Source organism: Amblyomma maculatum, chromosome 5 (genome assembly GCF_055883805.1).
Source record: "Amblyomma maculatum isolate TAMU_Amacu chromosome 5, ASM5588380v1, whole genome shotgun sequence".
NCBI classification, from domain to species: Eukaryota; Metazoa; Arthropoda; class Arachnida; order Ixodida; family Ixodidae; genus Amblyomma; species Amblyomma maculatum.
In genome coordinates, this window is record NC_139348.1 from 46,681,345 (window position 1) to 46,753,335 (window position 71,991).

Sequence of the window (71,991 nt, forward strand, 5' to 3'; positions counted from 1 at the left end):
GAGCCTTCTCAGGTGCCGAATTGAACCTAATAAATTCAAAGGCGAACAGGGCAGGAACTTGAGGAGGGCACTCGATGACTTCAAAGGCACGAACGAACAGCTCGCCAAAAAACTAAAAGAGAGATACTTGTGTACGACCGTAGACGAAGATGAGGAGTTTAGAACATACACTGGAGATAAAAACCCAACATTAGATGCAGAATTCACCGTCGGGGAAATTACAACCGTATTAATCAGTATGAGGCGAGGAACGACACCGGGAGACTATTAGATAACGGTCGGCCTTCTGTCTAACCTCAATGATCAAAGTCTACAAGATTTTACAACCTACATTAATGTTTGCTGGGACTCGAGAGTGCTACCGAAAGCCCCACTAAAAGATAAACACGGACAATTTGAGACCAAGCTCTCTCACGTCCTGCGCCGGCAAGCTCATGGAGACGGTAATGAGGCAAAGCCTGTCCGATTATTTAGAACAGCACGACCTGCTGCCCCCCTCTATGTTCGGCTTCCGACCACATTTATCAGCGCAGAATGTACTGCTGCAAATCAATAGGGAAATCATTGATCCTCATTTCGGGAGTTCAGGAGACAGGTCTATTTTGGCCCTGGATTTGAAGGGGGCCTTAACAACGTTAAACACAGCAGCATTCTCCAAACTTTAAAAGCCACCAAGTGCGACGAGAAAACATTTAGCTACATAAAAAACTTCTTAAAAATCGGAAATCTTATATCAGATTGGGCAATGAAAAACTCAGACCTATCGATATGGGAACCCGAGGAACGCCTAAAGGAGCTGTTCTCTTAACGTTGCCCTCATAGGCCTCCCTGAGAGGCTCAACGCTGTGGATGGCATACGCCACGCCATCTATGCGGACGATATTACCATCTGGTCGTTCCGGGCCAACCTAGGGCAGATGGAGGAGGTCCTCCAAGAGGCCACCTCGGTAGTAGAAAACTACGCTTGGTAGTGTGGTCTAGAGTGCGCTTCGAATAAATCAGAACTTTTGCACATTGCAAAGCATTTGCGTAAACGGCATTGCGATACGAGAGGTGAACACACTCCGGGTATTGAAATTACTAATTGATAACCAGGGTAACAATGCCACAGCCCTGAAAAAAATTAAAGTCCACCTGCGAACAAATTAGTAGGATGATTGACAGGATATCCGGCAAGCACGGTGGATTTCTTGAAAAAGAAAACGTTCATCTGGTTGAGGCATTCGTCGTTAGTCGTGTGGTGTACGTGGCGGCCTACCTCAAGCTGAGGAAAAGCGACCGTGGGACGCTCGGCGCAATGATTCGGGCAGCGGTTAAAAAGGCTTTAGGACTCCCGGCCAGAGCGTCTACGGAGCGCCTGCTCCAACTTGGGATCCATAATACAATAGGGGAGCTGATTGAGACCGACAGGACAAGCCAAATTGCTAGGCTTTCGGTGACCAGCACTGGTGAGCAAGTCCTCCGAGACCTCCATCTAGGGCTTCTGTTCACCACAGAAAACAGAGTGGACATCCAGGAAATGTGGAAAAATACTTTGACGGTTGAGCCGCTCCCAAAAACATGAATTGAGAGTATACTCAGGGGAGGTGTGAAGCCAGGGCAAAGTTTATACAGAATAACTAAGGAAGACAGCCACATATTACGTGGATGCAGCGGGTCCCACCGAGGATGGCATCTGCACCATTGCTGTTGTGCACGAAGGAAAGCAGATGAACGGGCTCTCAGTAAAAACTTACGATGCGCTAATGTTGCGATTGCACTGGCCGCCGCCCACTGCGGCGCAGCCTACGTAATGTCGGACTCGCAACAGGCCTGCCGAAATTACGTGCGGCGTAGGATAGCGCCACTCGCGCGCATAATATTATTGACACATACGAAAAATTCAGAATCGGCTACTAGTAAAAAACAGGTTATATGGGTGCCCGGTCGCCAGGGGGTGGAGGGGAACGATACCGCTCACGCGGCTGCCCGAGCGTTCCTCCCCCGAGGTTCCGCTCAATCTACCGAGGCAACCATAACTATCCCGCTCATAACTTATGCGGACATTGCAGAATATTTACGCCTCTGCAGGAGGGCACTCCCGGGACCCGCCAAAGGTCTCGACAGATCTGAGGAGTGCCCCCTTATTTGGCTCCAAACCGGGTGTTTTCTAAATCACGCCATATTAAAACGCGTGGACCCGACATTCACGGGTAGGTGTAAATCCTACGGGCAGTGTGCTGACCTATACCACATGGCGTGGGCCTGCCAGCAAAATACAAAAATAAAGGCTATAGGTTGGTTTGTTTGGCTTGTGGGGTTTAACGTCCCAAAGCAACTCAACCAACCTATAGCCCTTATTTTTGTATTTTGCTGGCAGGCCCACGCCATGTGGTATAGGTCAGCACACTGCCCGTAGGATTTGCACCTACCCGTGAATGTCGGGTCCACGCGTTTTAATATGGCGAGATTTAGAAAACACCCGGTTTGGAGCCAAATAAGGGGGCACTCCTCAGATCTGTCGAGACCTTTGGCGGGTCCCGGGAGTGCCCTCCTGCAGAGGCGTAAATATTCTGCAATGTCCGCATAAGTTATGAGCGGGATAGCAAAATACAAAAATAAAAGCTATAAAACAGCCAACTAGGGAGGGCTGGGAGGCGGCTCTGTCCAGCTCGGACCTGTAGGCCCAGCGTGTCCTGGTCCAGAGAGCTCGGGCAGCGGCGGTGGCCAATGGTGTCCCGGAATAGAGTCTGCAACTCAGCTCCACAACCGAACGCATCTCCCTTCCCAAATCATATCATCGTAAATAAATGTTTTCTCCTCCTCCTCCACGTCGGGAATGTCAGACAGGGTGGCGCCGGTCGCCTTCCCACCGCAGTAAATTTGAACCGAGCGATCAACGCGCTCGCTGATTAGACCTCTCGGGCCACTGTCACGTGCTGCCTCTGTATTGGACATTTTGAGTGCTAACGACTTTTCCACGCTATATCAGCGGGTGCACTGTCTCCGGAGAAGCGAGACCTACTCGAGCGTTCATTGAGTGCCGTGCCGCTCTCAAGGAGGGGACGCTCCGTAGTCTTCCCGGCCGTCGCTGTGCGACTACACTTGTGTCTAGCTGTTAATCCTCGGCACTCGTGCCGATTTCGCTGTATGCCCCATATGTAATGTATTGGGTGGTTAAAACATTTATAAATAACAATTAAATGATTACAGAGGTGTTTGGGTTAGAGACGTATCGGTCTCCCCTTCACAATACTAGGTGGAGCCCCTATTCCGGGGCCCCATTGGCCAGCAACGCCGCCCGCGTCCGTTGAACCAAGGCCTTTTGAGCCTTGAGTTCTTGACAGCCGAGCAGGGCCGCCTCCCAGTCCTCTCTAGTTGGATTGGGGTTGGGGGGAATGGATGGGTTTGACTGGCACGCCCAGACCATGTGAAAGGTGTCGGCCACCTTCCCACAGTACTGGCACGCACCATCAAAGGACGGGTTGAAATGTTTAAGCACCGCCGGGCACAGTACTGTATTGGTAAAAATTTTGATGAGGAGGCGCTCGTCAGCGCGATCCAGTCCCTTACAAGGGGCCGGGTAGCGCCTGTGCTCCTCCTTGTAGTAATCGGTGATGTCTTTGAATGTAAGGGCCAGATTGTCTGATTGGGAGTAGGCTTCCAAGGACAAGGAGATAGCCCGGGGAGAGAGTGCGCGGGCGGCCTGATCGGCCTGTTCGTTTCCCCTGAGCCCCTGGTGACCGGGTGCCCAAATAAGATTATGCGGAGTTGGGTCTATGTATCGGCAGCTAGATTGCAATATACGCCGGGCAAGCGGGGGAGCCCATCCCAGCCTATAATTCCGACAGGCCCCTCGCGAGTCGGTGATGATGTGTTTCGAATTGGGAATACTGAGAGCCAGAGCGATAGCAATCTCCTCCGCGTGAGTTGTGCTGTAGGCTTTGAAAGTTAGCCCGTTAACCGTGTTTGTGTTGTGTACGACTGCAGCCGTATACCACCCCCCATGGTAAGGGCCGGCAACATCCACATAATACACGTGTTGCTGGTGACCATAGTATCGCTCCAACGCTTCCGCGCGCGCCTGGCGACGACCGTTATGGTCTTCTTTGGACATGTTGCGGGGAAGGGGTCGGACCCGGAGGGCGCGTCTCCAGAGTTCTGGCACTCTCACCCTTTCCTCAATGTGGTAATCGTGTTTGATGTGTAGCCGGTCCAAGAGGCGGCGACCGGACGTGGTCTGTGTAAGACGCGTGTATTGGCTTAGTAAGTGGGCTTCTCGTAGCTCCCGGAACGTGTTCACCACGCCCAGAGCCAGAAGTCTCTGGTTGGACGTGCTGACCGGAAGGTCGAGAGCCCGCTTGATGACTTTCCGGTGGATGGCCTCCAATTGATCCTCATCGTGTTTACGCAGGTACAAGTAGGGTGTCGAGTAGAGTATTCTGCTCGTTACAAAAGCATGGGCAAGCCGCAGTGCATCCTTGCTTCGTAATCCGCCCCGCTTGTTGGAGACCCGGCGGACCATACGACCCACCTGGTCTCCCACCATGCGAAGTTTGGCCAGAGTGGTGTCAACTCTGCGTTGATGGTGTATGAAGAGGCCAAGGACGCGGATCTCTTTGGCCTCCCGGATCGGTCCCGAGGGGAGACTGATGCGAAGCTGAGTTGTGTCTCGAGGGGATGGACGTACGTGCACAAATTCAGATTTAGCTGGGGCGCACTGGAGTCCGCAGTAGGTCGCGTAGTCGTCGACTACGGTCGCCGCTGCCTGCAGGCAGGACTCCATGTGGCCCAGGTTACCTTGCGTGGCCCAGATTGTGATATCATCCGCGTAAAGTGCGTGATGTATCCCGGGAAGAGAAGCCAATTTGGAGGGAAGATGAAGCATGGCTAAATTGAAGAGGAGGGGAGACAAGACAGCGCCTTGAGGTGTTCCCCTCGAGCCGATGGTGTATGGCCCGTGTTCCGCATCTTGTATGCGTATGTAGGCTTGGCGGTCTGTAAGAAATTGTTTTATGTAATTGAAAGTTTTGTTACCACAGTTGGTGTGACTGAGGTGATCGAGGATTACTTCGTGCTTCACATTGTCAAATGCGCCTTTAAGGTCCAAGGCCAGGACCACCTTGTCATTATGGGGGCATTCGACAGGATCTAATATGTCGTGGTGGAGCTGAAGGAGTATATCCTGTGCTGATTTTTGAGGGCGGAAACCGAACATGGTGTCCGCGAAAATGTGCTGTGTTTCAAGAAATTCGGAGAGTCTGTCGCGCACCATTGTCTCCATCAGCTTGCCGACACAAGACGTGAGAGAGATGGGGCGAAGGTTCTCCACATCAATAGGTTTGCCGGTTTTCGGGATAAAGGTGACGAGAGCCGACTTCCAATCGAGAGGGAGAGGAGTGTCTCCGTCCCAAATACTATTGATGTATTTTAGAAGCACAACATATGCTGCATCGGAAAGGTTGGCCAAAAGCTTGACCGTAACCTTGTCGCGCCCGGGTGCAGTGCCGCGTTTCATTTTGCTTAAGGCCGCCCGGAGGTCGTGGAGCTGGAACGGAGTGTCCAGCTCCGTGTTCTCTTTGCCTGCATACGAGTAGGCGACCGCCCGGGGGTCCTTGGTGGTGCACAGGTATCGATCCCTGAGTGTGTGCGCTAGCTGTGTTGTCGTTCCTGTAAAGTTGTGCATGACTTTATGTAAGTGGCGTTGGGTTTCCGTGCGTGTTTGTGTTGGATCGATGAGCGCGCGGAATAGGCGCCACGTATTACGACCAGACATCTGGCGCGCAGCCGTGTTGCACCTGTCTACCCAGTTAGTGTCGGCTAGCTGAGCAGCATATTCCGCGGCTTGATGTGTGAGTTCGAGGATGCGTTTTTTAAGGCGTTTGTTATGTTTCTGTTTTTTCCATCTTTTGGTGAGGCTGCGGCGGGCCTCCCAAAGATGTAGGAGGTGGTTGTCTACGTCCGTTTGCGTTTCCGTGAGCTGTATCTGCCTTTCGTGTTGTTTCAGTGCAGACGTGAATGATTTGTACCAGGTGTCATATCCCGACTGGAGGGGGTCTACGATAGACAGAGAGGTGCGGAATTTTGTCCAGTTCGGGACACAAGCTTGTGTTTGTGGGCGTTTCAGTGGACGCGTGTAGATGGTTGTGTAGATTATACAGTGATCACTACCAAGAGTTTCCTCTGTGTTCAGCCAGTCGGCATGGCGTATGTTGCGTGTAAATGTGAGGTCCGGGCAAGTGTCGCGTTGAATCGAATTTCCTACACGTGTTGGGTTGGTGGGGTCGGTGTGGAGGGTGAGTCCGAGTGTAGAGAGAAGTTCCGCAAGCTTCCTCCCACGTGTGTTCTCCCGCGGATACCCCCAGAGCCTGCTGTGAGCATTAAAATCACCGACAATCAGAAGTGGGTCCTTTCCCGCTACCTGCATAGCTTGCGTGAAAATTTCGCTTAACGTAACATTTTTAAGTTTCGGGGGACAATAAATGTTTAGAATGTGTACAGGTGGGTCAGACCGCCTTAGGGGCAGTACTGACACCATCGTGTACGCGAACGGTGGTGTTGTGGGGAGTGTGACTTCCTGTGCAGTATATTGCTTGTGAACAAGTATACATGTCTGCGGGTTGTGTTGAAATGTAGTGTAGTTTGTGAGCTTGACGCCTGCGCCGGGTTCCTGAAGGGCAACCGCGGCAACGAGGAATTCAGAGGTCTCAAGATAGAGGCGGAGTTCATCCCGCTTCTTGCTGTTCTTGAGACCTCTGCAATTCCACTGCGTTAGTGTAAGCGGCTGAGTTGTTCTGGCTCTCGACTTAGGGCTGGGGGCCATGTTCGGATACGGAGGGCGGGATTACGTTGTTAAGACCTCCCAGTCCGCTAGTGCCCGGCGCAGACATGCAGGAGTCTTCAGAAAGGTCAGACTCATCGGGAATGACTCTGTTAAATTTTGAAGGTCGGTTAACGTCCCTCATTGCACCCATGCGTTTAAGAACGCGAGGATTTTCCTGTATCCATTTTTGGATAATGTGAGTTACAGCTTGTGTCACCTGTGTGATGACATTGTCCAGCTGACGCGCGATTGTGTCATGGATAATTTTGGGAAGATCAGCCAACTGCGTTTCAATCGCGGTGACCCGAGTCTCCAGGGTTCCGAAGCGACTCTCCATATTATTAGGAATCTCCCTGTCTGTTATGTTTTCTTCCTCGTCGCTAGAAGAGGGTTGCGTAGTGATTTGATTTTTCAGCGAGTTAAGCTCACTGGCTAGTTTTTCGTTTTGAGCTCGCAAAAGGGCGAGCTCGCGTTTAAGTTCCTGCGTCTCGGCGGTGCTGGTGAGGGGGGGAGGGGAAGAAGAAGAAGAGGAGGCGACCCTTGCCCAGCTGCCTACCTTGGATTGTTTGCAGGCGGCGCCGCCAGGAGGAGGCTTTAGAGCTGGGAACTCCGCGTCTCCGGGTGGTGGCGTTGATCCAGTTGATCCCGCTGTCTTGGTATTTGGTGGCGTTCCGCCGCGGTTTTGCGTCTCCTGTTGGCGTTTCTGTTTGGCGGGGGGGCCCGATGTCTTGGGCCTTGGCTGTTGAGGCCTGATGAATTTCCCCGTGCATTCGCGGGAGCTGGTGAGGTGCGGCCCCCCGCAGATTATACACACTGGATTGCATTCGTGGGGGGCCATCCCCTCAGTACCTGCCCCAACGTTTTGGCCACAAAGTCCGCATCTTTCATTCACTGGAGTGGGACAATTGTCCGCCCGGTGACCCAGGGTGCCACAACGGTAGCACGCTGGCACAGTCTTCTTGTAACCCCTTACGGGAGTCAGTTCTGCGTTGTAGTGTACGTGCCGCGGAACGTTACGTCCCGCGAAAGTGAGCACAGCAACGTTGGAGTTCCCCAGCTTGCGCACATGGACGAGTTCTCCACCACGCCACTGCACACTATGTTTCAAAGAGTCACTGGTTTCTAGGTTGTGCACAGTAATCACTCCGCGACACACATCACCGGTGAGCTTGAGGTGTCCGTGAAGCGGAAGCGGTCCTTTGCTGGTGTTAACTTTGAAGTCCGTGAGCAGCTTCTGAACTACCTCTGCGTTCTGCGTGCCACAGACGATGATGTTTTGTTCCCAATTGGGAGAAATTGTGATGGCGTTCATGTGCTGCCTACCAATGTATTGAGAAATGGCAGCGCCGAGCTCCCCCTGTTGAAACGCTGTCTTGAGGTCGACCGTAGTACTTGGCTTGATCACGATCACGTAGTCGTCAGAATTCATCCTGACGGTTGGTTTCGGCGTCCACTTGGAGAGTGGGGATGAATTTTGTTGAGTTTTCGAAGACGGAGCGCGAGCGTCTCCCGTGTCTGCATTGTTCAGAGGAGTCTTTGACTTGGCCGCTCCTCGTGCGTTTTGCCGGCGAAGTCGCCGGTTCTCGACGACTTGAAAAAGGGCAGCTTGTTCCGCCGAAATGGTGGATTGGCCGTCCTCTGGCTGGCTTATAGGGACAGACGACCACGACAGAGTCGTGGGGTCGTAGCCGCGTTGTTCGTGCTGAGCCATGTTGATTGGGTGGCCAGCGGGCGTCTTCGCAACCAGCGGCGGGGGAGCCGCAGCCGTTAGGCTTAGCTCATCCGCTACGTGGTTATGCGCAGATTTGCTCTAAATGGCCGAAAATTGAGCGTACCTGGATATGATCGGTGTCTCCAGGATCGCGCTGCCTTCACGGATGCAGATGCGCAAGTTTCGCAGGAGTCAGATCCAGATTTCTGCGGTTCCAGCCGAAAATCGACGGAGCCAGTACGCCACGCGTCCGATCGCTCCGCGCTGCGTCGCAGAATCCCTGTAATGTATTAAGACGCCTTTGTTCATATCTCCGACGCTGACTCGGTTTCATCGCTACCTGCAAGGGGCGGGCAGGTGACGTGAGCTACGGGTCACACTCCTTCGGCACAAGACTGGTGGCAGCAATGGGATGTCCCAGGCGTGACCGTAGTGCTACAGTGGTAGGAAGCGGTCGGATGTCCCAGACGTGACAATGCAACTCGCTGGCGCCGGTGACCTCGTAACGCTGGGTGAAAGCAGCGAATCGACCGGCGTCAGGCACATCGGCGCAGTGAGTACCTAATGTTTTCCTCAAACGCTAAACTTTCTGTGACTCAGGTTATGATAACTTAGGGAAAGATTTGGGTGTAGCATTGTGTTAACCTTGCGTGTTTCAAGCCAAGAGGACAGTGTTTGAGAAACAAGGGATGCTAAGATTGTAAACAAGGTACTGTGTGAAATACTTGCGAGCGTTTTGCTCGAGTGAGTTAGTGAACATCAAGTATATTCTAAAAAAGGGGCAAATAGCAAGAAGCCGGTCTGAAAGATGGAGAGTCACACGATCAAACAACTGCTCCAAATTTATGATTTGGCATTGATTTAGGCTCAACAAGACGAAAAAAATGAGATACTTCGGGTCATGCGGGCTATGAACGTGACAGTTGAGGAGGCTGAGGAGGATTGGGCAGATATTGAGGAGTGTCGCGAGGAGGAAAAGAAAAAGAAAGAGCTTCGCCAGGAGAAGCGTCGCGAGGAGGAAATGCGCGAGCGTCAGGCAGTTAGAGATTTCGAGCTTAAAAAGATGCAGATAAAGCTCGCCAGCACCTAGCCTTGCCTATACGACAAATCCCTCTAACGGTCCAAACAACGGCGACCAACTGCCGCCCTTTGTCGTCGTCGAGGATATAGCTAAATTCCTCATGAAATTTGAACATGTGTGCTAACGAAATCAATTCGACCGAACCCTCTGGGCACTGAATTTGTAGCATTGTTCCCGGGGAGGCATCGGACGTAATTACGTGTCTGTTGAAAGAGACATTTGAAAGTTATGGCGATGTCAAGGAAGCACTACTGCGGAAGCACAGATTGTCGCCTCAAGCTTTTCGTCGAGGTTCCGGTATGCGCATAAGGGCAAGGAGTCGCATGTCGACTTCGCTTTTCGTCTAAAAGCCGGCTTAGTTGAGTGGCTCAAGGGCGAAGAGGTCTACGACGACCGGGATAAAATCGCACAATGCATCGCGTTAGAGCAGTTCTACCGTTACATCGACAATGATGTCCGACTCTGGTTGCCAGACAAGCTAAAGGAGGTTAAGCTAATCAAAGCAGCAGAGTTAGCTGAAGAGTATTACATCCGTCGAAGGTTGCACAACAGGACAGTTCGCGTAGAAAAAGCAGACAGAAAGATGTTTTGTCAAGGAAGCCCGACAAGCGGAAGTCATTCACGTGACGCGAGTCTCAGACTCCTCTCTCACGAACGAAATGGTGAGCGGAAGACAGAATGACTCAGAGTACTACCGATGTTCCCGACCAGAACTGCGCAAAACGTGCTTTTTCAAAAGCGGAAGCCGTCAAAGTGCTCTAACTGCAAAAAAAAAAAAGAAGGGCACATGGCAACCAATTGCAAACCAAAAGTTGTTCTTGCAACAATTCAGGAAACAGGCAAAAACCTCAGACTGTTGAAACCGTACATGCAGGACGTCCAGGTAAACGGCAAAAAGTGCAGAGCACTTCGATACTCGGCCGCAATTATGTTGTGCACCCTTCTTTCGCCTCCCCGAGCGAGTTTACGGCAGAATGCGCTTGGATACGACAGGTGACCGAAGAGCAGAGTGTTTGTTTACCCGTCGCAATGGTTAGCTTTGAAGGAAATTTTGGAAGACAGTGCAGAAGCCGCTGTGTCCGCCTCCCTCCCAGAGTGTTTTCCCTACCTGTTCGCTAACAGCTCAGAGCAGCAGCTGAAGGATCAGGGTAAGTCATTGTTTACCGATGTGGCGTAAATGGCCATCACGCGATCTAAGTTACGCCAGCTATCGAAGAAATTTGATCTTGCGTTTGACAGAGCAGAACGATGCGGCACACAGAATGATCGGGGTAACCTGAGTGACGGAGGTGCACAGGAAATGCTTACCTGGCTGAGAGAGTCTTGTCTGAACGTGCGCTGCTGGCCGCGACGCATACGCGGCGCCGCACTTATACGACGCCGGCGCCACACGCGCTCCGGTTACCGCCTGCTGTCATGAGCTGGCACCAAAAGAAGGAAGGAGGCGAGCGTTAAAGGGACACTAAAGAGAAAAATGAAGTGGGCTTGCATCGATAGAATGCCAGTTCCTTTGCATCGATAGAATGCCAGTTTCTGGTTACCAAAAAAGCCACTCTTACTGAAAACAGAGCTGTGTAGTAAAGAGGAAGAACAGGAATACAGGTATCGCCGCCACAGCCGAAACGGCCTAAACTCGCTGCTACAAATCACGTGACGCGCAAGAGATCCCGGAGGCTGACAAATGCGAATTACGTTGCCCGTTTGAACGTGGTAGTAGGTTTTGTCTCAAATGTGATAGCATGCTTTTATCACACGTAAACGACGACAAAAAGACAATGTAAATGTTACAAGGCAAATACAAAGATATACTTGGCAGCGCCACAAGCGTCCACTTCAATTTCGGTTATGTTCCGGCTCGGGCACTTCGTGCGTGCTCGAATTTTGTTTTGGACCGGCGGCGCCTGAAATACGAGCCGGAGCAGCAAATTCGCCTACAATATGTGCGTATCGAATGAAGATCATGACTCGGCACGAACCTGCGAAGTATTCACCGCTCCCCTCGCGCCCGCAATCACGGAGTCTCCCCTTGCGTCATCCTACCCTACTACGTAGTAGGAGAAAACAGTTTGAATTCGACCGGCGGGAACAAAAAAAAAACCTCAACTTCTTAATGCAATATCTCAGCAATAATTTGATTCTTTGCTGCCGGATATGCGGCGAAAGTGTCAACAAATTCCGTTTATTAGATTTTGATAGCATATTTGGGTGTCTTTAGTGTCGCTTTAAAGTGCAACCGCCGAAAAAAGCAGAAAGGCAGGCGCAAAGGTAATGCATGCATCCAAAGTAATGAAAGCTCCAATCAGAGCGAAATGAAAGGCAATGGCACTTTCTCCTGCCTGCGCATTTTGCGGTGAACAGGAATCATTAGATTACTTTTTATTGTTTTGCCGCCGCTTCACTACGTTGAGCAGACAGTTGATGGAAAGGCCATTGCAACAGCTTGGCCTCAGTTTAAGTAGCCCGATATGTTATCATTTGGCGCCACCATCCTTGGACACAGTCACAGGACTGTTTTTACCGCCATGCAAAATGTTTTACTGGAATCAAAACGTTTGCCTTGCTAAATATATCAACATCACTTGCTCTATAATTCCAGTGTCAATCTCCGGTGTGCTACCACTTTTCTTTTTATATTTAATTTATTTCACTTTTTGTTTCATTTCCTCTACACCTCTAATCACATTATTATTATTATTATTATTATTATTATTATTATTATTATTATTATTATTATTATTATTATTATTATTATTATTATTATTATTATTATTATTATTATTATTATTATTATTATTATTATTATTATTATTATTATTATTATTATATTAAAGTATACTTCAAAAATTTTCTTTGCTACCCAATTCTTGGCCGATTCCCTCTGTAGGTATGTGCCATATGTTATTTGGACAACAACGACGACTATCCCAACGGCAGAAATGCGCCCGTGCAGAAAAAATGTGTGACTAGTGCGCAAATCGTAAGGAAAGCGACAGATCGTTCATCAAAGCGAGTAACGCATTCTCCTGTGTTTCGGCGCACAGAAACAGTAGAGAACAGTTGTTCATGGAAACTGACAGCCGGAGCTTGAATTGCAGGGGAAGAGGTAAAATTGAATGACTTCCTTCCTTCCTCAGTTCTATGTTCGCGGCCAAGTGATTCAAGGCTCCATTTTCAATATTATTGCTGATCATTAATTGTTCCTATTATCGCTAATACCAGAAAGTGTGTTTGAAGCTTGTGTATGCATCCTACACTTGTCTCGTTTTGCAGCAGGAGCAAAAAGGGGACAGCGAAACTATGCTTTGCCTGGTGTTTGACGGGTGACAGAGGGTGCTGCTGGTCGTTTCGGGTGTTGCACGCTGCAGAACGACCAACCGTGACCAGTGGCAGGCGCAAGGGTATTGGAACGACCCGCGCGAAGCTGGTCGAGCTACCTTGGCGACACGGCTATGAACGGAGATCCCGGCCTGGTGAGTGGAATCCGAGACACGTGAAGCTACCTGGCGACTGGACGCTGGATGTGGAGTTAGGAAAACCTGGCGAACAAGCGCATCCCGAGCCCCATGGAAGCAGCTCGTCTTCCCGGTGCATTGTCTGATGGCGGGGGTGCTCTTGTGCCTAGTGCAAGCCACCTGGATTCCGCTCAACCGAACGATGGGCTTCTCCTGCTGACGCCCTCTTTGCCGGCTCTGGTGCTGCTCCTCAAGGCAGCGGCGCATTGGCAGGAAGCATCGGGTGATCAAACACGTCTGGAATGCTACAACCTGGCTCCGGTCCCTTAGCGGCGAATCGCCTTCGCACCGCGGCAGATTTGAAGAAAGCGATCAGCGCGCTCGCTGATTAGACCTCTCGGGCCGCCGTCACGTGCTGCCTCCGGATTTGGCATTTTGAGTCCTAACGACTCTTCCACTCTATATAAGCGAGTGCGTTGCCTCCGGAGAGTGAGACCTACACGAGTGTTCATCGAGTGCCGTGCCGCTCGCAAGAAGGGAACGCGTCATAGTCTCCCCGGCCGTCGCTGGGTATAGTCCTCGGCCGTCGTGCCGATTTCGCTGTAAATATGCCCTGTATATATTGTGTAAAGACGTCACTGTTCATCTCTTCGACGCTGACTCCGTTTTATTGCTACCGCGCCAAGGGAGCAGGCAGCTCTCTATCCCGAAACGGGTGACGTGAGCTACGGGCTGTACTTCCTTCGGCGCAACAGCCTGTGCGAAAGTAACATGCCACTCTACCCTGAGTTCCTTCGCGACATGTAATTGCACCTTGGAGCTGCTTTTGTGTGTGCGGGGCGATTATTTGTGTAATGCGTAGAACAAGAGGCAGCTTCGCTGTCACGCGGCGGCATTTTATTTCATTTTGTCAGGCATAGGATCTAACATGCGCAAAAATTTCTATAATACGTTTGGCACACACATAATCGTGGACAAGCGTAGTCAACGTCAAAGCAAAAAACAGAGATGGAGTCTTCTATGGTTGTGTTGTCAGGGCTCAGCTAACGATTTCAACGCGAGCAAAAGGGACCGCTGGAAGGTTTAATCATGTTCACTTCCAATTGTTTTGCTTGGTTTCGTGAAGGTTATTGTGTAAGTGTGAATCACCTCCCATTAGATCAATCCGACCAATTTTAACCTAGACGTTTAGTCTTCACAGCGCTGAATTGCAAATGCGAACTGAGATGAAGCCTTCGGAACACACTTATGTGCTATTAGTGAAGTCGTAGTGAAGAGCTCTTGATTGATCAGACTACCTGCGGCTGTTTAGTATACACTAGACTTTGGAAGGCACACTGGCGCATTTTACCTTTCGCCTCCGTCAGCAGGCGGCCGCGGTTGCCGGATTTGAACCGGTGCCCTACAGCTGGATATCCTAGCGCCTTTACCATCGAGCCAAACACTTCGGATACAGCTTGTAACTGAGACGCACTCTAAAAGCGCAGTACATATGCATTTGAATTTAAGGTACGCATTCCTGTAATTGCATTCCTTCATGGCCCAGAAATTGCATTCTTGGCTTATGAAGTGAGGGCTCCGATGAGTCCAATGTGGGCAAAGTAGGCTATTCCTGGTGGGTTCGATGCGGGTGCTGCAACGGGCGCCGACGTAGGCCTGAAGTGGGTCGTCAATAAACGCCCCGATAGGTCCCACTTCGGATCGATGCAGGCAGCCCTAATGGGGCTGCCCACATTCCTTTCCCTCGATGGTGCTACTTCGGGCAGCTTTTGGTAGCCGCACTAATGAAGGTATATATTTTTATTATGGCCAGCCCCTCAGATGACATAGACCCGATGCGGGTTCTCAGTGACAAGCCCACATGGGCTGGCACACATTATGAAAGTTCTCCCACTGAATATTTACGGGCATATATCAGCAATTATTTTATAGACGTCTGCCCTTTCTGAACAGCTACAACACATTTCACTACAATTTCATTTTATTAACATAGCCTGAATGACTTCATGTTCCACCTTGTTTAGGTGGTGAAATTGTGCGTCCTGAACGCTCTGAAGGCTGCTGTCGTATAGGGCGAGCGTAGTCATAAGTGATGATGCGATGTTGTGTGATGGACATTTGACGATCCTTCGAGAAAGAAGCAAAACAGTGCTTGAAGTCCAGCAGCAGTTGCTCTATGGCTCTCCGTTTCTCCTTTGACAAATGGCAGTTAATGTCGATGCTGATGGCTCGTCAGGTTCTACTGCCGTGGATGCAAAACAGACCGGATCGTGCGCAACAGGGTCAGCGAAAGCGATAGCAGTTCCCGGAAACAGTGCCGGCGCTCATTAGAAAAATTTGTGACAAGGAGTGCAGCCCGGCCATTGTGAAGCGACAAAAAACTTCGAGCAGCGCAGATGCCTTGAGCAAGCATGGAATGAATGGTTCGCCTCCGCTACAGCATCGCCGGCACGGAAATCGTCACAGGTAACTTCCACAAGAACACTGCTTCGCGGTGGCAGCGAGACGCTCTCGGCGGTAACGCGAGGTGCGGCATTGCAAGAACTGCTACCATCTTGTTCGGCAGATTGTCCCATCCAAAATGTGACGAGTCTATTTCGCAGGTCGATAACTGCTCCGTACTCTCGGAGAAAGTCAATGCCGAGGATAAGTTCACGGGAGCAGTCGCTCAAAACGACGCAACTAACGACGAACTTACATCCGTAAATCTGAATGCGAGCCATGCACATCCCCTTTGGAGTAACTATATGTCCGTCGGCGGTGCGAAGGTAGGCACATGGCCAAGCAGTGAGCACCTTCCTCAAAACAGTCGCCATGCGACCACTCAAAATTGAATAATTGGCACCGGTGTCCACTAATGCATTGACTGTAGTACGACCGTCTAAAATAACAGCAATGTCCAGAGAAATGCTTTTGGCTTAACTAGGTGACGGTACCAGCAGCTCGCAGTCGGATCGAAGCGGCGACGGCAGGAGGTCTTCAATGCAGCGACTACCAGCGGTCTCGCCCCCGAAGGTCGCTGTTTTCAGTTTTCCCGACGAGGGCTAGACGAGCGGCCTTGGTCCTCTCGCGAGGAACCATGGGGGAACGTCGAGGAACGCCTTGGTGAAGGGGAGCGGGACTGACGCTGCGAACGAGATGAAGAACGCCGCTCCGCCAGGTACTCCTCAATAACTCGGGGTTGTTGACCAAACTGGGGAGGAGACGAGTTGATGCGGAAGCCGTGAAGACCGAGGCGTCAATACGGACAATCCCGGTAGAGACGGCCTGGTTCACCGCAGTGGAAGCAGAGCGGACGACGGTCAGGCATGCGCCAAATGTCGGCTTTGCGTCGGGGTAGGGGACGTTCGTCGAAGTACTGCATGTACTGCGCTGGCTGCACCGAGGGCAGCGGAATTGTAGGCGGCGCGAGAATGGGCGGCGGTGAAGGGGCAGCCTGACTCTGCAGAACTTCCGCATATGTGGGACATTTGTCGGTCCCCGACAGCAATGGCGGGCTCGTCACTACAGGCGAAAGAGGGCTCTTGAGCACCTGTCACACATCATTCCGCACTATAGCAGAAACGAAAGCTGGCGATTGCTGCAGAGGGTTCCAGAGCTTGCTCAGTTCTTCGCTCACGACACTGCGAATTAGTTCGCGCAAAGCATCAGGGTGCCGCTTGGAAGATGCAAATTATTCCGCAATTGTGCCAGTATGGAAAGGTCGCTCATAAGCCACGACACGTTGTTGTAGCACCCCTTCCATTGTGGTGGCCTCCACAAGGAATTCGTTTACAGTCGACGGTGGGTTGCGCACAAGGCCTGCGAAGAGCTGCTCTTTCAAACCCCGCATCAAGTGCCTGACCTTTTTGTCCTCGGACATGGCTCGCCTGAAGAGACGCGTCATGTGCTCGACGTACGCTTGGACACTCTCATTCGGCATCTGGATGCGAGAGTGAAGGGCACGTTCTGCATGTTCGCGACGATTCGCGCTAGTGTAAGCCTCGAACGGTTGACGACAGAATTCCCGCCACGATGTTAACACTTGCTCTCGGTTCTCGAACTAGGTACGAGCGCCATCCTCAAGGCTGAAGTAGACGTTCCTTAGTTTGGCAGCATCGTCCCACTGGTTAAAAGCAGCGACACGTTCAAACGGAAGGAACCAGTCTTCCACATCCTCAAACAGGTCCCCATGTAAAGTCTTCGGTACCCGAGGGGCCTGCAAGGTGTAGTTACAGGCCGGTGCGACGCCCGCTACTTGCTTAGCAGAAGCACTGGATGTCATGGCGGCGGCTAATGGCTGAAGCTCCGGAGACAGTCCCTGGAGCCGTCGGCTGGAGCGATGCACTGGGGTGTCCAATGGCACAGGGCTGGTGCAACGTCTTTCAGCAGGAGACTCTTGCATAGGTGATCGTTTTCACCCAGCACCTCCACCAGAATGTCACGTACATGGTGATTAAGGATACCAAGGATAGCAGGGGGTATCCCAGATACAACGGCAGCAAGCAGCACAGAGGCAAACGCGCTAGCGACACTTCGTGATCCTTTCAACTTCGTCTTCCTTCACTCCTCAGTCATGCGCCACCTGGCAACGCTAGGTGCCAATGTTGTATTAAGAGTTGCAGGCTGGCCAGGGCGACCACTTAAAGGAGTATAGACACGTACGTTTTCTATTCCGGTATTTTTGGTTTAATCGATCCACAGTGGTCTAACACAGAGGAACTGCGAGCCAAAAAGCCCCAGCACGGATCAATTAATTTATTATAAGTGCATTTATCAGGGCCAGTTTCGGTTTCGATCTCTCCGGACACGAGCGCGCGATGACGTCAAAGATACGAGAATGCTACACGAGCGCCCCCTACTGCAAGGTTGGTGATCGCGTAAACACAAAATCTGATGACGCATTCGGGTCGCGTTTTTCGTCTGCTTGCTGTCGCACGTGCAAGAAATATCGTCGTCGAGCAGCACTTCAGCGTAGCATAATTAGTACTGCGACGTTGTTTCGCCCAATAGCATGGATGTTACTAAAAGTGCCGGGCACTTTAATCCCGACCCGCTCGCCTGCGACTCAAGCAACGAAGCAGGAATCAGCAGCAGCCACGAAAGCTTGGTGGGTTGACGCGCAGGAAATGTCAACTGGTAGGAATGTTGAACAAAAGAACCATGAAGATGTTGCTTTATCAGTCCGGTTGGCCAACGCTGTGAGCCAAGCTGTTCTAAAAAAATTGGAGGACGCTTAAGCTTCGCCTTCAAGAGTGGAACGCGATAGCGTTATTGCACCTCGTTCGCACCGCCCACTCATTCGCTCGGTATGCTCTTGAGTCACACAGCGTTCGGCGCGGCAACGAAACGTGCGCCTGAGCAAGCGGAATGAACCAAAGAACTCGGTGTCTCGGAGGGAGAAAGCCGGGCAGTGACGCGCCATGAAGGCGGACGCGATCATGGGGCTGACGCCTTGATGGGAACTGCACAAGAATGCTAAATTGGGCGAGTTGGTGCATTCGCATTTTAGGAAAACCTCCTTCTCTTTTTGTCCTTGTCTTTTTTGCGCTACGTTTTCCTAAAATGCCTTGATGGGATCGTCCTCTATCTCGCTTGGGAGCACCACGCAGAAGCATGATTCCTCGGAAGCAGCTCGGCACACATCGCAGGGGACGCTTTCCCAGCAGAAGCGCTACGGCGCAGCGATCACGTCAGAGGCGTCCGGCATCACACGCTGCACCTAGCAATCGCGCTGTGAGCGGAAAGAGGAGCCGCGTCGCCTAAACACCACTGTTCGAGTGACGCACACTGGATGTTGGAAGGGGAGAGAGCGAGAAAACTTATTAAACGCAAGGGTATTGGGCATCCTCGCACCAGTACCCCCGCGGCCCGAAGGGGAGAAGCGGGTGAGCGAAGACAGTGATCTAAAACGCTTGATTTACAACCCGTGAGGGTGCACGGCGAAACGTCAGGGGCGAGTGGCGCGCCACGTGTCGGGGCAGCGCCGCACATTGCGAGGAGGGGTTCTTCTGTGTTTGCCGCAAGATGGCTCTGCATGTGCGCAGAGCGCAGAAGAAATGCAGCGGAAACGTACTTCGCTACTCGTGTAACTGCGACTTCTGTAAGTAACATGCTCATATTTACCGATATACACCGCAGTATAACGTTCTACGGCACGTTTCTAAGGCAACACCGCATTCACTAGAAGCGCTTTTGTACCGCTTTCAAGCATCGAACTCGTGGCTCAGCGGGTGCTTTCTAATCCACCTGACTGGATCAGTGTGCTCGATGAACTGGCTGTCCTCAAAAAATTTTAAACCTTTCGTGACAGCCGAAGTTGGTTGTTGCGAGTTTTACCATTATTGTGGATCCTTTTTGAATTGATGTGAACTCAAAACAGGCAATAAAGAAAAAAAAAACTAGTGGCTCAGTGGTAGCGTCTCCGTCTCACACTCCGGAGACCATGGTTCGATTCCCACCCAGCCCATCTTGGAGGTTGCTTTTTACTTATGAAGTGCATGCATGAAGTGCATGCCGGGATTTATCGCTCACGGCCAACGCCGCCGACGACACCGGCTTTTCTGCGACACGAGCTCCTTAACGCTACCGCGTTAAAAAATGTTTTAGCAATGACGCGATCAGCCACCGTAACTCGTGAGCTCTCCCGATGGCTCCCGTGCCCACGCCTGTTCAAGCGCCGATTGGTCCCGACGCGGCAGGCCTGCGTGCCGCCGTCCAAGCATGTGGCGCCATCTGGCGCCATCAAGGCAATCTGGGTGCGTAAAGCCGGGGCCGCCGTGACTGGCTCCCAAGTCATAGTTGCCTCATAGCATCCGCTATCATCTAGCTATTCGCCGCGAGATCGACCTAGAGGTGGCGCCACCGTCACTCCGGTAGTGTGGATCGGCAGCCGGCGGCGCTCGCAGAAACGCACGCTGCGTAGGTCTGCCTCCGAGTTTATGGCGGGTTTGTTGGCGATGAAAACGTGTCTTCTGCAGTATTTCTGCAATATTGCAGAAAAAATCCAAGCATTTCGCCAATGCAGCAGAAGAAAAGCGGATTTTAGGAAAACAAAGCACGCAACCACCAGAATTCTAGATTTACTTTGCACGTTTCTTGCGCTGTACCGCGCTCACGCGCCTAATACTTGGGCCTGCCTAATGACAGCTTTGTTTTTCTTATCGACTTTTAAACAGTTTGCTCGTGTCTCATGCGAGTGAGACCGGCGAATTTAGTGTCAAGCCGACGCAGATACCTGCAGTACTTTAGATTGAATCGAGAAAGCCTGGTTCATTATATCGTACTTGACTCGAGGATTAAGCAGGTTAAATGTAGCATTGGCAGCGCACTGCATGGCGAGTTGCTTTAGACTGAGTGCACATCAACTCTGGCCCCAGACAACCACGCATAAGTATTCCCCAAAAATGAGATCACGCCGACACTATACAGGAAACCTCGCCGCACAGGAAAGCTCGTTGTTCGCGTGTACAGCGCTGAGTGGATTAAATTTGCCGAGATGCTTTTTGAGGCCACTGTCATAGAATGTGATAGTGTATTACTGCATGCGCCACTAACTGTAAATGATTTCCTGAAACCGAGGAAAGTATAAGGGATTTCTGATGTGTGTGATGTTAATATATAACGGTAAACTAGTAGTGTATTTTGTTTTGCAATGCGAATACATTTCACCGTGTGAGAGAACTTTTACACACTTGACAGAATTTACAATAATCAGCGATTTTCAGTAACCTTAAAGTGCAAGCTACGAATTACTTGCTGCGAAGACATTGTTATAAACTGCGCATTAGCACTGTCACATTCTGGGAAGCAATTTTACAGGCTGAAAATTTCTTTATCACTAATTATTTAGCAGTGACTAAATCTTATGCGAAGTAAAATATTAGGGTTTCTTCCAAAGCAGATGCCGGATATAACACTATTCCGAAAGAAATGGAGGTCATCTCATCATGCGACTATAAAAATGTATTTATTCCCGAACTAAACACTGATATTTAAGCCCGCACGAAGCTGTTTTACTCCCCTTGTCAGAAACGACGAGTTTTCTCGAAAGACAGTACTTGGGCCAAAAGGGATTATAATGATTATAATAGGCTACCAGTAAAGTACATTAATCTAGGTGTATTATGTAATATTTAGGGTAACAACTAGGTGCAGGGAATATGCTTCCCAAGCATTCGAGCATTTCTCTAAAGCAAAATGTGCTCACTAAAACTTTTACGGATGCACAGAAGCCTTCAACAAAAAAAAAAGAAAGAAATGCATATTGGCCCGGGTTTAACGCATGAAAGCGGCATCGGCTATGAGGGATGACTGCAGAGGCTGGTTTTGGTGTCGGTGTTTTTTTTTTTTCGTTATTAACACCACATTTACCACGTGGGATTGTTTATTGTGCAGTCAAGTCCCACAGCAGAGGAGCGCCTTTCGAAACGGTTGTGATTGAATCCCCCGTTCTCGAAATCAGCAGTCGAGCGCCCTTACCATTGAGACACCGCGACAGAGGTTTAAAAGCAAAAAAAAAAAAAAAAAACAATGCACTCACACAACTCTATCGTGCATACAGACGGCATAGTAGGCATATAGTGGTCGGTTCAAACTGCATTCTGCTATATGAAGCAGTCTGCGGTGGCATATGTTTTAGTAGCTGCGGTATTCCAAACAGAAACGGAATATGCGATTTCTGAGCATTTGCTTTAACTTTTATTGACGCCAACGACCTGTTTTGCTTTCACACGGCGGTAGCGACAGTATCACTTCGTTTGAGACATTGCATGTCAAAGGATCTCAAGCGCCGAAGACCGCGATGGATGATGTCCTTATCCAAGCATGACATACTCGATACGGACAAGTATATATATATTTTAATGAAGCGTGGGGTAATAGACTGTTCATATCTATTTTGCAAGAGACATATAGGTAAGCAAAAGCTCACAGGAACCACGAAACAAACAAAAACAGTCCTGTAGACGCCGCATGCGCGCGCGTAAATCACTGCGGGCTGGCACGCGACGCGAAAACGCATCCACACTGAGTAGGTTTCGCCGCTGAGCCGCAAGGTGGCGACTCTGCTCGATCTCGAGGCCAATCCCGGATCGCTGTTCATTCGCTTACATAACTATTTGTACAAAGGACTATCATTTACGATTAAATTTCGAGGATTATTCGGCCGATACGGAGGACCTGGTAGAAATAATTGCAGGGATACAAGCGAAGTTTTTTTTTTTTCCTACAGCTGCTGCCCGGTGCGACGCACCTGATGTTTGCTAACTCCGCTGCTGAAGGCGTCGCGCAAAGCAAGAGAATATTTTTCGAGGTGGGCTTGCCAGTAAAGCGGCGCTAACTCCGACGTTTGTTACAGCGTTAGCCCGTTCAGAAGCGTCTTTCGCTGGCGCTTCGATGTGAAACCAGCTAGTGCTAGCGACGTCTAGGGTAGGCGGGGAGCGGCGCAGTATATGTTCCCTTCGCGCCATCGAGAGGCACCGTTGCCGTAAGCCCTGCACTTGTGCAGGCATGCTGTTGAGGCCTGAGTTTAGCAGGCAGTCTCCATACGTACACCGGTGAGGTAATTGTAACATGCATCAACGAAGAAGCCATCGAGTAAAGCGAGCAGAAGCGTAGTTCTTTCTCAGGGCACGGCCGGAAGCGGCGGCGGCGCTGTTCGAGTCCAGTCATATGTCGTCACTGCTCTTTGCTTTGCCGACTCCACGTCACAGTTGTTTGATTACGTCATGTTGTTTACCTATGTACACGTTTTCGTCACAGAGATGTCGATGTCAATGGGTTTTGAAAAACGAAGTACTTGCCTGGCTCTTTTTAAAATCAAATTAAAATATCTTCGCGGAAACGTGCGAGGTTGGGATTGCTTGGGGAGCATCTCTGTTAACCCAGGAAAGCAATCGTATTCCTTCCGACGCTTCAAAAAATGGTGTCTATACTCCTGTAAGGAACAAATGTTCGCAATGTGTATGTTCTAGTATTTTTAGCGCAATTTACATGAGCGCGAAATAAAAGCCATGAGGTTTATCTATCCGATAAAGATGCTAATAACTGTCCCACAAATCAATAGTAATTTAGGGCAATATCTAATAAAAGTAAGATAGAAAGAATGCGTGCACAATAGTATGCAGACACTCTGGTGTGTTCAGAGTAGCTAAGGCCCATGTAGGACCCACAGCAGAATTGATTCGGCAGTCCCATTTGGGCAGCACCATCTTTCGCGACAATATCCCGCATTTAGGCTGCGTCAGCAATCATTCTTAACAATATTTATGACAAACATTTGGACGCGCAAGTTTCTATCCCCGTCAAGGCCCATGTGAGACATAAAGCGATTTTTTTTTGTGTGTGGGTGTCACGAAATCGGCGCCCATTTTCATCAAGCCGGTACGGCGCGAGGCCCGCACGGCGTCGCGTGGAAGGCATGGAGAGAAAAGCTCCCTTCCCCGCGCGGGAAAGCGCGTAGCTTTGTACGCGTTGCCGTGACCCTCTTCCCCATTGCCCGGGGAGGACGGTGGTTCATCGGCCTGGAATGTGCCAGGCCTTTCGAGAAGGTTCTATGGGACCTGGCCAATGACGACGCGCGGCTCGACGGGAGGAGAAGAGGGAGCTATAACCAGCGAAGCTATGTGTGTGTGCGCGCTAGCTTTGGCGCGTGCTAACAAACAGACGCGGCGCGCCCTATTTAAAGAGACCGCGCCGCTTGACGAGCCAGTCAGTCAGTCAGTCAGTGTTTTGCGACGTGCTCGCCTCTACTTCGGCTGGACTCCCGGGGATCACCCGCTGCTGGCAAGCCCACGGACTTTCAAGGGAGCGGCGCTCGTCTCGTATGGCGGCCACATCGTGACTCTTGAGGCGTCGGACTGCAACAGTGCCCGGTGAACAATTTGGTGTTTGTTTATGTACTCTCTCGTGTCTCATCTGTTGTAAAGCCTCTATGTTATTGAATACCTGTATAATTGCATGCTTAGCGTTTGTTATTCTGTGAACCTCTCGTCTGTTGTATTTCAAGTGATCTTGTGTATTCCTCTGTATCGTCTCTTGCTGTACATAAATTGTGTTTTGTTTGTTACTTCTGACTCCGATCCTTACTCTGGTTTGAACCGGCGACCGCTGGGCACCAAACGACCACCCCCTTCTGTCACTACAAGGTAGCTGAATTCCGGCTGAGCTTGCCACGCAAGTCGAGGGCATCTCCTTTGCGACCGGAGCAGCTACCCCCACTCACTCTAAGGGTGTCTGGGAGTGTGCGCACCGTTAAGGGCGCATCGTTAATAATACCCCCTTAATTATTAACGGGTGACAATTATTCTGGCGTCCGCGACAGGACGTTTGGTGCACTCAAGCTCAGAGGACGGAGAACGAGTTGGAAGAGTTTACGAAGAGGTCGTAAACGGTGTAGCAGCAGAGCGATAGCAAGAGGTACCGCGCTGAAGCGGTTGTGTAAGGTCCATTGAGAGTGCTATGTGTTAGCACTAGGCAGTTCAGATTGAAGATGAATCTCAAGGAGATTATTGCGTTGGGCTTAGAGAAAGGTCTAAAAGGAGCTGAACTGCGGGAATGGGTGGACCGAAAAGAAAGAGAGGTTCGAGAAGAGGCTGAGAAGGAAAGAGAGAGGCAAAGAGAAGAAAGAGAAAAAGAATGGCTCAGGAAGCAAGCAGAGGCAAAGAGACAAGAAGAAGAAAGAGAAAAAGAATGGCTCAGGAAGAGAGCCGAAAGAGAAAAAGAATGGCTGAGGAAGCAGGCAGAAAAAGAAAAAGAATTCTTAAAAGAGAGAGATATCCTTCTCAAAAAGCTGGCTGAAGTTCGGCGTTTGAAAGGTATTACCGAGCCTCCGGAGGTTACCTTTCCTTATATTAGAAAGTACAGTGAACCAAGCGATACATTGACAGCCACAGGTACTGTAGAAACTGGCTCCAGCAGCCAGAATGAGGTTGTGGACCAGCGTGTTCCTGCAACAGAAACTTCAGATGACCGAACTGAAGTTCAGAATTCTCAGAAAAAAGAGATTGTGCCCTCCGAGACGACAGGTTGCAGAGAAGCTGCAACGGCAGATGTCGAGCCAGAAACCTCGGTGTTTTCAAAGCCTGAAGATGAAGAAGGGCAGGATTGTAGCTCCTTATTAAATGACACCATGGCTGAGTACATGAGTGACCGGGATGAGGAGCTTTCAGATAGCAGTGAGCACGAAAGCTTGGATGAAGGTGACAGTGCAGATCCTAACTTTGAGGATTCAGAAATGGCAGAAAGCGAAGACTGCACTGCGATGAAAGAATTCAAAGAAAATTTTGAGGAACAAGAAGTAAAAAAATGTGAAGAGAAAGAACTCCCAGTTGAAAATGAGTCCTGCTTTGAGAAAGTACGACTGGAGGTCGTGAAGAAAAGAAAGAAAATGAAAAGGATTAAGGGAGAACAAAGTTCTCAAAAAGACGCTCCTTTCAGACAGCAATGTTCTGATTATGCGGGTAAAACCGGATCAAACGTTTCTCGGCCAAAGGTGCGAATAAAAGTTAAAATGGAAAGAAACAACTTCAAACCTGCCAAGTCAGGTGAAATGGAGCCGGAAAAGTCAAGAAGAAAGAAAAGGAAGAAGTTACTGAAGGACTTGAAGCGCAAGGAGAACAGCTCAAACAGAGAAGAAACTGGGCGGCCGGCACGGAATAATATTAGGCCTGCAGGCAACATTTCTCTCCGCGAGCGCACTGTTGGGGGCCTCAGATACAAGGGCCAAACTACTCCTGATCGGCAAACAGACAATATAAGGAAAATCAAAGCGCGAATGAGGAAGAACAGCAGGACACGCGTCAGAAAGAAGTACCAGTGCTTCGTAAGAAAGAGAACTGGCGCGCTAGGTAGTTTGAGAGGAGCTCACCTGTTCGAAGGAAGAGCCACAAGCCGTTTTTGGAAATATAGGCGAAAGCATGCCCTGGGTTTGTGCGCATCACATTTGAATGGGTTTCTGTGTTGTTGATTCCTATGTGTATCCGAAAACAGTGTGTTGACATGTTTGTGAATTTCATGGCATTGATGTATGAATTTTGTAATGTGTTATTACAGTTTGTGAAATTTGTGCAATGTGTGTTATATGGTCATTGCCCCATATATTTGTGAGCGCATGCATGTGCGCGCGATGTTCGTGGTTGTTGTGAATATTGTGGGACAATATTCTTTAAGGGAGGGGCAGTGTCACGAAATCGGCGCCCATTTTCATCAAGCCGGTACGGCGCGAGGCCCGCACGGCGTCGCGTGGAAGGCATGGAGAGAAAAGCTCCCTTCCCCTCGCGGGAGAGCGCGTAGCTTTGTACGCGTTGCCGTGACCCTCTTCCCCATTGCCCGGGGAGGACGGTGGTTCATCGGCCTGGAATGTGCCAGGCCTTTCGAGAAGGTTCTATGGGACCTGGCCAATGACGACGCGCGGCTCGACGGGAGGAGAAGAGGGAGCTATAACCAGCGAAGCTATGTGTGTGTGCGCGCTAGCTTTGGCGCGTGCTAACAAACAGACGCGGCGCGCCCTATTTAAAGAGACCGCGCCGCTTGACGAGCCAGTCAGTCAGTCAGTCAGTGTTTTGCGACGTGCTCGCCTCTACTTCGGCTGGACTCCCGGGGATCACCCGCTGCTGGCAAGCCCACGGACTTTCAAGGGAGCGGCGCTCGTCTCGTATGGCGGCCACATCGTGACTCTTGAGGCGTCGGACTGCAACAGTGCCCGGTGAACAATTTGGTGTTTGTTTATGTACTCTCTCGTGTCTCATCTGTTGTAAAGCCTCTATGTTATTGAATACCTGTATAATTGCATGCTTAGCGTTTGTTATTCTGTGAACCTCTCGTCTGTTGTATTTCAAGTGATCTTGTGTATTCCTCTGTATCGTCTCTTGCTGTACATAAATTGTGTTTTGTTTGTTACTTCTGACTCCGATCCTTACTCTGGTTTGAACCGGCGACCGCTGGGCACCAAACGACCACCCCCTTCTGTCACTACAAGGTAGCTGAATTCCGGCTGAGCTTGCCACGCAAGTCGAGGGCATCTCCTTTGCGACCGGAGCAGCTACCCCCACTCACTCTAAGGGTGTCTGGGAGTGTGCGCACCGTTAAGGGCGCATCGTTAATAATACCCCCTTAATTATTAACGGGTGACAGTGGGCAGCCCCAATTGGGCTGGTTGTAGTTTTTAAACCCAGAGCTCATTCACTGTTGCACGTGCCCAGGTAGCACATGCGATCGGCCCCATATTAGAAATTGATTGACGACGCCTGGTCCGACAGCAGCCCGGTGCTGCCAATGAGCTACCAATAATGGTACAGCCATGCGATAACACTGATCACTCTTGGGCCAGTGATTTACATGTTCTCCCATGCTGGCATTCAGCAGGCTAACAGTGGGCAATAAACAATGACCTTGCATATAGAATTACCAGCCAACATTGTATACACAATGGTATATGTTAGTCAATTTTGCACAGCCATCTGCAAACTCTTGCCCATATTTCGCGAACCATGAAATACATTGGTAAAGATTTTCCTGCCAGTATATATGGTATATATGGTATATATGGTAACAGTACAGAAGAAGATGAAGCTTACAACACAAGTGAAGGAGAAAAACGTTGGAAAAAAGACTCTCGTGCAGGACGCGCTGCCGTTGGACTGCGCGAAATCAAAGACGGGTAGGTGCTGGGACAAGAGGTTCTTCAATATATGTCGTTGTGAGATGTTCAACGATGCGCTGATCATCGGAAGAAGCTTTTCGTCAGCAGGTGAGTTAGTAGCGGGGTTGTCTAGGGAAGGAGTAACGACAGCTACACAATTCGGGAGAGTTGTGCTACATGAAGCAAGTTTGGAGCACGGTGGAAAAATAACTGGTTCCGATTAGCAATTTATAGTCCACAGTCCGGTACGTCCCTCTTTCCCGCGAACCAAACAATGTGGCACTAATACATTTTTCTTTACGCACTGTAAATTAATAGGCGCCACCGTAGCCTCAAAAGAGTCGTTAATAGCACGGGAGCAGGACACCTAGACACACACTGCAGAATGTGGCGGTATGACGACTTCATCACACACACACAAAACGTCTTCATAATTTGACGTCTCTGGCAAAAGTTCATGAGGAAGAGAACCACTAACACTAAGCTCTCCCGTTCGACAATCAACTGTAGCGCCGCACATACGCAGGAAGTCAATCCCCAAGATTACCACGTTTGTAGATCGGGGAAGTACTGCAAACTCCGCCGGAAATACTGTTCCCCCAATGAAAGAAACTTTAACGCTGCATGCCCCAACCGGATACAATAACTCTCCACTTACTCCATAAAAATTAGCCGTTTTGTCCCAAACAAACATAACTTTGTTCTTCAAAAGGTTCTTAAAATCTAAACCCATTACTGACACTGTAGCACCAGTGTCTACCAACACCATCGTTGGCAAACCATCAACAATCACATTGACCTTGTTCTTTAACATGTACACAGACGGAAGAATAATAGGTAGTAGCGCACATTGTCCAGCTACCTCACCTCCATTGGCCGCGCTGGCTAGTTTTCCATCATTGGTAGCGGAGATCGGCGCCGTGGAGACGGGGAGCGGCGCACACGAAATGACGGAGGTGGTGTCATACTACGGTCTGACGCTGGCGAATGGCTGCGGGGCCCTTCGTTTTGAAAACGGCCCCTCCGGGAGGGGTGTTCTGGCCGATAGCTGTCGATGTAGGGCTGTATGGTGCGTCGGTTCGACGCAATCGAGGGATTCCTGAACGATGCGCGCCAATTGCAGTAGCGGGAAATGTGACCCGCGACACCACACCGGTAGCACACCGGAAGAGATCGGTCAAAAAGTGGCGTGTCCGCTGGTTCCTGGATGGTAGGCCGCGGCGAATATCTAAAGGGTGGTTGCGGGACGATGTAGCTGTCCGGTGATCGGCGCGATGTACGACTGGAGTAAGGGCGAGGATCTCTATGCTGATGGCAAGATAATTGTTGGTAACTCTCTTCCGGTCTTGGTCGCGGAGTGTATAGGTCTGCGCGGCAGGCAAAGTCGATGGCATTCACGGACATCGGCGGGCACGCACCCCCATAGGTTGGAAGAGCATATAAGTCACCTCCGAAGCCGTTGGGCCGGGCAAGCTGCTCACGTCGTGATATCTCATCTCGAACGATTTCACGGATGGCGCACAGGAGGCTTTGAGATGGCGATTCTTCAATACTAGCCACTGTAGTGACATTTGCGAGCCGTCCAAATTTCGGTGTAATGCGGTGAGTCTTTAGGCTCTCGAATGTTCGGCAGTGTCGGATAACGTCAGAGACCGAACTCAAGTTCTCCTTGGCAATGAGGAAGTGGTAGACATCTTCTGCAAAGCCCTTGAGCAAATGGCCTACTTTATCGTCTTCAGTCATCCTGCTGTCGACGGTCTTGCACAATTTCAGTATGGCGTCGATGTAGGTGGTGCAGGTTTCTCCGGCTGCCTGGGCCCTCTGAGCTAGTGTATGCTTGGCCTGTTTCTTCTTTGCAGTTAGGTCACCGAAACATTCCTTGATCGCTTCAACAAAACTTTCCCAAGTTGCCAGGGAATCCTCGTGGTTCTCACACCACATCAAGGCGGTTTGCGTCAGGAAAAAGACAACATTGGCTAGTTTAGCCACCGAATCCCAGCGGTTATAGCGGCTCACACGTTCATAATGAGTGAGCCAGTCATCAACATCTTCCTGCTTGGCCGGCAAAGGAACGAGGCTCGCGAAACGGTAGCGTCGCATTCGTGGCGGTCGCCGGCACATCGCGAGACGGGGTTAGAGGGTCCCATGTTGATGTTCGGGGCTGCTCGGTAGTCTGCTGCATTCTTGTTGAAAAGGGTGGGAGACCAGCGAGGCGACGGCTCCGATGAAGCTCCAGCGGTTGAGGATGCGTCTTGAGGGTAGTCGTACCCAGCACCTGACCACCAATTTGTTACGACGGGGGTAAAACGTCGGAGGAGGAGGAGGAAAAACATTTATTATATAAACTTCCTTTTCTTCCTGAGTGGAGCCCTCAGTCCAGGGCTCCAAGTGCCGCCTCAATCCTGCAGGCCCGCCAGAACAGCTGTCGCTGGTCTTGCGGGTTGTTGCGAATAAAACGGTCTCAGAAAGAATACAAAGCAGTCCATGGGCCACGGCAATCCTCTCGGCCTGCTCGATTAGCCGGCGTTGTTCGGCCAGCTCCGTGCGGTACAAGGCATCTTCCCAAGATGAGAGGGTGGGGTGAGGTTCAGGTGGAACGCCGCCGGGTGGCTTTGGGCAGGCCCAAACAGAATGATATAGTGTAGGTCGGTATTGTTGGCAGATGGGGCATTTATCTGGGTAGCGGGTGGGGAAGAACAAATGTTTGTGGTACAATTTGTATACGTGTGAGTCTGCAGTTGTCGCCATGCCACAGCTTCGGCCTTGGTGAGTGTTGGGTGCGGCGGTGGCAGAGTTCTTCTTTGTGTATGGTAATATAGTGCAATGTGGGTGTAAGACTGGAACTGTGCTGGCGTCCTCTGTGTCTACTTCCCCCTCCGCTTCCGTCGACAGCGCCCGGAAGGTTGCTGCTCGGGCGAGCGCGTGCGCACTCTCGTTGCCAGGAAGGGAGGAGTGACCAGGAGTCCAAACAATTTTAACAATGGGAAAGGTATCATAGTTTATAGGTGAGAGCACGCGTGAAGCCTCGAAAGATAATATATTCTTCGCGAAGGCGCGACACGCAGCTTGTGAATCTGTGACTATTGTGTATGTCGGACAGGTGGGATGTTTGTAACATGTGTCCATGTGGTGTATGAAGGTGAGTGCTACCGCTATGGCAGTCTCCTCAGCCGTCGTGCTCGAGTTCCTGCCACGAACGGAGCCCGTAATCGTAATTGAGCCGTTGGCGTCCGTAACAGCTAGTGCCATAGCGTCTGTGCCCGATAGATATTTCGCCGCGTCGACATATAAAACAGTTTGGACACCTCTGTACTGGCGCAGGAGTGCCTTTACTCTAGCGGTCCTACGACCAGTGTGGAGTGCGGGGTCCATATTCTTTGGGACTGGCGGGACCCTGATCTTAGCTGCCAGTTTGGGCGAGATGGCATGGTACCTCTGTTGCAGCGGTGTTGTCGGTTACGGGTAGCCTAGTCTACGGAGAACAGTCCGGCCCACTCTAGTGTCTCGAAGGCGCGTGAGTTGGCCGTTCCTTTGGGCTTCTATCAGCTCTTCTGTGGTGTTGTGGAGGCCAAGCTGGAGCAGGCGATGCGTCGAGGTATACGGGGGAAGTCCGAGGGCTGTCTTTACCGCCGATCGTAGAAAGATGTTCAGATGATTGAGTTCAGTTCGATTGAACTTGTGATACGGGGCGTGAAACGTCATACGGCTGATTAATAGCGCCTGCACGATTCGCATGGTATCCCTTTCCTTGAGCCCCCCACGTCTGTTGGAAATACGGCGGATCAAGTGCGCCACCTGCGCGAATTGCTTCTTCAGCAGCTGTATAGTGTAGGTCGCTCTGCCGTTGCTCTGCAGATACAGGCCCAGTACCCTTAGTCGATCCACTCTAGGGACGGGAATTCCTTCGAGATGCAAGTCGATTTCCCGGTGGAAGTCCTGCCATCGCCACGTTGAACAATGTGGGCGACAACACCGAACCCTGTGGGGTGCCTCGACCTGTGAGACGTATTGGTTCAGAGCGTACGTCTCCGATACCCGGGATAGCAGTTCGATCCATGAGGAAAGCCCTAACGTAATCATAAGTTCGTTGACCACAATGTGAACTCGCTAGTCCCTCAAAGATGGCATCGTGCGACACGTTGTCAAAGGCCCCCTTCAGGTCTAAGGCCAGGACAGCACGGGCCTGGGTCCTGCCGGGATGATCGATCACTTCCTCTTTAAGCTGAAGATGAACATCCTGAGTAGAGAGATGCGGCCGGAACCCGAACATGGTGTCAGGGAAGATGTTGGTTTCCAAGTGTGGGTGCAGCCGCCGGAGCACTACATGCTCCATTAGTTTCCCAACACACGACGTCAAGGATATGGGTCGAAGATTCTGAAGGGCGAGCTGCTTGCCTGGTTTCGGAATTAAATTTATGTCAGCATGACGCCATTCTTGCGGGAGTGTACCGGTCTTCCATACGTCATTATAATAACTGGTCAAGGCAGTTATTGATTCGTCGTCAAGGTTCTGGAGCATCTTATATGTAATACCGTCCGCCCCAGGGGCAGTGCTCCTTCTCAGGCTCGCGAGTACTGCTCGAACCTCTGATTCCGTGATGTCCTCGTCCAGGGGTGAATACTAATTTTGATGAGGGTAGTCTCTATATTGCGGTCTGGGACCCGTCAGTATATAGCGCGCCTCCAGGGCATGCAGCAGTGCAGTGCTATCTTTCGCTTCCTTATGGAGGAGTTTGGCAACCGCTTTAGAGGTTTCCTCTCTGGTTTTGGATGGGTCGAGAAGGCCTCGGAAAAGTGACCACGTTTTGGCCGTTCCGAGTGTTCCCTGCAGCCTTGTGCAGAGCCTGTGCCAGTTGGAACTCGTGACCTCTTCCGCATAGCGCTCTACCGCAATTGTAATTTCCGCTTTACGTTTCCGTAGCTTGCGATTGTGTCGCTGCTTCCGCCATCTTCGTACAAGTCCTCTTTGAGCTTCCCACAGATGGAGGAGGTGCGGGTCGATCTCAGGTGCCTTTTCTGTGGCCTTCACTACGGAGGTGGCGTTCTTTAAATCCATCTGAAGACGTCGGAGCGCTGAACAACAAGACGATAGGGCAGGGAGCTCAGCTGGTCAACAGCAGCGCGTTCGGCACGAAAGTCTTTTTCCAACGTCTTTCTCCTTCACTTGTGTTGTAAGCTTCATCTTCTTCTGTACTGTTACAATATCTTGGCATTCATTGGTCAATATCATCCCGCCAGTCTTAGTGGCTTCCCAACATTGTATACATCTTCAGTTCCAGTGGCCACTGACCAACATTGCACATATCATGGAATTCATTGGTAATTACTGTCCTGCCAGTATTGATGGCTTCTTAACATCGAGTATAGGTATATTAGCATGCATTGGTCCATATCCCCCTGCCAATTGTAACGGCTTCGCAACGAGGTATATATCCGCAGTTAAAATGGTTGATAATGTCATACAATGGTAAGTATTGTTCTGCCAGTATTGATGTCGTGTTGGCATTGAACATATCTTGGCATATATTTGTTCATTTTATTCCACCTGTCTTAGTGGCTTCCCAACAACATATTGTCAAGTAGTGGTGACGAGGTCGACGACACAAATGAAGGGGTTGATAATTGCACTAAAGAAACTCTTTATTTGGGCTGACTTGCGCCCGCAAAAGCACTAAGCAACTCGGCGGCGGCGATAGAAACAAACGTACTCGTCGATCATCGAACAAAGAATGCTCATTACACTCGTCAACGCTCAATTTAAAGGCTGCACAGAACAATCTAGATAACGTCGCAAACAGCTACCAGCACGGGCTGGAACATTGTAGAAAGACACCCGAGTGGCCGGAACCTTCGAGACAGATCTCGGTGCATCTTGCGCTACAACGAAACTGATAAAGGTGTGACTCGCGACATCGAGCATTAACAAACAAAGATTACGGAACTGATACGTGGTCCAGAATCAGAAGGATAAGTCTGTATGCCGGCGGCTGTTAAAAAACAACAAATACAGTTTTGAATGTTTCGCGGCAATATACTTATTGGTTCCGGTGCCCGATATTGTCCAATGAGCTGTGGCGACTGGCCAGCATTGTACCTATCATGGCATACATTGGTCAATATGCAAGGCCAGTATTTATTGCGTGTCAGCATCGAATGTATCTTGCCATACATTGGTCAATATCATCCTGCTAGTTGTCATGGCTTCCCAACATTGTGTATATCTGCAATTACAGTGGTCGATGTTGCTGACGAACTGTAATGGCTTGCCAAAATACCATACATCTTTACACAGGCTAGTCAATGTTCTCCTGCCATTATTGATGGCTTGTCAACTCAGAATATTTACTGGCATACAATGGTCAATATTTTGCTACTAGTTGAGATGGTTTCCCAATATTGTATCTATCATGGGTTATAGTGGTCGATATTATAATGGCAGCTGCGATGGCTTGCCAACATTGCACGCATCATTGTAGGCATTGATCGATATGATCCGGTTAGTATCGATTACTTATCTACATTGAATACATTTTGGCATACATTGATTGATGTGGTCTCGCCAGTTTTGGAGACTTTCCAACAATGCATATGACTTTGGGTTATAGTAGTCGATATTGTGCACTGAGTTTTGATGGCTGGAAAAACTTTGCACATATCATGAAATGTGTTGGCCGGTACTGGCTTGCAGATATTAAAGATCAATTCTCAACCTGTATATCGTGATAAATTTTAACATCCCTAATATTACTATCGTGTACTTAGCAATGGCTTTCAAAATAACAGCATGAGGGGCTAGTTGGTGCTGCATAATACCCAGAAATGTGGTGCATGTTTTTGTGTTTGTTGTGCCACATTTCTGAGTATAATGGCTTTCAAGCATGTTTTATATGTTGTCAACGATATGGTAACAGTAGTACAGAACATTTATTCAAGAAAAATGGCTTAGGCGGTAAGGGCGGGGTTGGTGTAGGGTCTTCCCCCATTACTCGGTGGCCAAACCCCTTCCGGGGTAAGACTTCATTTTCTTGACAAACCCATGCCATGAGATAAGACAGACATTCTTGAGCAACAAGTTCCAAAGACGGACCGATTTTGATATCAGGCAGGCACGCCCGCCTTCCAGCCCCATTACTGATGATGTTGGACCTGGAGCAGTTTAACTAAGGGGCTTCATGAGGGCTTGCCCAAATTGAGCTGTCATTCATATTCCAACAAGGGATTGAGTGCAGTAGCATGTGGGCAAGCTCATTTATCTGCCCCACTACAGCCGAGGTAGGTCCCACAGAGATTTAATGTGGGCCGCCCCATTTAGGATTATGAGGGTTTTCTCATAACGAGCACATATTTAGGTTGGATCTTCCCTCAAATACCCGAAAAAGGACACTTGTGGTCTGGATACAAGAATGTGCTCTGCGTTACCCCAATCCAACGCTACTATGTAGCAGTAACAGTAGCATTGTAGCAGTAACAGAGGCAAGCCCAAATAGGGCTTACCCACTTTTGCCCCATCGGTACAGGTATAGGTATTATGATAGTTGCCCCAACCCTAGTTGCCTACATCGCACCCACTGGGAGTCCACATTCTGTGCTACCTGGGTTTTGGCAAACACGTATCTGTGACCACCCGCACAACCTCTGCTAGACAAGCGAAGACTTGAAAAGTACAACTAAGAGCAAGTGCATATGTCTGCGCTGTAAACCAATTTCAGCAATGCACCAACTACCCTGCAAAATCTTTTTACGCGTGTGTATGTCACCAAGCGACCTTCAAAATACCCCAGCTGTTCGATTTTAAACCTCTAGACTGCAAAGAGCCACTCACATGGAATCTGGCCCCCTCTAAAATTCATGCTAAAATGGTATACAATTGTCATAAATACCGTGCAGTGGACAGGAACCAGGCACTTCGTGATTTAGTAATAGCTGAACAGGCAAAGCGGAAAATTAGTCTCCTCATCCTCAATTCTGAGGCGTTTTGCTGTAAAGGATGCATATTGTATACTTTTTGGCAACATTTCTTTAACCTCCTTACAACCGCAAAAGCAGCAGAAATTTTAGTGGGCCTTCTGGTCTTCCAAGTCATCGAAAAACTGCAAAATCGATACCTAAATATCGACCTCAAAACCCCCATATCCTAAACTGGACCTGAAGAAGCAGCATGAATGATCATGTCGTGCACACAAGTCATGCTCCTGCTCGAGTCCAACTTCCTTAAAAAAATAATATGCCTGCCGCAAAAAATTCGGGCATTTCTCGGCTTGTGTAGCAGACCAAGCTTTCTCTGTACAGCCTCAATATAAACACTACTTGCTCAGTCACATATGCAGGCCACATTGAATATCTGTAAAAGGTACCATAATTAAGGGCAGCATGATCACATCTGCTAGTCGCAATTTTCTGCAGGTCAAAGCAGCAGCATAACAGGTCTCCAGTCGCAGAATACTTTCCAGCGATTTACTGCCTGGAGACCAATGTATCGGATGGCCTCTCGTGTGCCTGCAACCTTGCTATTGCTGGTCGACTCATTTCGTCGGCTCTTCGCCCGTAGTATACGCTATGTGCGCTTATACCAGCGTAACATCGTTCTAGCATTATAACGCACGGAGTACATGACGGGTCACTGTAGCCACTCCAGCTAAAACTATACTTGACGGCCATTTTCGTTCATTAAAATTTACACTCCAGCTAAAACTATACTTGACGGCCATTTTAGTTCACTATAATTTACACTCCAGCTAAAACTATACTTGATGGCCATTTCCGTTCGCTAAAGTTTGCACTCCAGCTAAAATTACACTTGATGGCCATTTCCGTTCGCTAAAGTTTGCATTCCAGCTAAAACTATACTTGATGGCCATTTTGTTCCCTAAAAATTACACTCCAGCTAAAACTATACTTGATGGCTATTCGCGAAGAATGCCGCCGACGGCGCGGCGATGGTCGGCGGGCTAAAGCTCTATGGCGTACGGCGTTGTTATCGGTCGCTGTGGCCGAGACCGGAGTGGTCGGGCGGTGCAGCATTGTAGCGCTTCTTGGCTTTGTACCTGAAAAGACAAATGTTGTCAGGACAGCCTGCTATACTCATGCAACCATAAATCCACAAGTGCGGAGCTCTCGGGAACGGTGCCTCCCGCGGATGCGTCAGGCGATGAAGTGTACTGCTCGCTGCTTGCCCTTCGTCCCTAGAGTTGGTTTCGCCGGACAGCACTCCGGAACGGGTCAACGCTGTAATATAGGGATTTCGTCGCCGTTTTACTAAGAAACACATCTCAAAATTATCTCGATAGGACGTATGTTCGGCGACCATCCTTAACCAGCCTAATTTGCTATTCACAAATACCGCTGACAACTGCTGCCGGCCACTAGCACCATTTCTCAGCGGACTGGGTCACACAGGCGCTTCGTAGTGATTGCACACGAGTCCTGCGATGTAAGCTACTGGCGATTTCAAGTTGTCTAGTAGCCACAACTTTACTCGGTGGCCATTTTCATCGACTAAAATTTGTGAATTGTCTCTGCATAATGCCCAGATTCGCACATGTGAAAGCGGTGCCTCAATCAGTGCGACGCAAACTTTAACTCGTGAGGCGCTCTTCTCCAACTTTAAAGCATGTTTGGTATTTAATTTTACCAGTCCCTCGTCTAGCCTAATTTTGGCGAAAATATACCGAACTGAGTGGCTCCCGACATTGACGCTGTTACGAGCAACAAGTTTCTGCGGTGTGATACGGTGTTGACCAACTATCGGAGGGCATGCAGGCTGGCGGTAGCTGCTGAGGGTGACAACGACATGCTTCCGAATAGTTCGTGTTGACGCGGTGTGAAAGGATTGCCAACACGATGCAGTCATCATGTTTGCGGACGCAGTTGGCCAACTGTTTCCTCAGTGCGACTCCGCGATGGCAGTCATACCGCAAACGGAGCACACGACGCGCCTACTCTTTCACGTCAGAAGTTTTCGATGCACGTGACATTTCCATGACGTGTCTTCTGTTTTTGACGTTTCGTAAAAACTTGGCAACTACGAACCAAAAGCGAAACTGTTGCTTGCTAATACGAAAATTATGTGGTACGATTTCGTGCTTCTAACACTGTCATGAAATCAGCGCATATTTTATTAAGCCGGCGCGGCGTGAAGTCCGCGCGGCGCCGCATCGAAAGTTGGACGTCTTTCGAGAAAACGCCTCCCCTCCACGCGGAGAACGTGTAGTCTTGTACGTATCGGCGTCACCCTCTTTCTCATCACTTGGCGATGACGGTGACTCAACCGGCCGGAATGTGCTGGTGCTATCTAGATTTTTCGACGGTGACTAGCCAATGACGACGCGCGGCTCGACGGGAGGAAAAGGGAACGCTTCAACAAGCGAAGCTGAGTGTGTGTGTGCGCTAGACTTGGCGCGCTGGGGCAGACGCGGCGCGCCCTATGTATGGAGGTCGCGTCGCTTGAGTCAGTCATGTGTTCGCAAGTGCTACAGCTGGACACCCGGAGATCACCCGCTGCTGGCAAAGCCAGACCTACTAGGGAGCGGTGCTCGTCTTGCATGGCGGCCACGTCGTGACTCTCGAGGCATCGGCCCAGACAACACACCAACTCCCAGGGACGTCCCGTTTAAATCCCTACCTCCCACATCCGAACACGGTAATCCGCAGGACGTCCCTCCGAGCTCCCTTCTGGGCTATGTTCGAACCTCCAAAGAATAATTTCCGTGGGGCGTTCCATTTACTTGTCCTCTTATAATACCAGGCTAAATATATTTTCGGGCAGTTGTAAGGGATCGTGCACCCTGTTGCACGAAAGCGAGTGAACAAGAACCACACAAATTCGCTTGAAATATCAAAAACAAAAGGGATACGTTGAGCATCACTATAATTAGAAATTGGCGCCGTCCCTGCTATGATGCTCAACAGATGATAAATAAATTTCAGTTGCGCTTTTCCAGGGATCTATGTTGGGGGTTTGCAACTGATTGTTCATTGTGGTTTTTCAGAGAATATGAACAGCGAATGTAAGCTCATAACTGCATTGGCTGATGCATGGGAATGGGCTCCTTTGGAAATACATATAAAAGGCGGTCACGAAATTTATATGCTGCATTACATGCAGCCTACCATGATATGAGAGGTAAGGTTCAATGTGAATCGTGTTCGCAAAAAGCGCATATGGCAGTGCTACAGTTAAACGTGGCGCCCAACTATCACGGGATACAAATTCGTGACACCCAACTAGCACGTGGCGCCCAACTTGTCCGAAGAACACTCACAAACCAGCTCTAACTAATGGCTTTATTTTTATTGTCGACAAAGAAATGAGGCTCAATTAACAGAATGGGGCATGTGACCTTGGTTAACTGTACTGCTAGCAAATACATAACTATTTAAAAGATTATTTTATATAGCTTTGCACATATGCAGTCTATTGCTTGCACATATCAGTACATATTTGTTGTCAAATATATATATAAGTGCTTGAGAATTGTGGTGATCTCAAAATTGTGACTCCTCTATTCGCAACATGTGAGTATGTGGTAGGTTCTGTGTGTGTCATTTCTCAAGGACCGCAAAGTTTCCGTTGTGGGTTTATTATGCATAGTATGTGACACCCAGTATATAGGCATATGCTGAAAACGTGTATAGTAAGGCTGCAGCATGCTGTGTTCAACGCCTCCGAATATTGCTTTGCACATGCGCGTTCACCGAATATGTAAAATGTTTTCATTCAAATATTATATAGGTTTTGAATCGTTAGTTCAACACAAAATAATTATAACTATAAATGCTGAGAATGGTGAACTCGAGCATAATGGCCTTCCCCGTTGAAATTCAACTCTGCCTCCAATTCTTCCCGAATCATCCCTGCCCTAATTCTCAATACAAATTAAAGATCGTAACTTGAGTCTGTTCATAACACCAACATGAGCTGAGATTTATTTTGATAACTGGAAACAAATGATTTTTGAAAGACAACATATTTGCATGCTTCTTACGAGGCCTATGCAAGACAGGGCCTAGAATAACAAGCAGAGGAAAATCTCCTATACAATGTCCCAATAAGCTGATAAAATACCCCAAGCATGTCCCACCTCGGTATTGTTTGGGATATCCTGAGGAAGTCACTTCTTGTTTCATTTGAGATGTTTTGGGGGATTTTTGTGGGGATCTCCGGATTTCCCTAGGACATCTGAATCTCCCATAATCGGAATCCCTGGGATGTCCCTGGGACCTATATGTGTTGTCTGGAGGACTGCAACAGTGCCCGGTGAACAATTTGGTGTTTGTTTATTAGACTCTCTCGTGGATTGTTCTGAGTTGTAAAGCCTCTTTGTTATTGAATACCTCTTTATTGCCTACTTAGCATTGATTTTTTTTAACCTCTCGTCTGTGCATTTTTAGTGTTCTTCTGTATTCCTCTGTATCGCCTCTTAATGTGTAAAAATTTTATTTTGTTTGTTACTCCTGACTCCGACCCTTACTCTGGCTTCAACTGGCGAAAGCGGGGCACCAAATGGTCACCCCCTTCTGTCCCTACAGGGTAGTTGAATTCTGGCTGAGCTTTCCACGCAAGTCGGAGGCATCTCCTTTGCGACCGGAACAGCCACCTCCATCCACTCACTCTAAGGGTCTCAGGGAGTGTGCGCACCATTAAAGGCGCATCGTTAATAATCTCCTAATTATTAATGGGTGACAAACACCATACTCTATGATCACAGCATAGCTACGCACCTTTTACTACTCAAAAGTAGATGGCAAAATTTTGGTGTCCTTACCGCTTTAAAATACTCAAAGCCTCAACACAATCTGTTATGCAGCTTCTACACAGCGTATCCTCCCTGCAGAAAGACTTAGACGAAGCGGACAACATAAAAGTGGTCCATGCTTCACGCTTAGCCGCATCCTATACGCCACTCTATATCAAAAGCTTAACCGCGCGGAAACCGCGTATGACCGCCAGGATCGCCTTGCAAATAAAGTGGCCCTAAACTTACTGCGTAGCACTAGCAGAGAAAAATTCCTTGCACTAGGCATGCGTAACACAAATCAGGCGTGAGTTGACGCGCACCTTCAGACGCAGTTACTAATACTGGCTGCCACCGCCACTGGCCAGCGTGATCATCGCTTCCCTTCGCATTCTCTCTCTCGCTCTCTCTCGAAACATCCATCTGCAGTATCACGTTCCCCACCGCGTAGGCCGCACTACAACCCTCCACAAGTATTACGAACCAGCCGTGGACGCAATCTTGGTATTCACCGCATGTACAACGCATGAAACTGTGGCAATTGGTTGCAGTTTTAATCCTACCCCACCCTTAATTCGTCTTCCGTCGGACTGCACGCCCAAGAGGCAGAGCCCGCCATCACTCCAGCCATTGCACATTTGTATGCCCAATACATCCTTAGAGACACAAAACCTGCTTTGTTCAATTTCGCCGGAGGAAGAATTCAAACTCATGCCTGGCACTTGTTAAACAACCGCACCAAACATCTACCATGTAGGGTAGAGCTCCAATAGGAGCCGGCTCACTCTGGCATCCGGAAGAGGCTGCCAATAAATTAGCCTGAGGTTTAACCTGCTGGGCTCAGGACAGATTACATCTGTGTTTCTCGGGAGAGCAGGCGCACACTTTTGCAGTGCTCACGTAAATACTTCGTTTGAACCTTCGGTCTTACCCGCTCCCCATCTCTCCTTTACCTACCCACAGCAGATCCTCTGGAGACGCCTTCAGATCTGTTCTCTCCCATTTCCTCAGGTGATACCACACTATCGTGGAACCTTCCCTGCATGTTCCCTAGGCGGCCATCCTCACGCCACACACTCCGACATCCTTTCCCACTTGCCTTGCTGACCCTTCCCTGCCAAGACAGCCCGCCATTTCAAGCTTAGAGGACTGGGAGGTTATGGGTCCGTATTCCGAGTTTGCATCGTTACAGAAAGTGTCGCTATCTCCCGACTTCGAGTCATCGGATTGGTGCACGCATCGGAGCCGAATGTCACGGCCACTTCCAGTTCCAGCGTTTTCACCAATCATGACTTGAGGCCAGGGAGATAGTGACACTTTCAGTAACGACGCACACTCAGAATACAGACCCTTCTCTCGTCTCTGGACCTAGCATTGCAGCTTGCTGCGGTGACTCAGGTTGCCGACGTCATGAAGAAAAGGGACATGAACGTTTGGCGTATCGCAGGACTTTGCGGTGGCCCAGGGACCGGGAGAGTCTTAAACTCATTTCCATCAATAAATTTCTCTCTCTCTCTCGGAATATCTTATGGAGCGATAAAGAAATTTAAGGTTTGGAGCCAGAAAAACATTACCTTTAACTAAAGCTTTGCACCGGTAGTAAAAACATTTACTGAAACAGACGACGTGGGGCACTCAGGCCCCACGGAGCGGCCTTCTGTAGGAACGTGTCCTAAGAGCCTAGCAGGGTCTCACAGGCCTCCCAAGTGGAGGATCCACCTGGCATTAGAATAAGGCATGGGCGAGGGTCGCGCTAGGGTGGTTGCAAAAGGTTCAAGAGGGGTTGGTGATGGTTTGTTTGTAGTTGGGCCTAATACAAAGCTATATAAGGTTCGCGTCTGGAGGTGGTGCCATCAGGTTGATTGGTAACTCTACGGACTGATGGGTGGAGAGACAGCTCTCTCGCCATCTTAATCCGTAGACAATTACCAACAAAACATATATGCCGCCTCCAGACCTAACACCCCCATCGATTTGTATTAGGTTCAGATTGTTTACGGATTGAGATAGAGGGGAGAGCTGTCTCTCCAAGCGGTAAGCCTGAGTCAGCTCATTTATTGTTATGTGTGTTCCCAGGAGACCTCCGATGCGGGAGCCGTCTGTGCCCGGCATATTGCCGCATAGTGATGACAAGACCGATGACAACAAATGAGCCTAGGAGCGCACTAAAGAAACGCAAAATATCTAAGCGATTCGGCGGCAGCGATAACAGCAAACGTGCTCACTGGTCGCCGAAAAACGAATGCCCGTTTCACTTGTCTGCGCTCAATTGGAGGGCAGCGAAGAAACATCTAGATACAACCACGAACGATGACTAGCATAACCTGAAACATTGTAGGAACACAAGCACGTGGCTGGAATCCTTCGAGATACATCTCGAAGTATCTTCCGCAATAATGTAAATGATAAAGCCGCGTCTCGCGATGATTATGAACAAATAATGTATAATCGATCAGGGGAACATGCTACAATAATAGTAGTATGGACATATGCCAACGGCAGCTATAGAAAAGCAACAAATGGAGCTTTGATTTGTTCCCGGCATAACCCCCCCCCCCCCTTAATAAAATCACCTCGAAATTTCAAAATAAACAAGGTAAACATAAAGTTAGAAAATTTAAAATCACGGATCCTTTAACGCGCATAATACGTACGGCTTCAGACATACAACATATAGGATTTCTGAATGCGCGCGTCGCCGTTGTGGTGCTGTGGTACCGCCGGGAATGACTTCATAGTCCAGCTGTCTGATGCGGCGAAGGAAGGTGTACGGCCCAAAGTATCGACTTAACAACTGTTCACTTAGTCCACGACGGTGAATCGGCGTCCATATCCAGACTTGGTCTCCTAGCTTGTACTCTACGTCGAGTCGTCGCAAGTTTTATTGTCGGGCGTCGGTACGCTGTTGGTCTTTAATTCGCAGCCGTGCGAGTCGGTGGTGGTGGTGAACTCTTTAATTACGCCCAAAAACAGCGGACCAGTCAAAAGATCGGTTGCGCTGGCTTAGAAGAGGTCGGCGGGGATTCCTTGGGATGTCGCGGCCTCCACCGCGCTGGATAAGTCGGCGTTTGTCTGCTGACTCGGAAGTACGCAGGAGAGACTCCCACATCTCTGGGTTGTTTGAGTTGTCTGTGTTGTAGTGTGTACAAGTACACGCCATGTGTATGAGAGTGGCCGGAGATGAGCAGTGTTTGCACATGAGGGCCATCTGTTGCGGAAAGATCCTGCTGTATAAGAGGGGGTGTGAGAAGCTGCCGGTTTGTGGTTCGCGCCATTGGACGGCCTCGCGTCTCGTTAGGTCGCGGTGTGCGGGAGGATATGTGCACCTTTGGAGTCGGTGTGCTGGCGTATGTCCGTGTAAGTAATGCGTAGAGAAGCGCGTGGAGAGTTTTAGAATTTGGGACCCAACACTCTGGGCCCCCAAGCCACCTTGCGTTGTTGCTCTTGTGTTTAGAAGCAGCAGCAGAGTTTGAGAATTGGGTCAAAAGCAGACAGCGTTGGGTCGAGCGCTCGTTACGCCGCAGTGGGGAAAATAAAAAGGTGATTGAAAGCAGCAAAAATGAAAAGCCTTTGTTACAAGTGAAAACGAACAGAATGCATTTTAGAGCGCAGCTCTTTGGCGCCCGTTCCTGCGTTTCGCGTCGTCGTTGGCGTGTCGGCGGCGTTGTCCCTATAACCAGCTCCGCAGCTGGGGCAGCGCGCGCTCCTTCCCCCACCCCCTCCCGCTTCCTCCGTGGCGGCGAGGGTGCTCTCCGGTTGCCGAAACGCCGGCTCGCTATCAGCGGATCACGGTGCGTGCATCCCAAGCCGAAACGCAGAGAGCGGCTTCAGCGGCATCAGTCAGTCGCTGCTATCTGTTCGTCGCGCAACGTTCCTATGGGCCCACGCGCTGCCTCCCGCAACCTCTCGATAGCTTAATTGCTCTCTTCATTCCTCCGACCACAAAGCTTCTTTCATGACCGCCAAGAACTGTTAGAGTAGTGTTTCTTGAAGGAATACATGTGAAAATTTTAAAAAGTCTGTAAATGTACATATCTGTCTTGCTCGAAATCTTTGCCTCAATCTATCGGAAAAGTGGAACACCTGATGAACTGCGCTCAAATTTAGCATTACGAAGTAATTAATCGTCGGCAATTTTTTTTGAGCAAGAGCGAGCAATGAAATCGCATAAACATAATTGTTTTGTTAGTAATACGAAATAAGTAAACTATTTTAGGTCAAGCAAAGCCAATCGCAGTCAAGTGCTCTTAAATAAAACTGTTAGTTCACCTGTTTAAAATTGCAAAAAAAAAACAGTCGAAGGGCAGCAGGTAGCTCTGCCATCATTTGCTGTACAGTGATTTGAGTTGTGCTGACATCGAAGAACTATTTCTGCCGTTGCCAGAAGCGATTTAGCGACGATATGGCCGGCGGCAGTATACGTCTCGCAAAGGATTGCTCGACGTCGGAAGCAATGAAGACGACGTCTTTCGGAGCATTTTTCGTTTTCAGAAGGAAAATATTCATGAATTGTCATCTGATCTCTTATTCCCGGTACGATTGAGAGAATTCAGGGAGTGCACGATTTGCCGTATCCTTGTGCAGGAATGCCATCAGCAACTCGCAGCGGTTGCATATTGATCGCAGCGAAAAGATTTTCTTCATACCCTCTATATGATTTCTCGCAACTTGTGGCCAAAGCTTCACGTCCTGAAAAGGGGTTCGTTGGGAGCACTTCTCGTAATAAACAGATGTCATCTTCTGTTGTGTAGTGGGAGCGCGCGTACGTAGCTCTCGGAGTTGTCATGTTTTCCGCCTGAGCCATAACGGCTTTGGATGGCTGCGGCTCGTACGGCTCTCCTGGCTATCTCGCGATTTCTCGTCACTCGCGAGGGTGACCCATGACGGGTCATGAGTCATGGGTGACCCATGACCCATGACAACACGGACACCTCGGTGGTCTCGGTCTGTGCCCCCCCGGGCGTCCCATGGGATCCTTCCTGCCTCACGGTTCTGCACTGCCGCCTAGGTAATGATGGTGTAATCTGTGGCAATTTCAACTCCCACCACAGGGCCTGGGTCAGCCAGATGTCCTCAGCCAGGGGCAGAGGTGCTGGATGCCATCTCAGCTGCCGGCCTGCGGTTCCTGAAGCCCATGGCCCCAACCTTCATCAGGCCTCGACGTTCTTCCATCCTTGACCTGGCCCTGCTGACAGAGGCATGCTTCCTCACCTGGGAGAGAAGCTGACTCCCTGCGCTCCGACCACTTCCCCATTTACCTGACACCTACCAAGCAGCGTCGACAACGAGATGGTCGCAGTTCAGGAAGCTGACTAAAGTTATCCAGCATGCAGGTGACTTCCTGACCTTCTTGGGAGAATGCGCCAGGAGTGCCACCGTGCCTTTCCATATCTCCAGACTGACCCCGGTGCCTGACTTCCGGTTGCTGGGCCTTCGAGTAGCGAGGCGAAGGGCGAAACGCATGGCCAAGCGGACGGAGCTCCTCCAGGACTGGTCCAAATGGCGGAAGGTCAATGCCTGCTGCCGCCGACAGGCCAACCGACGGGGACAAGAAGGCAGGGCCAGCGTCTGCCGCAAGCTACAGACTGCCCGGCAGTCGGCGTCCGCATAGCGACTCTTTCGATCCCTCCTCCAGATGACCGTTAACCGCCATCCTGTCCTGGGAGCAGCCATTTTCAGGGGGGTGTCGTAACAGGTGTCAGCCGAGGAGCTGGCAGACTACCTGTCCAAGGCCGCCCACTCTGTCCTCGGTCCTCAACCCAGCCCTCCGCTACGTATGCAACAAAGCCATCCTTCCCTTCCTGCCGCAGCAATTTCCAAGGTCGCTGCCCAGTGCTCGAATCCCATCACCACCCACGAGCTTCTTCGGGCCCTCAACCGGTCCAAGAAAAAGACAGCTCCAGGTGCAGATGGGATCACGCTCCAAATGCTACGCAACCTTGACACCCCCGAAAAGGCCCGCCTCCTGTAGGTGCTCAACGAGATTTTGGAGAGCGGCACCCTTTCTGAGAGCTAGACAAGCCATTGTGGTTCCCATACTCAAGGCAAAGAAGCCCCCCAGCAGCTCTCCTCCTGCCGCCCCGTGTCTCTGACGTCCGCAGCCTGAAAGGTCATGGAGTCCGTGGCCCTGGAGCATTTATCTTGGATTGGCCGGGTGAAAAACTTCCTCCCTGAAAGCCTGTCTGGGTTCCGGAGACACAGGTGTACCGCGGACTTTATTGCGGACGTAGTGTCTACCCTGAAGGAGCCAAAGCACGTGGGAGACGTCACCCTTCTCGCCCTCCCGAACGCCCTGTCCGCCTTTGACCACCTACCACATCAGGCCATCCAACAGGCACTGGACGACTTGGGGGTCACAGGTAACCTGCGGCGTTTCATAACAGCCTTCCTTTCGAACCGTTCTTTGTAGGTCCGGGTTGAACAGACCCTGAGCTCGCCTCGCCTCATCAACACCGGAGTGCCCAGGGATCTATTATCAGCCCCTTCTTGTTCAACCTGGTCCTGGCTGGCCTCCCGAGCCCCATCAAACACGGTCGTCATCACAGAGTGCTGACCTCCATATATGCCGACGACATGGCACTCTGGGCCTGGGCCCCAAGGAGACGGATGGTCTCAGCCAGGAAAGCCCTGCAACCAGCCCTTGACTCCATGCAGCAGTTCCTCCTCGACAAGGGGCTCAAGCTCTCTGCCTCAAAATCAGAGGTCCTGATGGTCCACCCATTGGGAGCGCGAGTCTCAGCCCATGCAGCCATCTTGGTGATTGACGGCACTAGCCTGCCCTGGATACGCCAGTTCAAGTACCTGAAGCTCGTGATCGACAATCGCCTCACGTGGATCCCTGCGAACAAAGCCTACCTGGATCATCTGAACCGGGTTGGCCGAGCAGCCCAACGCCTACTTGCAGGGGAAGCGGCTGCACATCATGGGCGATTCGGCTGTTCGAGGCGGCTGCAACCTCTGCCATTGTCGATGCTCTTCCTTTTGTCTCCCTGAGGCTCACCAGAGTGAACGTCCTGGACGGAGCCCGCAGGAGATGAATACGACGCCTGCTGGGAGCAACGCGGTGCTCTAGGATTGCGGCAACACTGGGGGAAGCCGGTGCCTACCCCCTGACCCTGCAGCTCCTCCAGAGAGGCCTCACTCACGTGGACCGCCTTCACCACGCCCTGACGGAGCTTCCCTCCTGGCACGGCTGCGCAGTGCCCCCATTCACGGGTGGGACAACTGACAGCTGTGTACACGGACCTCATCAGAACAACTTCAGGGTATTACATCCTCCCTCCACCGCCAACACGTCCTCCTTTACAGGTCACGCTCCACCTGGATGTGGTCAGCAAACGCCGCTCTCCTGTTGCTGCCCTGGGCCAGGCTGCCGCAGCCCTGACTGAAGAGTGCAAAGGGAGCACCCTCCTCTTCACCGACGGGGCTCGGTCCTGCCTTCCACGGGCCAGGCTGCAGCGGCTATGACGGCCCCACAGACGAGGGTGTCCAGCTCCTGCAGGCGCTCCTTCCCAGGCGGCTGTACGGCAGCCGAGCTGCCGGGACTCGACCTGGCGGCGGACTACCTGGAGACCGGCCAGACCCCAGCCCCTATGCCATCCTGTGCGACTCGAGGCCGACACTGCAGCTCCTGCTCAAGCCGTGCTACTTCCAGCTATGGGCTTGTCATCTACGAGCGCGCCTGTAGGCCCTGGAGGATGCCGGCTTCGTTCTGTCACTGCACTGCATCCCCATGCGGGCATCCAGAGGTATGATGAAGCCGATGCACTCGCCAAAGTTACCCACTCCAGTCAGGTAGGTATCTCTAACGATGTATCTATCTTTGATTTTTCCAGGCGCCCCCTCAAGAAGGTAGTAAAGGCCCTGCACGCTGATCGGCGCATCGCCGAGGGGAAGACTTTCCACCGCCTCTCCGACAAGCTCTCCCGCAGGGAGCGAGCTCTTCTCCTACGCCTCCGCACCGGAGGCGCTTGGACTCCCACGGAGATGTACGTCCGTTGCCAGGCTCCCTCCCCTGCATTCCCCTCCTGTGGCAATGCAGGAACGCTGGGGAACCTCCTTTGTGTGTGCCCAGCACACGCCCACCGCCATCGAAAGATGGAGGCAGGCTACCGGGCTCTTGGACTCCCTGCTGCCACGCAGGACCAGGTGCTCTTGGCCAGGAACCCTCTGGCAGCCCACCGGCTCCTGCTGGCCTTCCTGGAGGAGCCCGGCCTGGCTGCTCATCTTTAGTTTCCTACCGGACCTGCGGATGATGGCGCTGGCGCTAGCGGCTGCAGGACGATGACTAACCCCACCCCCCACATCCCATCCCCGCTTCCCCTGGACGCCAAGAGTGCCGCCACGGCGTAGGCCGGCATAACCCGGGTCCAGTATCCCGTCCCCAAGAATACCCCAAAGACATCATCATAGCTCTTGTGTGTCGTTCATGCCGTTGAAAAGTAAAGGGCCCGCAAAATTGACACCTGTGATCTGAAATTGCTCAGCCCTTGTGACAGGGTCTGATAGAAGGGGGGCCAGAGGCTCTGCAGCAGGTCAGCAGCATTGTTTTCGACACTGAAGGCAGCACTGTAATATGTATTTTACAGTCTGCCTCGCTCTTAGTACCCAGTAGCGCTCACGAAGGTGGTATAGCATGTCTCGAACTGCCGCATGCAGCAACCGTTTGTGCTCTCGTGTCGTGAGCAACAGGGAGAACCGGTGTCTGAGGAGAGTATAGCGGGGTATTTTGTTCCCTCTTCTTCAGAGCTATGTTGAAGTCTGCCGCCAACTCTCAGTATGCCGCCAGCATCGAGAAAAGGGTTGAGAGTTAAAAGGGGTGATTTCTTGTCCAGGAGAGCTGACGATTGAAGGGCACTTATTTCTTCCGAAAAGCTTCTCATTTGTAGCATTCGAAGTCAGTGCTTCTCGGCCTGTGCCAGTTCTGTCGCAGTTTCTGGGAGGGATTTGAGAGTTATTCAGGAAGCGCTGAACCTACGCGGTTACCTGAATCACTCTGGTTAGGCAGCTAACATTCTCAATATCCAACAGTGGTTCCGGTGCACTGCATATCACTGCATTGAGCACTTGCACAACCCTTTCCTCCTCTGCGTAAAAGCTTCTATCAATATTTGGGAGAAACGCGGGGTGCTCGGTGATCGTTCTCAGCCATGCCGGCCCATTCCACCACGCTTCACTCTCAATCAGAGTGAAAAGCATAATTCCCCTTTTTAATAGATCTGCGGGGTTTGTCTTTCCAGGGCAATTATTCCAAACTACTGGATCAGTCACAGACTGGATCTCGTGCACTCTGCTGGCAACAAAAGGTTTTCACTTCAAAGCAGTGTTTTTTATCCAGCTCAGGGCAACGATGGAGTCACTCCAGCAGTGGATTGAAGTGGCTCTCATGATCACCTGCTGAAGAAGCATTTTGGCCAACCGATGTCTTATCAGGGCCCCCATTAGTTATAGCCGCGGCAATGACAAGCGCTTTAGCAGAGCCACCCTTGACCTAGCCATCAAAAGGGATACAGTGAAGCTCACCTTCATTTTAGAGCGCAGCTCTTTGGCGTCCGTTCCTGGGTTTCGCGTCGGCGTCGGCGTCGGCCTCGTAACCAGCTCCGCCCCCCTTTCATCCCCCCAGCGCTAGCAGCGACCGACTGATACCGCTGGATGCCGCTGACGCCGCTAGAGAGTCAAGATAACGTGACTGCATAGAACACCGTCGCCGCCATGCAGAAAGAGGAGGGGAGGGTCCCCCCCCCCTGTTCCTGTGTGGCGGATAGGGTGCTCTTCAGTTGCCGACGCGCCGGTTATTTCACGTAGGCCCCGGCATGTCGACGAATACGTGACCACCTTCCCACGGCTAGACCTGGTTCTTGGAGCTGCGGAAGCGAGGGTATCATATTGTTTGCGTCGGCATCGGCGGCGTTGTCCCTGAAACCAACTCCGCAGCTGGGGTTGACTCACTATCGGCGTCAGCAGCATCAGTCAGTCGCTGCTATCTCTTCCCTCCTCCCTTTATCGCGTTGTCCGCTTGCTGCGCGCGCTTCTGCCCCCATCGTTTGCCGCTGGGTGTACACGCCGCCCCCCTCCCCCCTCTTCCTGCGAGTCTCCGGTTGTGAAAGCGCCGGCTCGAACTTAATTCCTTTCTTCGCTCCTCCTCCAATGCAACCCCTGTGCGGTGGCAATCAGAGAGCCAGATCGGTGGCGGCGGATCTGTATATGTGCACCGCCCGAGCCGAAATTGCCGCTGCCGTTCGCCACTGCGAAATTATCTGAATACGTGTGAAAAATAAAAAAAATCTGTGATAGCGCATACATGTGTTGCTCGATTTCTTTGCCTCAATCTATCGAAAAGGTGAAACAGCTTATTTGCTGCGCTCAAATTTCGCATTAGGAAGTAATGTAATCGTCGGTAATTTTTATCCGGACGTAAGCGTTGGCTCCATAAGCTCTCGGACTGGCATCGTAGAAAATGTAAAACTCAGGCTCGGCATGTTCTCCTTTCAAGGATAGTTTGCGAGGTGCGGAGATGTGACGAAGCTCAGGAAGCTGTTGGCCTTAACTGTCCCATTCCTCAAGTACATCTAAACGCAATTTCTCATTCCAGTCCGTACCTCGCTCCCAAAGGGTTTGAAATAAAGGCTTCGCTGTGGTGGAAATTGGTGTAAGAAACCCAAAGGGGTCGAAAATACGAGCTGATTCTTGCAGCAAAAATCTCTTGAGTCTTGCCATGAACTCAAAAAAATATATTACGGTGTTCAATTCAAGCACGCCGTCGTCTGTATGGGGCCGTCATTCGACACCGAGAATCTTGGTCATGCTAGGCTCCGACAGTTTGCCTCTTGGGCAAACTGTCGGAAGGCAAACTGTCGGAAGGTACGCTGTGACGCACAGTGCGGGGGCCGGCGATGCGTGCCTCTTTTTTCCACCTCCTTTCCACTTCCACCTTTGGGAAGAGCGTAATTTCAAGGGCAGACTCCCGGAGTGTTCGCTGCACCTGTGTATCCGATGAAACGCAAGCTTGTTGCTTCGCGAAGGGCCTTGACCGCCGTCGTCGAGGTAGGCCTGCTGCTATGTCCGGGTTGATATCTGCTTCCTCAAGTGCTCCTGACAATGACGACATGCTGGCGCCTTCACAGACGTGACCGCACAGACATCACAGCTCCTCCGCCGACGGGATTATCTCGGACGGCGAGGAGTGTCAGCTGCTTAACGTAAGAAATCAGCGTCTTCGTTCAAGGGGTGTATCACACCTAAATTGCAAAGGCTGACGCCACAGACAAAGCAAGCGCCAGCAAAACTCTCCGGCAACCAGGCTGTGGTATGATTAGAAAAAGTTCTGCTCCTCATCGTAATCGCGGTCACTGTCGCACTGCGGATAAATAGAATGCCTTGTGCCTTTTCTTGAACAACAAGTAATTCACTAGGTTAAAAAGACAAAATAACATTACATAAACACTTTGTGTTACATCAAAGAATATTTCTTTGCCCAGATATTAAGAATCAATAAGCAAGGCTAAAACCATCGACGTTAGCATTTGCCTTTCCTTTTGTGTATCGCACGCTGAAACATAAATCTTGGAGCGCGAGGCTCCATCTCAGCAATCGAGGGTTTTTGCCTGGCATTTGTGATAGCCATGTCAGCGGGCAGTGATCGGTTACAAAGACGAAAGGGGTTCCGTAGAGGTAGCATGCCAGTTTTTGGGATGGCCAAACCAGGCAAGCACACTCTTTTTCACATGCACTATAGGCCTCTTCTCTCGCTGTCAGCTTCCTTCTAGCGAAGAGCACCCGATGTTCATTTCGTTTCGTCTTCTTAACATACAATCACCCCTAAACCACGGTTACTCGCATCACATTGAGCAATAAAGGGTCGATCGTATCTCGGTGCACGCAGTACAGGGGAGCTGAACAGAGCTGCCTTAAGCGCCTCAAAAGCATTGTCCATTTCTTTGCTCCATCGTACTCTTTCGGGGCGTTTTTTCTCAGAGCGTCGGTCAGAGGAGCGGCAAGTTCAGAGTAACGGGGTATGTATCTTTGATAATACCCTGTAAGCCCCAGGAGCACTCTTATTCCAGTTTTGTTTTGCGGCTGCGGGAATTCAGAGACTGCTTCAACTTTCAAATCATCTGGTCTCCTTTTACCTTGTCCCACGACATGCCCCAAGTATCTCACTTCTGCTCGCGCCAGTTGGCACTTTGCGGGCTTCACAGTAAGACCTGCACCTTTCAAACGGCCGAAAATGTCGCGAAGGTGAGAAAGATGTTCTCCCCGAGTAGCTAAATATATAGCTATATCATCTAAGTATGAGAGAACGTAACTCTCGGCACCCTTCAGGACAACAACGCTCGTGTTAAGCGATAAGGCTTCGATCCGCCGGGGCGATGCGTGGGCGGTGCATTGGCACTGCGAAACCGTCCCGGCGGAGCGAATCCAGATTGCATGAACCCCTTGGCTGGGATAACGCCCGCTCCCCGAAACAAAAACCACCCCACCCCTGTGATGTGCGGGGCCTTGCCCGGGGTTGCCGTAGGATGATGGTTGTTGGTTGAGGTTTGCACCCTCACAGGAGGTCTGCACCCTGTGCACCCTCCCCCATCTGACAAGGCAAGGAAGGCGACGCAAGGACGCATACGTTACCTAAAGGGGTGAGTTGGCCAGCTGGCATTGTGATTTGATTATTGTGCGTCCACGCCGCCATTCTTGCCTTGCGTCGCTGCGAGGACACTTGCGAGTCTGGCGCTCGCCGGCGCGTTCTCGCAATGCCAGGAGCCAAGCGGCTGAAGCGTTTTGCGTTTTTCGGCCGTGTGCCGCATGGCATCACAACGCTAGAACTGACGAAGATCCTAGTGAAACGTTTTTTCGAAAACGGAACTTGGTGGCGTTCAAGATTTCACAGGCGGGAAGTTCGAGATTTTCCTGAAGACTCGGGCTGCTGTTGAGAGTTTCCTGAAGGATCCCGTCGTAGATGTTAAGCGGTGACTTTTGAGTATCGGGGCACGCGCGCGTCTTCGGCTACTCATCGAGACACCACGACATCGAGTTGGCAAGTGCACTGCAGCCCTATGGAAAAATTGTCAGCGTTGCTCTCGAGACCGTCCCCGGTTTCCCGTTCGTCCCCACGGGGATCCTACGGATCAAGATAGAGATGAAGTCTGAGATTCCGAACTTCCTGGATGTGGTTGATACAACCATCCAGTGCGAATATGAAGGAGTCAAGAGGGTATGTCGCAAGTGCGGATACGAAGGCCACATGGGCGCGAGTTGCAACACACCACAGTACGAGCGTTGCGGCGCGTATGGGCGGCATGAAATGTGTGATGCCGTGTGCCCTAAGTGTGGTGAGGACCACGCTGTAAAGGAATGTTAGAAGAGGGCATGTGCGTCTGTGTTAGGGAATGAAGACGTTAATGAACAGCCAGCCGATTATTGGGAGCAGCCCGCATCAGTGCTCGCGCTGGCAACACCTGAGAACCCGAAAGAAACCGAGACGCAGGGTGACGCGTCTACAAACGCCATCACCGAGGAAGATAGCAAGGAGGCGACGGCTGCGGCCGCGCCATCTGAAGAATTAGAGAACAAGCAAGCAGAAGTTGTCTATGAAGACCACGAGGTGCCCCCAACGTCCGCTGCCGGGAATGCGGTTACGGACATTGCCGCACCCTCTACAGCGCCCGAACAGAACCCCGAAAAGTTTTTGAGCATACTGAAAACGTGTCTGTCTGTCGCAGCGCATGCTAACACCTCATAGTCTGCCTCTGCTTTCACATCTGACGGTCACCAATTTTTTCTGAATAGGTTTTCCAAGGACCCAAATGTATGAAGTTTGTGGGGGTGGACTGTCCGGCGGGAACGCTGGCAGCCAAAAGACGGGGGCCATTTATGTTCGACGCACTTCACGGCAGATTGCTTCTACCGGTTATTGTAGTCGATCATCGTAGCCATTACCACTCATCGCTAAGCATTTTTACTCGTTTCCAATCCGTCGCGGTCATTCCAAGTTTTCGTTTGACATATTGGTCGTTTCATCGTCAGTAGCAGTCATGATGAGTCATAATTGCTATTATAAAATTGCATTAACTATCTCTACAATTTCTATTATAACCTCAGTTAATCATTACCTTCCACTAACGATCGCAATAACAAATAAAAACCACGGTGGGGCAAGGCATCATGCGCGACGAGCGAGGTGCGTCGCCCGTTTCTTGCCCATGACAGCATGGCCGCGCGGCTTCACCTCCGCCCATTGGTAGACATAGGTGGCGTTGGGCGACCTCCGCTCCAGCAGTTTAATTTTAAACCTCCTTGCTACCGACCAAGAAGGTTATAGTGGAGGCCGCCTCTACCGGCGCACGCACGGAAATGAAGCCCGGCTGAGCGCGCGGCGGGCATCTTGCATGCCATAGGCAGAAAAGACACATCTAGCACACTCACAGCTTCTTTTAGTGCTCATATACGCGAATCAGGAGCGGACTTATGAGCGTCTTTTTGAGGGGGCGGTTATGGGCGGAAGACTTTTCTTTTATTTGCGCAATACTTTCGCTAGTTTCTTTGTTAGTATATGCGAGTTTTTTGCCATTCTTTTCAGCAGAATGTTTCGCTTAAAGGGGGCAGCCGATCTTTGTCTAGATGCGCCACTGTCAAGAACGTCGACTGTTGAGGTTGACATTGATCAAGATTCAGCGCCTTTAAAGCTGTACCAGAAAAGGCGTGGGAAAATACATTAATATCGGAATTATAGCGCAAAGCAGATGAGAACGAAAAAGAGGCAAACGTATACGTTTTGCGCGTCTTTATTTGCTTTTCGCTCCGATTTTACCTTAAACAAACAAGCCCGATTTTCTATGCTTGTGATAAAATACAGTTTATTTCAGCTGTGTTAGTTCGCTTCATCTACAATGTAGCACTAATGTACATGTCCTCATTTTCATTTGTTCTTGAATATTATGAGCCTTAAAAGAATGGGTCTTACTTTTTCTGCACACATTGCTGTGTTCTTTTCGTTCACCACGATGTGCATCCTTATTGCAATGTATATTTCCGCTATCTTCTTGCACAAGGTATAGATGTGGTTGTCTAGGACATTACAGTCAAGGATATAATCATCTGGCTACGAGAACCATTTCTTATCTGAACTCTGGCTCACCACTTTCAATACTAACTGTTTTAACTTTGAAGCTTGTGTGTGTATTGTGTGCCTCTCCTGTGTTTCGTCGCCTACTCTGCTGCGTGGTGCATCATGTCGTCTGACCAACTAGCTCGACTTCCAGCGGTAGAGTCATATGACATTTAGCAGACTTGAGAGCCTTTCTCTTTTATCGTACTATCATATACGTTTCGCGAATTGACGGCTGACGTAGGTTGAAAGCCAAACGGCAAATCCGACGCACCCGTACCTTTATGAAAAAACGATTTTGTGAAATGTGTTTTCTTACAAGAGACTCGTCGCTTTCATTTATAACTTAATCTGCATCGCCAAACAAGACAGGACTATGTAAAATGACGAGGCAGCAACGGGTGCAACATCACAAGGCCATATATGAACAACTTCGATGATTGCTTTGCTTGGACGCATCGGAGGAAACCTCGCTCTGTGTCTTCCTTACCTGAATGCGCCTATATACTAAGCTGTGCGGTACACGCCTCATCTTCTAATAACGCTCCCGTAAGAGATCCACAAACATATCAGGCATGGGCTGTGCTGGAAAGGATCTCGCAAAGCCTTCACAACCTAGCTGCGACACAACAGTGGGCTCTTCTTAATCATCTGCTCGTTCGCAAATATCATCAGCGCGTGCTGCTGATGAGTTATCCATGTTTAGCACAAAAGCCGTTGCGCGGAGCTTTTGCGCAAACCAAAGAGAGAGAGAGAGAGACACGCGAATACAACCATGCGCTGATGCTGTGTGCCCGTCTCATCGCGAAATTGCACTCCATGAACGGATTGCAGTCAACGCTAAACGCAACGGTTCCCATACAAATGAGACCTGAATAGTCAGGAATTATTGCAACTACGAAATACAAGCCTTACCTCCCTTTTTTTCCTTTAGTAACCGCTGTTCTGGGAAATGGTGGCTGGCCCGGGTGGTTTGTGCAAGGAAATAGCAGGAACCGCTTAATGGTTCAGCCATGTCTTTCTGACAAATCCCTATAGAAACCGCATTAGGAACAAACTACATGTAGTCACAGTCACGAAAATGCTTCGAATGGAATGTTTACTTTGGTCGGCTTGAATATAATTCTCTTCTCAGAAGAACCGCATTGCGCTACGAGCTTTTCACTCGGTGGAAGACTACATCGTCGCGTCCACAGATGTTCGTGCATCCGAACACATGTAGAGCTGTGTTGTATCAGGTGCACAACATTAAGTGGAGGTGTTTTGAACATCCGCAACGCACGCAAGACGAGGAACAGCGCACGCCGAAAGCTCTCTCTGTTGGCTCTGAATGCCTGTGGCTCCTCACAGTGACGTCACGACGGACGGAGAAGTGAGGTTTCTCTCTCCGCTTTCGTCCTCTGTAGCAGTCGCGCGGGGCGCGGGAAATTTGAACTGCGCGCTTTCAGTCCGCGATTGAGCAGGTGCTTTATGCATAATCGAAAAAATGACTTCACAGACATGATCAACAAATAATCTACATTAGCAATCTATAGTACTGGCACATTTAAAAACCGTTGCAGTGTCCCTTTAAGGATGAGCTGATTAGAGCGAAGAATGGGTAGCTCAATAGCAAACCGAAACGTACGGTATATTTTGAGCACCTCCCATCGAGTTGCGCCACTTTAGGCAATAATAAATAAAAACGTTGTATCTCCAAGGGTACTAACCGGCTTTTGCAGGCGCTGTGGGAACGCGGGGAACACAGTCCGTAGGCTTCCCGGTCTCAGCTGTGTCGTTTGCCCAGTGCAGTCAAAACAATCCGGGGCAAAATGCTCGGAGCACAAATGGTTTCCGTCTTTTGGCTCTCAGCTTCCTCACCGAACGGCTTGATTCCATAAGCGTCGCACTTCTGCACTCTTTGGAAACCTGTCGACAAAACTACGTATTTCAAGTCACGGGTGTAGTCCGAGTGAAAGATAAACACAGCACCAACAGCAGGAATTGTTTGAATTAATTTTGGTGAACTTACAGGTGGAATGTAATCCCGAACCTTTCATCATTCTCTTTGCGCATCCGTATATGCACGCAAGACGCCACCATTTTTCCTGGTCATTCCGTTTTGGGCGTCAAAGCAGCGAAAGCAAACGACCGCACCGACCACCCTAAGTGAACCCGACGCGCTTTCTGCCTATAGCAAGATGGCGGCGCTCGGTTTCAATTCACGGGCATCCCCCCTCGAGAAGTTCTATTATGACCTCCTTGCTATGGGCAACAATTTAAGAGCACAGATTACATATTACTGCTGAGCAGGAAAACGATTAAGCGTATTATTAGAATGTAATTAGGCACTTCAACCATCAGTGCACGACGCCGACGTAGGGGTTCGAGAAGCACTGGGGTTTCGGGGCATCCATGGCAGGCTAAATTATGGAACACTGGAAGCAAGTAAGGGGCGACTTGAGGATTGGTAGAAAAGGTCATGGGAGTATTGTTGGACTGTGCAGAGAGAAAATAATCAATTAACCTAAGAAAATACTGAGCACTCAATTTATTACAAGCTAGGTGACACTTCTCACCCAGCCCCCTCCCGGTAAAAAGGAGATGCTAATAATTGCCTGTCATCGAGTCACCCTAGACTCTACAGTGAGAGAACGGAATCATGCCTTCCGCTGCGGAACCGTTAGGCAGAGCTTTTGCTGCGGCATGGCGAGTCATGCCACGATGATCCACTTGTTTACCGTCGATGAAGTTGGGAAGGGTCCGAGGAGGTCCATCCCTATTTATTGAAAGGGCTTAGTTGGGGTTGGTATCAGGTTCAGTAGCCCAGCAGGTCTCGTCGGGGATGTCTTGTGTCAGTGGTACTCACGGCACGTTTTGATATAATGGCCGACGTCGGCAGCTAACCGTGGTCAATAATACTTCTCCCGAATTCGGTGCAACGTGCGTACAAGGCCGAGATGTCCAGCCATTTGCTCATCGCGGAGCGCATATAGAATTTCCTCTCTGATGCAGGCACAATAAGAAGGTGTCCGGTCCTGTTGGATGCAAGGTTCATCACGATGACGTCATTTTGTAACGCGAAGGACGACAGCTGATGCCTGAACACAGCGGAAGGTGAAGCGGTCTTTCGTTCTAGGTGATCGGCTGGGTCTTTCTGCTCAGGGTTCGATCTCTGCTGTTCTGCTAAACTTCGGGCGCTAACCGGTCCCAAAAAGGCGTCGTCGTCGTCTTCTTTCGAAGGATAGTCGACAGGAGCTCAGGATAAGCACTCTGTGTCAGAATGCTTGCGGCCAGTAACATCAAATTCTTGAAGACGTAAGCTCCGTGGGGCAAGGCGGCCGGAGAGGAGAAAAGTGGAAAAATTGTACCTTTGAAACAGCTAATTTTATGTAGCATTGAATTATACCGCGTGCATGATATATATTGATACTATATCATTTGAGTCTGCTAATATAATTATACATTGCGCAACAGAAAGAGATATTAACCGTTATTTATACATATTTTGAAATAAAGCTTTAACCGCGCACTAATTGAGCCACGGCGGGGATGGTACACTCTGTAGTTGATCGCGAGTTGTCATGAGCTTATGCTTGAATTTGTGAACTGGTCGGCGCTGATTGTCTGTTTAAAGCATACTTAGTATTAAGTGCCTAGGATTTGCGCGGTAAACTGCTATGAAGCTACGAATGTAATTGTTCGTTTTTTTACAGTTAAATGGTAACCTCCGCATTAAAAAAAAAAAAACATCATCATAAATTTAACCTATAACCTAACCCTAAGCAAACTCACGGTAAATCGAAGAGATCACGCGCCTTTAAGGATTAGATGTAGCCCTCGAAGCCTATCAATCTTAAACGCCCATAAATTCGTTTCTCAGGTATAAGCCTCCGTGAGTTTACATTTCGTACGGGGTCAAGAAAAGAGGCGGTGAGCTTTTATGAGCTTTCATCCGGATCCGGTGAAATTTGCCCTGCGACCCTCTACTGCTTTTCATGCATGCCTAGAACAAATGGACCAAATATTTTTGTCAGAAACTTGCAGCAGTTGCTATGTTGTTTAATTGATATTTACCAGCTTGACGGAGCTCGAGGTCACGGGCTTTAGTCGGGCTGCAAGCCGCATTATGATGGAAGCCAAACGCAGAAACGGAAATATGCTTTACGTACTGTTTTGTGAAGTATAAATCCGCATGCACTATATGATCTCTGCAAAAGCAGTTGTAATATACAGTGCTCTGCAACTTTATCGGAACCGTCTTGGAAAAATTTCCCGCCCTAACTGGTGCTTAATGAAGCTGCAGGTGTTCTACTGCCCCACATTTGCTTTGTGTGGAAGATATTCGGTTAAAAGGAACTTACATGCATTCACTTTCACTGTTTTTCATGCAAAGAATATAACACCCGCTGAGTATCAAGACGAGGGCTCCACAGAAGCCGTAAAAAAAAAAGAAACGAAACGAAACGACCTCGATGCTTCTTGAACTACAGGTGAACGGAGAGAGGAGAAACAAAACTGCTTGTCGTTGCACGGGACCCACTGCCCCACCGAGTCCATTGGTCCATCTCTTCTCCCTGCGGCAAAGCGGAAAGAACCACGTGGAGGCAAAGGCATCGAGGCAGTCTACCGCGGGGGCGACGAGAATGCCGAAGTGAAAAGAAATAGCGACGAAAAAAAAAAAGAATTGCATGCACCGCACAGAGAAAGATTCTCCCTGCATTGCAATTCCCCTCTTCCGTTGAGGTCACGTGTCCAAATTGCGGAAAAACACCTCCCGCGGGAGCTAAGATGCGAACTTCAACTATGTACTGAAACTAATTATGTGTTGTTTTGAAACTTATGCACATCTTGTTACAGTAAATGCATATTTTGTAATTGATGTGCGCGCCTTGCGCTGATCGTGCAGGAAGACGGTATCAACCGGTCTGGAAACTGGCTGCTACAGTGGAAGCTCGTTTCGCCGAAGCCTGAGGTCCTTGGTCTCCTCTACACTAAAACGCTGGCCTTTCACTTCTTCGTGGCGGTGCACTTGCCGGACAGGTATTAGCGCTGATTTTGTTCGGAAAATTCGATTATCCGACTCACATCGATTGGACGCATGCAATCCAGTTAAATGTCAAATGTTATCTCTGATATAAATATTGCAGCACCCTTTACCATATGCGATCAGAGGCTGTACAAGCATCATCGCTGCTGCCAAGCCGAAGCTCGTGCCAGGACTGAGTACAAGATTTATGCCAAGTGTTTTTTTTTTTTTTCTTTTTTTGTTGCTGTAATGATATCTATACGTCAAAATTGATGATTGAGTTATGCGGCATGCTGGCAAGGTAAGTGCTCCAACGCGTTCATTTTGTGGATTTTGGAATTATATATGTGGTGCACACAGAATGAGCCGCTTCACGCTGCCATATAATTGATTTTGCTCTGTGCGCTTCCTTTCTGGGCAAGCAGTTGTATTTTCGTCGTGCGGATTATTTCGTGCTGCTCCCATGCTCATGAGGTGTTCAGCTAACTTTTTCCAAGCTTTAAAAATTTATAACGGGTTCTATAAGCTTCTGCGAGTTGGGATGTCTAGATAGGTTGGTTTGTTTGCGGGGTTTAACGTCCCAAAGCGACTAAGGCTATCAGAGACGCCGTAATAGAGAGCTCAAGAAACTTTGACCACATGGGATTCTTTAACGTGCACTGACATCGCAAAGCACACGGACGCCACCCGTTTCGTTTCCATCGAAACGCAGCCGCCGAGGCCGGGATTCGATCCTGCGTCCTTGGGCACAGTATAGTCGAGCGCCTTAACCGCTGCGCCACCCTGGCGGAGCGGGATGTCTAGATAGTCATCTTGGCTGATAACATAATTTTTTTAAACAATGCTGGGTTGTTAAATAACGAAGATAAAGCAGATGACTTATCGTTAAATATCCGGTCACTTTTGCTGTAAAAGTTGCATCTAGTTTGAGAATATTAAGCTGTAATCTGCGGAATAAACTTATTGTAGGTTTCATGAAATATCGCGGGAACTGTTTTTTCTGCCGCGTTGGAATCCCTCATATACGCGCTGACAAGTGCGTCGGGAGGACAAGGTTGAGTGCGCTACAGTTGCAAATTGCAACATCATGACTCCAGCTAGCAAAACGAAGTGCCCGCGCCTTTCGCGCGGATTCACAGATCCTGATTACCTATTGCGGCTTTGCGCTAATGCGTTTTCAGTCGGGTCGCATGAAAGTCAGGCGCATAAAATATATTGATGTGATCGAGGCAAATGCAGCACAAGTCAAATCTTGTTATTCTTTTAAAAGGCTTAGTACAGTTGGTGGCAGTGAGCAAAGCCATTATTTATTCTATACCTTTCCACCCTATATTTGCCTGCAATGTAAAAGTCTAGGCGAAAATGAAATATTTAATTTCAAAAACTTGTCTTCGTACAGCTGTCCAAGATGGAACCCGCTGCAGATCCGAACAGTCGCAGACATCAAGTGATCGACAGGCTGCCAAAAGAAGACCAAGCCTCAAGTCCATGTTCCACATGTGGCACACGCGGGTTCTATAGTCAGTCATATATCCACGCTTATTAGAAAGCAACTGAAAACGAACTGAAAATTAACATTGATAAGACAAAAGCAGTTATCTTCCATCCACGTCATAAGCTTTTTCATCTTCTATCCCTTGTGATCAATACCACTCCCATTGAAGTAGTTTCGCAATTTAAAACTTTGGGAATAATTTTCTCTGAGAATATGTCATGGGACGACCACATTACCTACCTTGTGAGGAAACTATCGCGCACAACTGGCTATTTACGCCGCCACTGTTCACTGTTTCCAATTTCTATTATTATATTGCTGTACCATTCCCTGTTTTCCTCAGTCATGAATTATGGCGCGCTTGTCTGGGCAACTACTACACTCGCTAATATTAATAAACTTTCGCTTGTACAGAAATGTGCAATTCGCATAATTGGTAAAATGCCTTCTTATTCACACACAGTCGAATTGTTCAGAAAGTTTAACATTATCCGTATACAGTGTCTATACCCCTATAGACTGATCCGCTATTACAAATCGGAAATAATCAAACACAATAATTCATTAGCTGAACTAGCTAGGCTGTCGGCGAAAAATCCTCTGTATTGTACGCGAAAACCGCAAAAATGGAAAGTTGACGTTTGCCGTACAAATTACGGGAAACAAATGTTGAAGTTTTGCTTGCCATTCTTCTTCACGAACTTTCCGGAGTTGACGGCACAGACGTCACTGACAAATCATTCAAGGATTTGCGCAGTATTTTTTTGTGCAAATATATATAGCAATATTGTTAGTTTCTTTGTCTGACCATGTCATATGTACTCATTCAGCTGTGTTTTCCAGAGCTGTGCAATCTCCGTTCATCATATCTGTCATGTTCCATAGCCTAAAGTGTGTCACTGTTATTCGCATCACATTTTTATCCTCTTGTATGATTTTCTGTTTATGAGCAGCTGCGTCCTGCCAGTGTATTTCTACCATTGACACATCAAACGCTGTCAACTGTATACCTTGTAGGGGGCACGGACCTCGTCAAGCCCATCGGGGCTTTTTCTTTTTCTGAACGCTGTTGACAAATAAAATTTTCATCAAATACTACAGCTTCTTTTGTTTCTTCAAGGCACCAGAAAAGCTACTGCTTTTCATGATGCATTTGTATGCGCTACTCCGTTATATATGCATAGGCCATGGTATATTAAATGCATGGCATGAATACCTGCACGAGGGGCGATGCCGGACGCTATGCCGAGGTTTTGAGCCGTCTGCCGGCCACTAACCGGCGTCGGGAAGTAACCGGCCGACGTACGGTCTTTCTTCCGCAAAATATAGCTAGGGCAGACGAGCGGCCGACCATTCAGTAACGCTGGCAGGTGGCCGGCCCACGTGCGTCGGGTGGTCGGTCATGTCGGGCAAAGAGGTCGGGCCGTAGTCGATTGCCGAATATCGGCCGACGTTAGGTCAGTGTCAATCCCCGACGCGGACCCTCGGTTGGGTGCCAAAAGTCGGCCGGCCACTTTTTGGTCGGCGAGACAGGTCGGCCCTACTTTTTGTCACACACTTTTTTTGCTTGGGCCACCCCAATCTTATTCTTGTTATTTCCTTTTCATGGTCCGGATCTGCGGTTACTACCTGTCCTAAGTAGACATATTCGCCAGATGAGCCAACTAGTTCAAATTTCTGTGTTACTACATGTTCGCCTACTACTTCCAGAGCTTCGCTACCTAACGTAAACTGCTGTTCCTTCCCGAGGCTGTTGAACATTACCTTAGTCTTCTGCATATTGAATTTCAAGCCTACCTTTCTACTTTTCTTGTCTAGGTCATCAATCATTACTTGCAGTTCATCCCCCGAGTTACTTAGGAAGGCAATGTCATCAACAAGTTGCAGAATACTGAGGTATTCTCCATGTACCCTTATCCCTACCTGCTCCTGTTCCAAGTCTCTGAATACTTCCTCAAAGCAAACTGTGAATAATACTGAGGAGATCGTGTCTCCTTGCCTAACACCTTTTTATGGGAATTTTGTTACTTTCTTAGGGCAGAACTATGGTTGCTGTGCAGCCACTATGTATTGTTAAGGTTTATTTATAAAGTGATTCTGCGCCTTAGCCTGGTGCGCTAACCAACAGATGGCGACCTTCCTCTTCTTCAACCTCTATCCTGGAAAGCCTCTTTTTGCACTTCCTTGTCCTCCTCTGTGCGAATGCCTGTCATTTCCCCATTCGCAGACGAAGCCTCTGGGCTGTCAGTCAGAGTCCCGAGAGTGGCAGCGCTTCATTCTTGCGACATGAACTACTTGTGTTTTCCTAGAGGGGCGATCTTGGGAACATTGGCGAGACACGACGTAATTCAACTCGATGCCTTTGAGCACAATAAATGAGCCTGTGTAGTGCGACAACAGCTTCTGGGACAAACCACGCTTGCGGAGAGGTGTCCAGAGCCACACTAAGTCGCCGGGAAGGTAGGAGACATCCTGATGTCGACGATCGTAGCGCTGCTTAGAGCGGTCCTGCGAGGCCAGAGTGCGACATCGGGCGACCCGACGAGCCTCTTCAGCGCGGCAGAGGGTGCTCGAAACAGAAGGCTCGCTGTTGAGAGAGAACGGCAAAATGGTGTTGAGAGAACATCGAGGCGGACGGGCGTAGAGGAGGAAAAATGGACTATAAGAAGTTGTCTCATGCTTCGAGGTGTTATAGGCGTAAGTAATGAATGGAAGCACGTCATCCCAGTTCTTGTGCTGCGAGTCAACATACATCGCAAGCATGCTCGTCAGTGCCCGGTTTGTACGTTCAACGAGGTCATTTGTTTGGGGATGGTACGGCGTAGAGTGACGCAACTGGCAAGTACAGTAGCGCAGAAGCTGTCCCACAACATCTGCCGTAAACTGGCGGCCTCGGTCACTGATAATTACACGAGGAGGCCCATGACGGAAGACGACAGCGTGAGAAAGAAAGAAAGAAAGAAAGAAAGAAAGAAAGAAAGAAAGAAAGAAAGAAAGAAAGAAAGAAAGAAAGAAAGAAAGAAAGAAAGAAAGAAAGAAAGAAAGAAAGAAAGAAAAAGAAAGAAAGAGACGTCCGCGGCGGAAGGGATGGCGGCAGTTTCACAGTAACGCGTCAGATGATCAACGCACACGATGACCCAGCGATTGCCTTTGGACGAGCGGGGAAACGGGCCTATGAGGTCAACACCCACTTGCTCATATGGTGCGGTCGGTGGTGTCACCGGATGTAAGTAGCCCGGCGGAGAAGTCGTAGGGAGCTTGAACCGCTGGCACTGCACGCAGGAGTTCACGTAACGCTGAGTCGTTCGACGCATATTTCGCCAGTAGAAACGTTCCTTAATGCGGGTAAGAGTCCTGGCAAACCCCAAGTGCCCAGCTGTAACGTCATCGTGCATATTGTGTAGAAAAGAGGAGTAGAGGCTAGCCGGAACGACTAGCAGAAAGTGTGCACCACCAGACGATTATTTTTTTCGATACAGCAAACCATCGCGAATGCAGAAAGGGTTCGCAGATGCTGGATCACGAGCTTTTTCAAAAAGTGATACCAAGTCTTGATCTTTTCGTTGTTCTCGCTAGAAAGTGGCAAGATCCGGAATTTGTACGGAAACGGCGGCAAGATAGCCGTCAAAGTTGTCATCGCAGAGGGTAGTTGCGAGAGGCAGCCGCGAGAGGCAGTCAGCGTCAACGTGTTGGCGGCCACTTTTGTACGACACTGTAAAGTTGAACTCCTGAAGGCGTAATGCCCAGCGGGCCAACCGACCGCAGGGCTCCCGTAGATTCACCAGCCAGCAAAGCTAATGATGATCGGTGATGTCTGTAAAGGCACGTCCATAAAGGTACGAGCGAAACCGCTGTACGCCAAAACCCACGGCAAGGCACTCTTGCTCAGTCACGGTATAATTGCGTTCTGACTTGCTAAGGGTGCGACTTGTGTAAGCGACAACGTGTTGGCTTCCGTCATGCCGTTGTATGAGCACAGCACCCACGCCGATGCCACTTGCATCAGTGTGGAGTTAGCGGGAGCTATCGGGCTAAAATGACGCAGTATGGGCCACTACGTAAGAAGAAACTTCAGCTGGCGAAACGCAGAATCACATTCAGGAGTCCATTTGAAAGGAATATCTTTCTGCCAGAGGGATGTGGGGGGGGTAGGCTACGTCAGCAAACTTAGGGATGAAGCGTCGAAAGTAAGAGCAAAGTTCCAGGAAGCTCCTGAGTTCTTTCACAGACTTGGGCTCTTTGACGCAGCTGACAGCTTCAATTTTCTGTGGGTCAGGACTAACACCGTCTTTGTCAACCAAATGCCCAAGCACAACGATCTGGCATTCACCAAAGCGGCACTTAGAGTTCAGCACGAGACCCGCCTTCTCCATGCAGTTAAGGACCACAGCTAAACGGCTGTTAAACGGCTGTTAAGGTCCTCCCGAAACTCACTACGTCATCTAGGTAACACATGCAAATTTGCCACTTCAGTCCACGCAAAAGAGTGTCCATAAATCTTTCAAAGGTAGCCAGAGCGTTGCATAGGCCGAAAGGCGTCACGTTAAATTCATATAACCCATCTCGAGTCACGAATGCCGCCTTCTCCTTGTCTTTCGGATGCATCGGTATCTGCCAGTATCCGGACCGTAAATCAACAGATGAAACGTAGGAAGCTGAATGGAGGTAGTCAATGGCATCATCAACCCGCGGGAGCGGGTAAACATCCTTCTTGGTGACAGTATTGAGGCGGCGATAGTCGACACAAAATCGCCAGGTGCCATCTTTCTTTTTCACGAGAACACTTGGACAGCCCGCGGCGATTCTTCTATGAGGGCCGATCGAAGGCTGGGGCTTATTGATATCTCGCCACTGTTGAAGTCGAGAGTTGCACCACACTGCTGTAAAAAGTCAACTCCTAGAATAACGTCGTGCGTAGAGCGAGGGGGCACCGTAAATTCAGTTCTAAACTCGTGTGCAGCGATCGCTACATTTACATACCAAATACCAAGTGGAACCAACGATTCTCCCACTACACCTCGAAATATGACAGTTCTATACCAACCAAACATAATTTTGCGGCCGCGACGGTTCTTAAAATCTAAGCTCATCACGGAAACTGTAGCACCCGTATCCACTAAGGCCATAACACAAACACCATCCACTAACACTTCCAAGCGGTTCTTCAGCATAACGACGGGTAGAGGAATTGGCGATATCGATGACTTGGCGACCGCACCTCCATCGGCCGCACAGGTTAGTTTCCCGGTGGTGGAGAATAACGGCGGGGAGAAGGCGAACGTCGGGAGCGGGTTGGCAGGGGGAGTCAGGCTGCGGTCAGAAACTGGTGAGTCGTTGCGTGCTGGTGCGTAGGGGTAGGAGCCGGAAGGAGGGGGATAGGTCGGGTCACGTACTTCTGGACTCACGGTAGAACTGCGATTTGACCATTGGCGCTGGTAGCATGGTGCCGGGTTCCAGCGGCGGCAGAATCTGGATATGTGGCCAAGCATACTACAGCGGTAACAGACTGGTGGTTCACGAGCACGGTCCAAATAACAGTCCTCGGTAACAGGATCGAAGCGATCAGCAAAGTACAACCGCTGCGGTTGTTGCGGAGGAGGTGGCGCCCTGTAGTGGGAACGAGCTAGGGGAGCAGGGCCATATGAGTCGTTTCGGTGGTCACGGACGGGAGGAAGAGCGGTAGAACCCTGAGAAGAAGAGCGCTGGGTGGGGGCTGCCTGCAGGGAGCAGCTATCACAGGGGATTGCACTGCGGTTCACATCTTGATGGCGGGAGAGCTCATCACGGACAATTTGGCGAATCATGTCGGCCAAATGCGGAGGCTCATGTGAATGCTCGTGAGAATTTACGCTTGCAACAGTGGTCACGTTAGGCAGACGGCCGAATTTCGGGATTGTGCGACGCAGTTTTAAAGTTTCGAACGTCCGACAGTGCTTGATCACGGCCGTGGGAGAATCCAAGTTTTCTTTTGTAATTAAAAAGGTATATACGTCCACCGCAATGCCCTTTAAGAGGTGGCCAACCCTGTCTTTGTCAGACATGCTCGGATTCACCGCTTTGCAGAGTTTTAGGACCTCTTCTATGTACATTGTGCATGTTTCACCAGGCCCTTGGGCTCGCTGGAATAAAGTCTGCTCAGCGCATTTCCGTTTTGCCGTGGTATCCCCGAAACAATTTCGACTCTCCTCTTCAAAACAATCCCAGCCCGTTAGGGACGCTTCATGGTTCTCAAACCATGTCAGGGCTGTGGAGTCCAAGAAAAAAAAACTTTTGCCAGCATTGCAGTGGCATCCCAGCGATTGTACTCGCTCACCCGCTTGTAATTGGTGAACCACTCGTCCACGTCTTCGCCAGCCTTGCCAGAAAAGGTCCACGGCTCACGGTAATGCTGCTATGCGGGTGCCGCTGGACCTGGCTGCCGTGCGTCGCCGTCTTGGATCATTGTGGGTGTCAAAGGGGGGAGCCCAGCGAGTCGTCGGCTCGAACGAGGTAGAGAGAAATCCGTGTTGATCATTGCAACACCTCCACCACACTGTTAAGGTTTATTTACAGAGTGATTCTGCACCTTAGCCTGGTGCGCTAACCAACAGATGGCGAACTTCCTCTTCAACCTCTATCCTGGAGAGCCTCTTTTTGCACTTCCTTGCCCTCTTCTGTGCGCATGCCTGACAATATATTGTCACGGTGTTGGCGACTGCATGGGGCTAGGTTAACAGAGCCGGTACAGGTGGAATTACACGGTTCAAGTTTTAGGTACGTCCTGCGAGTCATTGCGCTTCATTGCTCGCAGCGAGTCATTGCTGCGTTTATCATTGACGAAATCTTCAACGGCTCGAGGCCGTTCGCCGTAGCGAGGCGGCAGAGAATCAGCGGAAAACCCTTCGAGACCCAGTCGACGGTAGGGGCATCGCCGATAGACATGACCCGGTTCGCCGCAGTGAAAGCATAACGGCCGTCGGTCGGGGGTACGCCGCTCGTCTGCTTTCCGTGTGGGCGGTCGGGAATCTGTGACGTACTAAATCACGGGGGCTGCGGTTTTCGGCACAGTTACGTTCGCAGGATTCAGGGACGGCGACGAGAGCGGAGAGTGTTGCAGCACCTGGGAGTATGTGGGGCGGTGACACTCAGGTGGAGTAAGAGGAGGAGCAGGGCGAGGTTCACCGCTTGGAATTGGAGGCCGGAGCGCTTGCTGGACCTCGTCGCGGCCAACGCTCGCAATGGAGGCAGGAGCTGGTTGAGGTGTGCCATACATCAGTCGTAGTTCGTCGCGCAGAATCGAACGTATGAGCTCCTGTAGCGCCGATGTGTCCATGTTATGCGATGGGAACTCAGCAGAGACGGAGGCGGCGTGGATGGTGCGATCCTGTGCCGAAGCTCGCTGCTGAAGCACTTTCTCTATATTGAATGTTTCCGCAAGGAATTCTGCGACAGTTTTCGGCGGGCTGCGCACCAGGCCAGCGAAAAGCTGCTCTTTGACGCCACGCATGAGGTACAGCAGCTTTTTGTCCTTGGACATCGTAGGATCCGCACGCTTAAACAGGCGCGTCATGTCTTCGATATACGCCGCGACGTTTTCGTTAGGCATTTGAACCCGAGATTGTAGAGCGCGATCGACCCGTTCGCGGCGATCTGAGCTACCGCAAGCTGCCGCAAGATGACGTTTGAACTCACTCCAAGAAGACAGCTGCTCTTCATGGTTCTCGAACCAAGTCCGAGCGCAATCTTCAAGACTGAAGTATACATTTCGAAGCCGTGCGGCATCATCCCAGAGGTTGAATGTAACTACCATTTCGTAGTGCTGCAACCAGTCGTCGACGTCTTCGTGGGTGTCCCCGTGAAAGGTCTTTGAGACGCGGGGGTTCTGAAACGTCACGTAGGGGGGGGGTTGCGCCTGGCATTGCCACGACGTTATGGCTGCCGGTAGTCATGCCCGAGGGGGAAAACTCAGGTGGTAGGCCTCGTTGCCTGCGCTTAGTGCAGTGAACAGGTGTTTCCTCGAATATATTACCAGCACTCCTGCTTAGCGTAGGGATACGGGACATCAGACCTCACCTCCACCAGATTTGTCACGGTGTTGGCGACTGGGGCTAGGTTAACAGAGCCGGTACAGGTGAAATTACACGGTCCCAGTTTTAGGTACGTCCTGTGTGTCCGGAGCCGATTGACTTCAATGTCGTTTTCACTCAGAGCACCCCCTGGAAATATTTTCAGCACTTTCACGTGAGTGAGTGAGTGAGTGAGTGAGTGAGTGAGTGAGTGAGTGAGTGAGTGAGTGAGTGAGTGAGTGAGTGAGTGAGTGAGTGAGTGAGTGAGTGAGTGAGTGAGTGAGTGAGAAGACTATTTACACCGAGATGGACCTCGGAGCAGGGGCTCAGCCAGGAGGAGGGTCTCCTTGCCGGCTTTCCTGCGCCGTGGCCGCAGAGAAGGTCTCGGAGTAAGCCTCCTCCGCCAGGCTTAGGACGACCTTTTGTTCATCAACATTTGGGCTGCGGATGTAGGACTCCCAGGTAGTTTGATAAAAGGGATCAGTTTCTTTAGCTCCCTGAGAATCGGGGCATTGCCAGATTAGGTGATTTTGACTCAGAGGTACGTTGCAGAGATTGCAAGCCTCTGGATCCCCTGTCAACTCATTATGCAGAGTAACATGAGGAAAGAAACGATTGGCCTGATTTTTTCGCCAGGCTCTGCAATCTGAGGGTATTAGGGACATATCTAGTGGTGGATAGATCCTTCTGTTTAGTCGGGGAGTCTCAGAGAGCTCCCTGTAGGTGATGAGAGGGTCTTTGTCTCCGGGTGGCGGGGTCTCTATGGCCGCTCGGGTGTATACATCTCTAGCGAGGCAATGGGCAGCCTCATTGCCTGGTAGACCCTCGTGAGCTGGAACCCAAATGACTGAAACTTCCCGGTTTAGCGGGTGCTTTCTCAGTAGGCTGGCCACCTGCTTGGAAATTAGGCCTTTGCCGAAGTTCCTAACAGCCACCTTATTATCTGAAAGGATAGTTCTGGCTTTGGTACTCGTACATGCTAGCGCTATCGCAGCCTCTTCATCTATTAAAGCATTACGCGAATTATTAGATCCAATTACTTTCTGGAAGTTGTTCCAGTCTACCACTGCTATGACCGAGGCCCCTTCTAGGCCGCAGGCAGCATCGCAATAGGCTGATTCATCAGGAGGGTCGTTTATTAGTGTTGTGGGCGCCGCTGACGACAGCGCCCCAAGCGGCAAGCCAACCAGGCGGACCGCCGGGAGACCCCGGCATGGGCGACCGCGCCAAGCAGAGCAAAAACGGGCTCCATTGCCTGACGTATAAATAAACAGTTTTGCTTGTTATACCGGCCACGTCTACCACATGGCGGCAGCGGCGGGATAACTAACACAGCGTGACACCCAGAAGGACACCGAGCCCAACGTAAGCGGCCGCAGCGTCATGCCAGACACTCGCGGCGCGAACGAAGAGCGCGCGAGCAGCACTCCGAGAATGACGTTCAACCCGCTCGCCGTGGAACAGCAGACAAAGCTCAATTTCCGCAAGCCCGAAGATTGGACACGATGGCACCGCAGGTGGGAACGCTACCGACTCACCTCCGGTCTGACAGGGCAGGACGAGACGACGCAAATCAACACATTACTCTACGCCATGGGCGAAGAAGCGGAGGACGAGCTCGCTGCTTTGAAACTAACAGACGAACAGATGGCATCATACTCCGCCGTGGTGAGTGCTTTTGAAAAGCATTTCCTACCTCGAAAGAATGTCATCTATGAGAGAGCGCGATTTAACTCTCGGAAACAAGAGCAGCATGAAAACGTCGACGCATTTGCGACTGAACTGTTCAAAATGGCCGAAAGATGCGAGTACGGAACTCTCAAAGACGACCTGATTCGGGACAGGCTCATGGTCGGCTTGCGAGACGTAAACCTCAACGAGAGCCTGCAGCTTGATGTAGAACTCGCTCTCGAAAAAGCAATCACAGCTGCCCGCAATTCAGA

The 71,991-nt window shown here is 50.1% G+C and overlaps 1 pseudogene; it reads right to left on the reverse strand.

Annotated features, from left to right (window-relative positions):
* Positions 1 to 8,818: 8,818 nt before the first annotated feature.
* On the reverse strand, positions 8,819 to 35,175 carry LOC146188237 (uncharacterized; annotated as a pseudogene).
* Between the last annotated feature and the right edge of the window lie 36,816 nt (positions 35,176 to 71,991).